We start from the raw sequence: 72,089 nt of genomic DNA on the forward strand, positions 1-72,089 counted from the left end.
CATATGCCATCTGTGATGTTATACTATGTTGCTGGGCCAAATATGCTTCTGGCTTAAGTCAGCACAGCTTAATTTACATCAGCAGAACCTTTCAATGAAACTTGAAGTAACAAATTCATCTATCCAAATGATCTTTCCCTTCTTCTAATTCCAGAGTCAAAGTGCAGATTGTAGAAGTTGTACTACAACATTCTAGGAGTGTAAAAGTACTACAGCAGGAAAGAAAACAAACAGATAAATAAAACCAATTATTTTTAAAAGAAGTTCACATATATCTTAAACATATATTATTGTGTCCTGTCTGCCTCTAAACATTAGCTGTGTCTATAGCAGACTTTTATCTCCAGTTCTCAAAAACTAGTGCATGACCTGGCTCCTTCTATTTTTTGGTGTTTAAGGTCACTGTTTTTTTTTCTTGTGAAAGTGGATATTATATCGGGTCAAAAGCACATTCCTATCTTGGGTCTTCAATGAGTACAATAACAAATAGGCTTTCTGATTTTATTACATTATTCTTGCTCAAATACCCATGGTAGTTCAAGTACCTGCAGCAGCCTGTGTGGAACAATCACCTTTGCTTTTCAGTGAGGGGAGAATGTCACAATAAAATGGCTGTTCTGCCTCCATGCTATTTCTCGTGAGCCCAGCATGAGTCTCCAAAACACACATATGAGGCACAAATCTCAAGATGGGGGCTGTGGCTGGGGCTACCTGCCAAAACACCTTCTTTACTGTGCAACCGGCCCCCGATTCTGTGCTTGGCACAGGCAGGGACGTTGCTGTGGGCAGGCAAATTGTCCAGAGAGCCCACAGACAGCATCACATCCCATCTAAATGATGAAGATATTATGCAACCAGATTTGCACAGGACACATGCTGGAGGAAACAAACTTTTGGTAAATCCTATAAGCACTTCCAAGCATTGGACAATAGAGAGCGTGGCTTTGCAGCGCTTCCATAGGGCGTCACACGACCTGTCTTTGCTGTAACATTTTTCACCGTGCCTTAAATCCATGCGGAAACACAACTATTGTCTTTATGAGGCATTAGAACATTATTAGGCTAAGAACAGTGCAGATCCTGTGACCATACTGCCTGCAGCATGAGGAGACAAGAACCTCAAAACAGCTCAAAGCTTGGGCAAAGGAGCTGACAAACAAGACATTAGCAGCACATGGGGAAAGAGCAGGACAGGTGGGTTCTAAACTCTCCCAAACTCTGAACATTGTAGCAAATGAGAAAAGTTAAGACCCCAGCACTCTTACAGGAAAAAACAAACAAACAAACAGCTGATCTTGTCTCTTTCCAAATGACACAGAGCAGTTGAAGATCCACCCACAGCGCGTTAACACTCATTGGCAATGAAAGTTCTGGACTGAGAGAAGGTGAAAAATGAAGCTGCCATTTTTATCCTCTGGAATTAAAATAGCTTTCCTTTCACCTTGCAGAGCAGCAGCACAAATGTGGCTACCCACACCCAAGCAGTCAGAATCACATTGCCAACACACAATCACTGTTTGGAAAACAGGCAGCTTTGGTAGAGAAAGGATGGGAAGATTTTTCCACAATTTTAGGAATGTTTGGCATGCAGAAAACCCCTGCTGGCTGCCTGCTGGCCTGCCCGAGAGCTAGTGCTCAGAACTGCAGATTCTGCTGATATCCTGCAAATGTGTTAATTTTGCTGCTGCTTTGAATGTTTTTCATCATCCTTGTCCAAAGCAAGAGATAGACAGGAGGGGCCTTTTCCTGCTCCCTTTGAAGCCCACAGCAGGTTTTCCTTCAATGGAAAACTGCCAGGATCTGTACCTGACCAAATAATTTTGTGTTTCTGCAGCTGACTGCATTTCCCTAATAGCACTTGCTCCAAGCCTTGATTCCTAGCCAGAATCCCAAGGCTTCTTAAGGGCAGATTTTGACCCAGGAGCTGGTACCAGTGCCGATGATGCTTCTTCACTTCGTGGTGCTCTCCACTGTGGACTCTGAGTGTCTTACTGGTGGCAATGCCCTCCCTGTTGTCTGTGGGATCATGCCATTCCTTAAAGCCATACCTTGGCCCTTGGTCATCTCTTTATTCGCAGTCACACAGGCTGTATTAGCACTTTGTCATGTCAGGAGAAATACCCAGGCAGATTTTGTTCCTTGCGGTCCCCTCCATTCTGGTCCTGCTGCAGAATGTTGCCTTGTGGGGGAAGTTACCACAAATGGTGTCCTTGGTGGCGGGTGCCTGCTTTGGTTCTGTGCCACAGGGAACAATTGCAGTGGGCACAGTTCCTTGAGCTGCACACCCTGAGGAGGCGAAGGATTCGTACACCGTGTACAGCTGGTGTGAGTTTTATCTTCGGACAGAAAGGACACTGTTTGAGTTAACTGGAAAAATAAACTTTGGCCGTGAACACCATGCTCACTGTGCCTGTAAGCACAAACTGGGTCACCCCCATATGCAAGGCATGTTCCTGCTCCTGTGGTTCCTCCTCACTTGTGGCCTGAGTGATAAAGAAAATAATTTTAAGGTGAATAAAGAAAAAAGCCTTTACAAAATCTACTGTCTATTTTTCAAAGTAATAGCCTGGACCTGGCTCCTGTCCCACAGTCACAGGCAAGTAAGATGGGAGCAATGGAAAGTGGTATCACTCCATTTTTAAGCTGAGGAGCATCACGAGAGGAGCATGGCGCTGAAATTAAAAAATAATACCTAATTTCTGCCTCCAGGAGATGCATACGTTCCCACCTGGGAGATCAAACTTGAACAGGCACAAAGAAACATGGCTATAACAAGACTGTAAGAAGCAGTGTGCTGTAAAAGAGATCTGTAGGCCAGAGCTGAAGTGGCAGTGATTTTTCTGGTGGTAGTAATACTCAAGCAAATAAGCCACACGTCTTTCAGAGCATGTCAGAGATACACATTGATGCTTAAGGCATTCAGATGAGAGCAAAAATTTGTCTATTGGAGCTATTCCTTATCAGAACAAGATGCAGAGTAGTAGAGTTTGCAAGATACTTGCGTGCACAGAGCTAACAAGCACAATCAGGAAGCAGGAGGCCCTGTATTATGTGTTTACACAATAAATGTCATACATACTGCTTCACATCATGATGTGATATATCATTTGTTTGTATCCACAGACTGACATACTTTAAAATAATCAGCAAAGGACTGCATGGCAAGCCAGCTTGTCACTGTTGATTCTCTAAGCTTTCGGTGACCACTCTTTTGTCTGTATACTTACTGCTTGTCCTTCTAAAAAACATGTGGCAGTATTGCAAATATCAAAACAGGAAAAAAGCACCATGACCAAAACTGCATCCATCCTTTCTCAAAGCAGAGCTGGTGTTAGACATCTGCAGCCTGGATGCGAAAGAACTGCCCCTTTCCCTTTCATTAACATGACATCACTTGCAGTGTTACCTAATGGCTGTTCACACTTCTGTAGCCTATGATCCCACACAGTGCTTTTGATTGTTTATACCAAATCAAATATAGGTAGATTTTCTCTCTTCCCTGTCCCATTGGTAAAAAATAGCAGGTGGGAAGTCAATTTTATTTTGCTTTTTAACAAAAATTTCACACAACTTCACAGACAATTGTTAAAATTTACAAACCTTAAAGAAAACAAAAATGTGCCTAAGCATTTTGTCAAGATGGAAACGCAAGAGCAGAAAGGTTAAATGACCTACTGAAAAACATACCAGAAAATCAGTGGCAGCATCAGAAATCAAACAAAAATTTGAAAGTGTTATCTCACCTTTTCTTGTACCAGCCATTGTAACAGCCTTATAATGCAATGCATAGCAGTGTACGACTGCTTCCACTGATGCTCTACCATTAGCACCTTCATTGCGTAACGTTTTATTTTCTGCAGATGGGAAAGTGTTGCAATAATTTTTTTTCAATTTTAGATTATTTCCTGCCTGTAACAAGTATCTCTAAAATACTCACGTGATTCCTCATTGTTTTATGCTTTGAAAACAGTATGTCTTCAACATTTTTTACTGCACAAGTTAAGAATAATTGAGTATTAATCGTATGGGGAAGCATATTGGGATAACCAGAAAGGATGGCTCTCTTCTTAAGGAAGGTATAGTGAGGGCTTTCATTTTCTTAAATTATTGCCATCCAGCTTGAACACTAGGGGTCATATTTAGATAACCACTGGCATACTGCAGAGCACATCCAGGAGAAAAAATAATCACACACTCACCAATATCCCATGAATATTTAACAATTCACAGAGGAGCAACAGTGATTTTCATAGCATACAGTGCAAATGCTGGCTTGTTGTGAAGTGCTGGGCTGACTCCTGTATTTCTGTGCTTTCAGTGGGAGTTTGGAAACAAAGTGGGAAGGCTCACACCATTCTCACAGCATCGTACCAGCTCTGTCTTCTCCCCTAGAGGGGAATGTTTCTGCACAGAGTTCTCGGGATCTCTGCACCTCACTCCTGTATTTTCAGTGCCACAACAATTTCAGATTTGGAAAAGTGGGGCACAGTGTTTTTCTTGTTGAGCCGAAGTACTCTCAGGAAAACCAGAAAGTTCATTTAGGAGTCAGACTGAGAGACAGAGACAACAGTTGTTTCATCAGTTTTACTAAGCTGTTGTATACTTACACATTTCTTGAAATTAACTTTCACCACCTATAATCCCTACAGCTGACTCCAAGAAAAGATCCTTGACATTACATAGATTCCTGGAAGCCCAAATAATGCTCTTATGAGGAACAGCCAGACCATAACATTAATTTTTCATCATTCTTACAGTGGCAGAAAGAGACTGCAAGGACATATGTGCTTTCGTGGAGATGCAGCTCTACTGGTTCTGAGAGACTGAGAGACAGACGTGTTCCCTTATGCCAAACAAGAGATGCTAAAAGTGGCCCAGTGGATGGATGTCCTGCTGGCCCCAGCTGTGCCGTGGTTCACTGGCAGCTGTGGGGGCCTTGCAAGGTCACACTGTTATGGATTGTTGTATGCCTGGGTTGATGTCAACTTGCACCATTGTGCTGGTGCAGCTTCATACAATGAAATGCAGATGTAGAAAATAAGCATTAGCTCGTGCCTAATGCCCTTCTATCTGTATGCCTTGCTTGTTTCCTACATTATACTTTCCACTGCTTTGTCCAGTCACCTTTAAAAGTACTGGAGTTTCCACCATTTCCTTTCGGAGACTATTCCACAATTTGAAATGTCTTACTGTCAAGAAGGTTTTCCTGACATTCATCCTAAAATTTCCTTCTCTTAATTTCATCTCATTTTTCCTAATTAAAGAGCTGTGTAAAGAATTCCTTCCCACAGTTAGATCCTGATTGCAGCCATTCTTCAGTGTACAAGCAAATCGAAGAAGGAAAAGAAAACCTGAATATACCGCTGCCTTGTGAGGTAATTGCAGAACCAACAGCAAGTGACTGTCTGAAGAATCTTCTTTCAGGTTTGAAATGATGAATACATGTGATATGGAGAGTTAATTTTAACTTGGATGCTCTAGAAAGTGTGAATCAGAACTAAGAATAAATAAGCAGTTCAAGACATATAGAAGGTGTAATGGATTTTCACTGACATAAGAGTTTTTAAAGAATTTTAGTGCTATTTCATACTAAAGATATGGTGTCACATATATACTTTTCAATCTTTCTTTGAAAATGTACCACCACACTTAAGTATCCCCACTTCTGTTTGGAGCTTCTTCTGAAACTCCTTGACCACTACAACTACTCTTTCTTAAATGGTTAACAAATTAATCCAAAACCTTATTGCTTATAACTTAGTAGTAATAGGTTATCCCTCAAAACAGGGATTTATGATCATGCATGGTAATAAGAAACCCTGGATTCATAAATTTTACTAAAACTCATCAGCAATTTGGGCAATAATAAGAGATTAATTCCACATTGTTCTGGTTAAATTTCGATTTAACTCTTTTGTCCTGGTATTTCTCTCTCCTGTGGTTTCAAATTGAGTGTGCTGGTTTTCATTTCCCTTCTCAAGAATGGTTGTACAACACTGGTAGTACAGAGCAGCTGCTTTGGTTATGTCTGCCTATCGGTCGGTCGGTCGGTCGGTCGGTCGGTCAGTCTATCTATCTATCTATCTATCTATCTATCTATCTATCTATCTATCTATCTATCTATCTATCACAGACACTGAGTCTCAACCCTGACTGGAATAACTGGTGAAATACTTCAACCCCTAAATATTCTGCAGGAAAACAAGATTTGTCATTACAGAAATTTAGCAGTATGGACATTTCTGTTAAAATGCATAGCTGTTCACAAAGTTTGCTTGTTTTTCCTTGCATATATCAGGTTTATCTCTGATTGGATTTCAGAAAAGTCAGACCAGTATCAACTGCGACCCAAAAGGACTGAACCAGTCAAGAACATACAGCAATAAAAAGTAACTTAAAAAATAAAATACTCCAGTTCTAATGAAATACCTTATGTTTATTTTTTTTTTTAATTTTATTTTTTCTAAAGATCTCTGGGAAGAGATCAACTTGTCTTAAGAAGTGCTTTGGCTTTAATAAGCATGTCAAAGCACACCAAATATCAGCTATTGAGACTTAGGTCTGTTAACTGCTATACTAAAAAATTTTGTTACTTCCATGCTTTTTCCTGCTCCCAGCAGAGAAGCACCGCACGGCTGGGAGTCTGAGCAAACATGGCTTTTCCTATCCTGTGCATGGCTGTACTTGTGGGTTGATTTCTACCACTGGGGCACTCCAAGTAGCAGTGGATATCTGCGTCTCCTGGCTCATCTCAGCATGGTGGATTTGTTGTATGGACGAGCAGTAATGTGACACTGACTCTGTCTTCAGAGTGGGTGAGGAGAGCACAGGTCCAGCTCATGGTCACTGTTTGGGGTAGCAGCGGCGCCTACCAAGCATGTGGCTCAGTATCCTCATTTCTTCTTTTCAATCAGGATTGGGGAATTCAACACCTTACAAGAACTGTGTGATGCTTAGGGAACTACAGTGCCATTTTTGCTGTAATTTGCTGTAAAGCTGAGAAAATATTCCTTTGGTAAACTGTCATTGAAGAATTACTTCAGCATATTACAATTCAAACTTCTGATACTATAAGTACTAGGGCTATTTTGTGCAATGTGCTTATCTGGGGTTTTATCTAAAACACACTAACAAAATTTACTGATTCATTAAGGAATGTTCAATGCCCCACAAGTACATCTTGACGAAATGTAATTGTTTTGCTTTGGAAAACAAGAATGTAAAAGGCAAAAAGTGCAATACGTGAATATGACAGTGTTCACTTAAGGCCATACTTTTCAAAACATAGTCATCTTAATTATTGGTTTAATGCTGACAGTGTGCTTGCTGCTCTGCAATAGCAAATAAAATCATATTTTAATATATTTGATGAACATAAGAATAAGCATAACAGAAAGGGATTAAGATATTAAAATAATTGATTTGACTTGTTGCTGTTAACTTCCAATTTTATGGCTATTGTAAAAGAAGCTAGATTGAGTGAAGCTGTAATTTCAGTGACATGAAATGAGGAGAATTCAAAGCAGTTTCCAGGCTGTGCTGTTCCTGTCTTACAGCTCAGGCAATGGTCACTCCATTTAGTGGGAACTGGTTTTAGAATACTTTACTGAAATCTACCATCTCAGGAAACCATATAATTTCTTGAAATAATAATTGTGTCTCCTGAAGCTAATGGTGTCACAGAGATGTTGCAAAAGCTGAACTCTACCATCCTCAGACTGTTTCTTTTATGATTTCCAGTTATCATGCTTGGCTTTCACCTGGGCAAAACTACAGATGATAAGGTGAATATCTGTTGATTCCTCAACCCTCCATGTTCTTAAATACAAATCATACAAAATATGGTGTGGAATTTCAACCTGTTTTGGATTGCAAGACAGCCCATAAAGGCAGCAGGAATCCAAAATAGGGATTAAATTAAATAATAAGTAAAAATACATGTAGTAAGAAAGGAAGTCTTTCTTTATTCCAAGGGTCTGAAAACAAAGACCCTGAAAAACAAGCTCTGAAAGTATGAGCAGGCAGACAGGGAAAGTCCATACATTGCTATGGGCTGTGCTAAGACACCTAACAGAAAACCAGGAAAAAAGCTCATGATGGATAAAGACAGACCAGTTCACGTCAGTCTTGCCTAAGGGAGAGAAAGAGTGGGGGTCTCTGGCTATCCCAGGAGCTCTCTGAAGGCACAGAGGAGCTGTTGATCTAAGAGCTCTGCAGGACTGCAAGGTGGCCTTTGGATGAAGGGCTGAAACATCACCTTTCCCTTTGCTTTCCCACCCACCTTTTAGAACGTGATTGATTCATGAGCCTGTGTCTTGCTGATGTGAAGTTTTAGTGGCAGAACCTGCTTAAGATGCTGCTGTCCCCATTCTCCCACATGCACGCCACATGACAATGCTGCTGTTTCCAAGTGACCCAGCAAACAGAGAATATTCCTTTGCTTTTGGAAAGGATGAATCATCGCACCAGGTGGGATTCTCTACTCACAGGGTCTCTACATCTCAGCACTGTCTGTGGGACCCTTCCTTCCTTAAGCGATGCAGCTCTGCTCTGGCTTTTTACTCCCTCCTCCACCAGTAGCTTGTTCCTGCCCCTCTGCAGCCCAGCTGGAGGAACATCTGGCAGCACTGGGGAGCAGGCAACAAAGGACACGTGTCAGGTACAGCAGGTTCTCTCTTGCTCTTCCTCATATTCCTGGAGGTCCCAGGGCATGGAGGCATTTTAGGGCCAGATCAAGGGGGAAGTGACACCAAAAACAGAGTGCCATGAGAAAACTGGGGATCTTTGGGGGCCAAGTTTCTCCTCCAAACTGCAATCAACCCCCAGGATTTTTCGTAAGACAATTAGAGCTTATCATCCAAGAGATGTATTCACACTGTCTAATTTTAGGCATCCAACATATGTGGTCTGACTAGTCTTCTAAACAGCTCTGTTTCTCTCTCTATTAACTCTATCACAAGCTCAGGCATCCAGGTTCCCCTCTTCTGCATCATCTCCCACTGTTGCAAGCCAAAATGTCCCAGAATACTGAGAACACACAGGTGCACAAGCCACAGATCCACTTTCCTGAGCTCGAGTGCCATGAGCTGCCAGTTGGTGCATGAAGGAGAACACCATTGGCATTTCTGCTCCTGATGGACCAGCCCGTACCGTGCACAGGGATGAACCAGAGGGTGAGGGCCACCTCCCCACCAGTGAGCACTGCTGAGTGTTGGCACCCACATGTTCCACGTGCCACTCACCTGGATAGACCCCATCCACTTGAACAGCCATGTTTGGGTTTCCTCCATTTTCCAAGGAAGCAGCACAAGGACCCATAAGCTAGGACTGTTACAATGAAGGCACAGAAAACACAATAAAAAGCCTAGAAAACCAGGATTTTTAGGCTTTTCCAACAACAGGTGATATTGTAATGAAGTACTTATCTCCTGCTTAATTCTCTAACAGGATGTGATCCTTCTAGTGTCTACAAAGTGCTTCAAATCTTATGCTTTAGTGCTATTACATTTTATGAAGCCTGTGAAAATGATGACACACAGCAGAGACTGAGGATTGTTTACTCAGTGGGTTACAGGAGCGAATTATTAGTGCTAACACACAGAGTAGCTTTGTATGATTGATCTCTCCATGTATCTGGCTTAGTGACAGCTGTTGGCAAAGAAAATGAAAAGGGAATCCATGTTACAGGCAGCCACAGGGGAATGAAAAGAAAAATGTCTTCATAGTCTGTGAGCTGTTTTTTTATTAGTGCATTAAAGTAATTTTAGGAGTGTGCTATTTGCTAGCCACAATAAAAATATCGAAAGTAACCAATAGGTACTTCTAGTCCAAATTTTACTGGTCCCCAAACCAGTAAAATAAAGGTTTAAAAAACCTAAAGGTTATTGAAATAGTCTTCAGATGAATGTGTTACGAAAAGACAATTTTTACTTTGGATGGTGTGAAATCTATTAAATTATACCAGACCTGATATATAAGAATGGTGAATCTGATTAATTTTTCTGAAATGAATGAAGGAAAACACTGAGCAAACATGAGAAATAATGAAAACTATATAGACTTGAAGAAACACTGCTGAAATTAAAGGTTCAAATTCTAGATCCATCAATGCAAAACCAGTTAACTGAATATGCTATCAAAGTGTCTGTCTGTCGCTCGCTAGGGAGTGGGAACCCTCATCTGCACAGACACACAGTGGCATTGCCATGGTGCCTGAGTATGTGCTGCTTTCTACCCCTGGCCATGTGTGCTAAAGGAGCGGTGCACCCAGTGTGCGATGTGGTCGCAAGGAATCAGCATGGTCCGGGCAGCTGTCCGTCACAGGCTGTGACTGTTTGTCCCCAGCCACTGTGGCACAGGGCTTGTCACTGATTGCAGCCACTGGAAAGAAAAACACCTTCTTTGAGTGTTTTTTTTTAATTTAATCCTGTGCTGAATCACATTCAGTGTACACTCCTGAAAATGGCATTCTGTGGAAGATCCAAATCGTGTGCTCCTACGAGCACAGCCCCTCTTTCCCCTGCAAAATCTTACCCGATCTTAGCTCTCTTCCACACTCACAGAATTACTTGACTTGTATGTGATTTAAAGATCAAATTCTGATCTTTTTCTTTAGCTACATTGATCTTGCAGATATTCAGAGATTATTGTGGAAAATCAATTTTGGCCTTGTTCTCCTTCACTCAGATTGAGGGTATATTCCTTGCTATTTTTAGTTGCTACCTGACAATTTTCGCTCCTGGAAAATCTGTTTCCCAGGTTGTGAACTAGAATCAGACCCCCATGGAACAATCATGCCTTCTATTTGTGTTTCTCACTCTCCTCCTGGGACCTTCTCTCTCCCACATGTGGGACATGTAAGGCTCCAGGTTTTTTCCAGCATGACTCCAAAATTTTTCTGTGTACTTAGAGTGAAGAAAATCAAGACATAGACAGATCCAGGCATGCAGTTTCTGATTTGGTTTCATCCTGAAAGTAGACTTTGTATGAAAAACAGCAGTTTCAGTAAATACGTCAAGCTTTTTCTACATAATCTCTACGTAGGCTAGCAGTGGGAAAGGCCAGGTGTTTTGCTCTGTGTAGTTTCTAGAGCGCACACGAATGGGAAGACAGAGAGATAGCAGAGAGATTTTCAGTGAGCTCAGTCACCATGAAAAATAGACATCCAGACTGGCTAAGCAGAGGTGAGTCATAAACCCAGATATACATTCTTCTTGCACACAAAATCAAAAGCCAAGCTGTTGGTTGGAAATGTACATGATTTGGGAAATGAAGCCTGTATCAAAACTCTGAAGTTTTAGCACTTTATGTTTTAGCAATTTAAGTGTAAACTTTTGCTCCCCTTAGACTTAAAGACAAAAATAATAAATAGGAAAAATTTCATAAATGATCTAACAACTTTCCATTAAAAAACAATTAATTCAGGAGCCAAAGAAATCTGGATTTTTTAGTAAGTTATTTCTGCAGTACAAAATAGGTTCCTAATAGCTGTAATTTTACTGTCTTGAAATGTGGAGAAAAGCAATGATTATGAGAAAAACAATTGGTAATGGCTTTTGCAATACTTGAGTAGCACAATAAATCATAAAATACTCAGTAAATCCAAAATATTTTTGTTGGCTTCACAGGATTCACCTTGATGTAGGAGATTAAGATTGTCTTCAGAGCTGTATAGGGCAGGCTGGAACCAATCTTGCCATGCATTCTGAAAATCTTAACCCAAATTGTAACTTTACATATGGAAAATTAACAAAAGTAATATTGCAGTTGAGCACAAGAATTATGTCACTACCAGTTGCACCCCATTGACAGCTGTCTGCAGTACTGTCTGAGAGTGCTGATTCACTCCTGCAGCCTGAACTGTGGCACTGAAGTTATTAAGAAAAAGAGCAGAGAATAAGCCTGTTCCTTATGTTATTGCTATTTGTTAGCCACCTGATTTGGAAGCACTTAGGCACGTACTGTGCGGATATGACCTCTATGGATGGGATGGTTGCCAACACATACTCTCTCCTCCTCTTTTCATGCTCACTGCCTGATGAACGTAGGTTGCCACATTATGCAAGCTAACAACCTTTGCAATGTAGGTGGTTTCAGGAAAGCAGGAGAAAGACAAACAGCACGTCTGAGAAGAGAAAAAACAGGCGTGTCTGAGGCGTCCCTCATCTCCATGTTGAGGGATGACTCAGGAGCTCGTTTGGGTTTCTTTTCTCTTACCCCAGCTTATTTAACCTACTCATTCTCAGACACCTTATGACAAACTGAAAAGGGCAACGGCATATGTAGACTGACTGTTCAGCTTCCAGGTAGCTTCCCCCAGGATGGCACCTTCTCGAGCTTGCTGCAGTATCTGCCCAGGGCATGTGTTTGGATTCCCTTTACTGTTGTGTTGAGTCTTGCTCCTAAACAGAAACACAACACAGACAGAGCGTGTCTGGGCCTGGGGAGCAACTCGTGCAGCTGACAGTGGAGACTGCAGAGCTGCAGCCAGAGACTTCGATTTTCTCTTAATCTGAAACTTCAGTCTTACCAAAAAATCCCCCTGGCCACAGAAAAGAGAATTATGATCAGACATTGTTGTCTAGGTCTGACGGTGTTTTACACTGAGTTTGCAATGTTGAGAAAGTCTCTCAAAGGGGCAGTCCAGTGAGGAGGAAACCCTACATCAGCACTAATGATGCTTTAGCGGTCTAATCTGTCCTTGTGAAAAGGGACCAGTTGTGACATACATTAGTGAGAGAGAAACCCTACATCAGCACTAGTGATGCTTTAGCAGTCTAATCTGTCCTTGTGAAAAGGGACCAGTTGTGATATATATCAGTAAGAGAGAAACCCTACATCAGCACTAATGATGCTTTAGCGGTCTAATCTGTCCTTGTGAAAAGGGACCAGTTGTGACATACATTAGTGAGAGAGAAAGAACCAGCCCAATGAAGTTAGAAGACTTGGAACAACATAAAGTGATTGGACCTAATGGCAACAAGGTTTCTTCTTGGAAGGAGACAGCAAAAGGCAGCAAATAGTATGCAGATGGTCACTGTGAACAGTGCTGCTAGACACAGTCCATTTCTAATGCTCTACCTCAAGCAGCAGGAGAAAATGTCCAGTAATTCAAGTCTATGCGGTTGACAGGTGACAAAAAAAGTGCAGAAAATTCAACAAACAATCATGCAAGCCTAACAGCCCAGTCACAATACCTGTTCTGTAACTGTACTCGTCAGTTCTGCCCCACTTTGTTCTTCCATCCTCTTTTTTTTTTGAATTGTTGCCTAGGAGCAAGTGTTGCCAATCAAAAATCTCAACCGATTTTACAAAATAATTAAAATTCCCCCACAAAATACCCCTGTTATCAGTCACTACACATGCACACAAACCTCAGCCCTTCTCCAGAAATATTCAGGAACCGTGCAACACTGTCTACTGAGTAAAAACATCTTAGAAGGGTTATTTTGGCATTGTGCATTGACAGAATCACCACTAGCACAGTTGTATCAGGGTACGTTTTTGTGTATGAACTGAAGTGGGCAACCCTGATGAGCAAAAGGGAAATGTACAGCTGAAGAAATCCCAGTGGCAAGACTTCTAGTGTAGTCTGAGTTTTTTCCTGTAAATGGGGGTTTTTCCTGTGCTTTAAGTTATAACCAAATGCTTTTCTACAAAACAATAGAAGTCTGAGCAAAAGTGTTTTGTTAAAAATGAAAGAGAAAAAAAGAAAAAAAGAAAAAAAACAAGGACTGAAACCAAAACTATTTTAAACTTTTTAAAGAACAGAGGAAATCTAACAGACCTAAGAGTTCTGCTTTTCTTTTCTCTTAATTATTCTTGGCTAGATATCTTAACGCTCACTTTTTATTTATTGATAATTACTTTGAATTCCTGCAAGTTCATTTGTCAATCCATACGCTCTGCCACATACAGTCTACCAGTTTACATTGTCTGACTACTGGCTGTATCCTTTTATGTGTGTACGACCTGACACAATTATCTCCAGTTGCAGGGAAGTCTGACAGCAGTCAGTCAGTGGGAACATTGAATGAGCAAGGACTGTGGTAGTACAGTGTTTGCTCTGCCTACTGTTTACCAAGTGTCAAGGCACAAAACAAACCCCAAAATACAAGAAAATCCAACCCCAAAATAGAGAAACAAATACCTTCAAACTCCAACATAAACACAAGTAGAGGGATTATTTCTTTCTTTCTCTAAAGTTCAGAGAGCTTAGAAAAGCCTTGGAGACACAAATTGTTCACACAGGTGTGCAGTAGTGATTTTCCAAGAGTTTTCCTGGCTCTGCAGCCTAGCAGCCATAAATCAGAGGTGTACTACTCGGTAGAAGTGGTGGTGAGTTTTCACTATCTTTATTTTGCTCCCAGAAAGGGCCTTTTTAAAATGCCCACAGCACTTCAATAGTAGCAAAATCACTGAATACTTCAGAAAAATGTCGTAAACTAAAGGACAAAAGCATCTCTCAAAAATCATTACCCCTCTTTACTTAAGATAGAGTCTACATTTTCAAGGGTAGGTGAAAAAAAACTAAAATGAAAATTACTGCAATTTCAGGCTGATTACAGAAATTAGATAAATTCATATTGATTTTGAATTCATCTTGAAATGTACTGTCAGGCTTTCAGAATAAATACTGTCATATTATCAGAACTAACAAGGTAAGAAGCATCACTGCACAAGGAAGAATACACAAATATGTTGTTTCCCGATACTTTCTGAAGAGCAACACATTTTACAACATAAGATGTCCAGCCTAAGCCTGTAAATGCATTAACTAATTTCAGGTGCTACAGTACACTTAGTGGACATTAGAGTACACAAACTCTCTTAATCAAGAAAGATCACCAAGAAAAAACAGAGGATTAATTTCCCAGTCTAAACAGAGGTAACACTGCAGCCATTGTTGCTGTTAAATGGCCAGCTTTGAGAAACACCAAAGAATCTTGGTGGATACTTTGGCAACTTGCCATGTGTTACAGATCTTCAGACATGGCACCAAATTCAAACATATTGACCAATGCCAAGTTCTTGTCCACCTCTGACCTGAACAGATCTCACAATCCTGCTCACATAGCTTTATGTATGTTAAAAGATGAAAACACATCCTCTTAATCATACCATCTTATTTTAAAATAGCTTTTGATGGTATTGTTTTAATAAGGGTAGTTGTGATGATTGTATACAGAGAACAGGAAAAGCCTGTCTTTAAATGACTGCGGCCAATGTAATTTACCAGAAATGAGTTTGGTCCGGGATGAGTTATGAAGTCCACTTTAAATTATAATAAGGTGTTTATTGCCAGGAAAGCTCCTCTCTTTCACTCATTTCTAATACAAATTTTGCCTTTTCTCTCCCCAAAACAATTTACAAATGTGACTGGTCCAAAGGTTATAGTCTGTGAATACAAATAATTAATTAAAGTGTCAGTTATTACCAGACTCAAAAATGAAAAATATTTAAATGATGGAGTGGTAAATCTAGCCGTACAAACACATAATTTTGAGAATACTCTGATCATTCTGTGGTCATGAAAGACAGGTAGTAGTGTAAAACTTTTGGAATATTTTCTAATATTCTAATATTTTCTAATCCAAGAAACTAAATGAAATACAGACAGTATGACTGCAGTAATTAAAAACAAAACCAAACCCTGGAAATATGTTACTGTGTAGCAACGTATGCAGGCTGAAAGCGTTGCAATACACTAAATTGCAATACACAACCAAATATTGGTAACTAGAGCCACATTCTTCACATGCTACAGCATGGAGGGAGAGTCCTTCAGATTCAGCTCCACACGTCTCTGGTCCCATTAGCATTCTGCCAGCTCATTCCTGAACAGTCTATGGTAAACATTTCATGCAGAAGACAGGAAAGGAAAGCAGAGAGTGACTTATGGAAAACAATTAGACGTCCCTCAGTATTTTGCCTTTAAGCGAGAAGTGTGTTATTTTTACTCAGTTAACATGTCACAGGTATAGTGTAGACAGGAAGGAAGATATTAATTTTTTTCTTTTTTTTCTTTTTTTTTTTTCCCACAGGCAGTTCAGAGGTATATGGTTGATGTACTAAAGCAATCAAGAAACCAGTAAAAGTTTCATTTTTTTTTGCCAGTGGTCTCATTTTCTCAGCATGAAGTGGGATACTATTGGTGCTACAGTTACCTCTGTTCTCTCCTATCTGTGATGGATAGAGGCTCAAATTATTCTTAGCATGCTGAACTTGTTTATTTAATTCTTATTTTGAATATATAGAAAAGCATCCCTGCTGTCATTGGACACAGCCTGTGAAACACAGTTTATTACCTACTGGAGTTAAAAAAAAAAAAAAAAGAAGGAAAGAAATCACCTCCTTGACATCATAGCTGTCAGTCTGGCTGAAGATCTAGTTTAGTTGTAGAGACCGGTACTAGGGGAATCTTCCTAGTCCTCAGTGCTTATCCTGACCATGACCACTAGAATGTTTTTCTCCTGGCCACTCATCTTCCCTACAAGAAACTATGTACTAGACCCAGGAAGCACTTACACTTGAAGTTGTTCACTTATCTGCATTGTTGTGAACATTGTACCTTTATGAATTTGCATTGGTGGCTTTATGTTGGTAACAGAACCATGAGAAATGGGAAAAAAAAAAAAAAAAAAAAAGAAGGCTAAAAGTTCTTCCAGAAAGATATTCTGAAAAACAGATGAACTTGTTTTTATGAACTTCGGTCAATAACATAAATAGTATCATCTGTTGCGTCATGTTTTGCATGAGTCTAGGTGCCAATGATTTTGGCCACACTTTTATTTCTTCACAGGCAGAAAATCCATGACCTTGCAAGGTATTTTCTGGCATGAAAATGTCAGTTTCAGTGCCTCTTCCTTCTTGGGTTATGATTTCCTGGCAGCAGTTGGGAGAAATGGGCAGAAGAGCAAGTAAAGTACTACAGTGGCTGCACACCTGGCTTCTTTGGATGGAGCAGCTAAGTTGTTGTGGTTTGATGCCAGGTAGCAACTAAGACCACGATAGCCACTTGCTCACTTTCCCCCCAGCCCCATGAGTGGGACAGAGGAGAGAACTGAAAGGGAAGGGAGAAACTTGTGAGCTGAGATAAAACCAGTTTAATAAGGCACTAAAATAACAGTGTACTCTGCTACCACTACTACTACTACTACTACTACTACTTCTACATCATATAAAATAAATAAATTAAAAAAAAAAACAACACAAAAGAAACTTAATTCAATCCCTCATGAAACTCCAGCTGCACTGAACAACCAGTTCAAGAGAGGAAGGCACCCTGGTCCACTGATCCCCATAAGAGAGGAAAAAGGCAAAAGGCGGAAAGGCCCAAAGAGCGACTGCAAAATGGCAGAACAGCACAAGGCTGAACTATTAATAACACCGGACTCCCAACAGAATGGGACTTCCGAATTGAACTAACCAAAGTAACAAACCAGAAGATCCAATCTCATGGAACTAAGGAGCTGAAAAAGCTGACTCCAATTATATATTGAGCATGGTACTAACAGCAGGGAATAGTTCATTGATCATCCTGGATGTCAGTCCAGGTGCTGTACTATCTGTGCCCATCTCCTACCAATTTTCACCTTCATCTGGACAGATGGAGAAGTCTTTGGTTTCTGTGACAACAGCCAAGATATCAGTGAGTTCTTACATTCTTTTCATACCAAATCTCAAACACTGGAAAGATATTGGAAGAAAATATCAACTCTATCTCAGGGAAGATGCAGTGTTATCTCATTATTCTTATAGGAAATCTAAACAAAAGACCCTGCTAGCTACAAAGGAGAAAAATTCTAACTGCGTGAAGAAAATTAACTCAGTTTCAGTCAAATCAGCACATGGCTAAGTCCTGAGCATTTGGCTGGTGGAAAGGCTGCTGACAATGGGACCTGAGTTAGGATTAGCAAAGACCTCACATCTCCTGATCTCCTTGCTGAAGTAGGAGTCTCTCACAGTCTCCTTCAATCAGAATAGCAGTTTTACAGTCTGGTGAAGATGCCGCATAGATGTTTTTGGTCAGCTTTTTAGCTTTGCAATCCTCAAGAAAATGAAACTGTTATTTGAAGCAGTATGGAATGTGTCTGAAAACGAAGTCCTTCATAGAGGACTACACAGACTATCTCATATCCTCAGCAACTTTTGTAAGAATAATTCTAATCTGGTCAGTATAAGTTTTCAACTAGACTTCTGCAATGTGTTCCCAATGGAGAGAAACAAAATAATATCTAATGACAGTCTTCAGGGTCTTGTTAACCTGGCACACCTGGCAAATAAATAAATAAAACAAACTTTAAAAGCCTGGAAGCTGCTATCATCTTGCAGTGACACTGGAAAAACAATTACAAAACAAAATCAATTTTTTTAATCTACTAGACTGACTACACAGGACAATCCCTTAATTTGGTAGCTTCCAATGTCTCTTTACTTACCTTGTGCATGGTATGCACTAGAGATCTGTTTGACTAAGGCCTCTATTTCCAAGCAAGTATCAAGGACTTCATTTATGGTATATAGCTTAAGTGCATTGCATTCTTTTGTTTTTAAAATTCACCCCCAGTTAAACATTCACCCATTCCAGGAAACACTGATGATGTTGTAAAGCCAGAGATCACTCGTAGCACCTGCACTGCTCTGTCAACTACTGATGTCCATAACCAAAGCTTTCAGTTGCTGAATATTAAAATAAAAGCTTCTCTGGCCAGATCACTACAAGAAGTCTTATGGAAATAACACCAGGAGCTGCATGAAGGAACACAGGTACCAAAGAGTGTCTCCATATGTTGGCTTGCACCTTATCTATTCTCATTATTGTACAATAAAAGAAAATAATCTTCACGGGATAACATACCAACCTGGCCTCCCATTAGCACCGAATTTACAGCAATAACACAATTTATTTGAGCTACATTCATCTAATTGTTGCTCCCAGGGCAAAGTCTGAATGCACAGTTTGTAGGAGAGGGCAATTTGAAACAGCTTTTTGTTTTATGACTTTCACAGAACTCAACCCTGAATTGCTCATCGATGAGCAGCACTATCTTTGGTACCACATTAAAAGTTTCACTGAAAATACAACACCAGCAACAGTGTGAAGGTGTTTACCAGCAAGAGTGTTAGAGTGCAAAAAATTAGTGGTAAAAAAAAAGGGAGCATATAATCATTATAAGTGGACTTCAGATGATAGATAAAGTTAGGGGAAAACATACAAGCAAAGGAAAACACAGTGAAGCACAATGGACTAAACTTATCCCAACTATAACTCTGGCCAACTGGCTGGTATCTGATTGTCAAAATATGTTTAATGGGGAAAGAAAGAAACAAAATAAAGTATAAAATCCATCCTAGAACATCGTGCAGTGGTTTTGTTTGGATAAATCAGAATGCCTTCTATAATGCAGGTCTTCGAGATAAATTACTTATTATTGTAACTCCAATATCAAGCTACAAACCCTACCATTTTTCTGCCCCCTTCCATCCCTCTTTTTATTTCATGGTATTCTGTAAATACCCAGTGTGCTGTTTTCCTGGGATCACAATAAAGAGGGGTTTTAGGATTTTTTGTGCCTTATCACTGTGAAAAAAAAATGCATTTATCCATCTATGACTGCTCATTTTCTAGAGTAAAAGTCTGCATTATCTGTGCAAGCTTATGGCTAATTGTTCTGCACAAGACATGGGTGTCCTATTTCCACTCACTACTTCAGAAATCCATTTGTTTTAATGTAGTTGCACATAGCAAGCTGTAAAGTAGGTTTTATGAAGCCAATAATGTAGATATAATACTTGAGGAATTCCTTTTTGTTTGGTTATATTTATTTTTCCAAACATTTTGTTTGAGAGAAAACGAGATTGCTATCTGCTGTTTCCTTATTTTTTTGCAGGAAAGCAAAGGGTTGTTGACTTCCTCTCCCCTCCCTTCCTTCCTTCTTTCTGAAGGTACTGTACTCATCTGAAAAAAAGAGAACGAAATGATTGTTCCTGTTCTCTTTCTTAAGTCGTTTGAAACACTGTCCCTGCTAGTTTTCTAAGTTTACTGCAATCTCTGCACGGGGGGAGGGAGGAGAGGGAGAGAGGGACAGAGATTACGAACATGAGAGCAGGTAGAAAGCTTAGGGCAAGACTCCTTCCAGCCTCAACAACTGGTAAGTTAAGTAAGAATGCTTTTATGGTTAACTCTTTAGAAGTGCAATACCTATGCTTTTGTATTAAGAAAAGGCATTAATCAGATACACATTTAACTGATAAAAAGATAATAACCATATGCATTGACAAGCAGCATATTTACGCTATAGATACGTGTAGTCTGGTTTTTAGATACTGGTGATAACAGCATACGTTTTAACCAATGCAGACAAGAAAATGTTTTCCAGTGAGGCTGATAATATTCATAACATGATCTGCTATGTATTTTGCATATACAGCTTCTGCTGCCAGAATCTTGTTACAGGCTGCACTAACTTTAACCTGAATGTTTCAGCAAGATTCACTGGGCCACTGTTGAAATAAAGAGAGAAGCTGTGTAATATGCAAATTGATGTATTTCATGTATCATCTGCCACTACTGAAGTCTGCGTCAACCCACCAGCCTGTAATATAGTGGGAGAAGAATTACTATGTCACTTGGAGAAAAAAAAGAAAAAGTTCATGTTGCTTAGTATATAACAACGCCAAGGCCAATCAACTATATTAGTAATAGGATGGACTCAAATGTTTATTTGTTGTTTGCATTGTTGTAGCTATCAATAATAATTTTTGTGTTGGGCATAAATGCATCTAAATGATCAGAAACAGCATGTAAAATGAGTGACAGAATGCAAGAGCATGTTTCAAATATTGGAAGAGAAAAATCCCCTCTCATGCGTGTATAAAAGAAGATTGCAGAGGTGAGGGAAAGAATTACGACAGGTGTCCATTTCTCTGCAGAAGATCTTGGTCATCTTCTGATCCAGTACTTCTTCAGGCTGCAGCTCTGTGAAGTGCAGGGTCGTCTGCAGGATGCCCAGAACCCATACCGAGCAGCTCCAGAAGGCGGGAGGGCATCGTGCAGGGCTGGCAGGCAGCTCCGGCTCTCCCGCTCCTGCTCCGCTCCCACCGGGCACCTGGGCTGCGCTTCCTCCCGGGGACAGCCCTCTGCTCCCACCCCTCCACAAACCAACTAGTGGAAAGGATTTTCTTCCCCCTCTCTCTGGTGCATTTCTGCACCCCATAGGAAGGAGTGATTTACCCCAAGTTCAGCCCGATTTCTGGGTAAGTTGTAGATTTCCTTCACTTTAGGAGCAGCAGATGGGTTCTGCCAAAGGCGGTGGAAATTAATTCTCTCTAGAGTTCTGTAGCTTAATGTTGCAGGTCAATCTAGTTTTGTACTAGTTATTAGGTTTATTTGGTTATGCTTAACCTACAAAGGATTCTCTGCTAATAGCAAGTAGATGCCAGATGTTGCCATGAAAACCACATGCCACATGTTTTGCTCAGGATACCTGGGTTTGTGTTTTACGTGACTAAATACCGATTCAAATTAAATAGATGATTTGGAATACTATTTTGACAGTTACTTATCAAACATACGGAAAACCACTTTTTATTTCAAGCTAGATGTAGAGGTGTCTTCTAAACATTGTAAATATGTAAGCTCTGCATTTGTGGTGGTATTTCGCTCAAACTGCAGAGTGTCAGTCTGGTTGCAATCATCTGTAAGTTTTGGTCTGGTTAGTTCAGAAATCCTGTTTACCATGTAGGTAAGAGCCAGTTGCAGCCTTTGGGTACAGATTTTGTTTCTGAAGATACAGAACATTAATGTATTATTGATTTGGACCACACATATGATAAATCCTTTCTCTGAGAGATTGTCTGAAGTACATAAAGAAGAATATATGCGTTCAAATTCATAGTAGGTGGACAAAAGCAGTACATGCTATTCTTAAATCTATTTCCCAATCATGAGTATACAGACAGAACATTTTAAAAGAATGTTTAATAATTTCACATTAAAAAATAGACCTTGAATTTTGAACATAATTGTTAAATATCACCTATCAGGTTTATATTTCTTTCAAATAATACAACTTTGCAATCATTTGGAGTTTGTTTTCACATTGTACATTGGATTGCTAGGATAACTTTAACATGACTTAGTATAATGGTAATTTGTAACACAACTAATACCTTTCTGAGGTGTCAGGAAAAAGGAGATATTTGGCTGATGTATATATTATCCCACATTGCTGAGATATTTACAAGCAGAGAAGAATATGGCCTGAGGTCAGATTGAGTACAGATCTACTACCAGCTTATGTCACAAACTAAATGTTTGTGAAATGAGTTTTAAGTTATTCACCTCAACGTTATATTAAAAAATATAATATTGAAGCAATAAACTAAGAATAATAAGAGACTGGTTTTTTTGCTTAAAGTCTTATTGCTGCTATTGCTAAAAGCCATATTTATGTTTAAAGCATACATAAGTAAAAGGTCACTTAGTGTATGTCTTTTCCTAGACAATTATTTAAAGCCATTATTTTCATTTGATTTGTTCTCAATTACAATGAAACAAAACACATGCAGATTTTTGCCTTTGTTCTGAAGAATAAAACTACACTAATTATGACAAAGATGTTACAGAAATGAGTTTTAGCCCATGGAAAGCCAGGTTAACAAGTCTCATTCAAAAAGCATAGAAACTGATAGAAGTATTTCTGTAAATATAAATTCTCTTTTTGTATTTAGGACAGTCTTCTTTAAAGGTGAGAATTATTGAGAATATGAGTTTGGATGCACAGTAGTAGCACGGATTTATATTTCCAGCAACATTTTTGGTACCTTTAACACAGATTTTTGCCCAGGAGATACTCTGAATACTTGCACTTTAAGGGTTTTTTTTAATTGTTTACTCATTCTTTCAATCAAACACATCGATAAGGGCCTTGCCTTAGGCCTATCTGGATGCAGAGCAGATTCTGGTGGACTAAGCGGCATGATGTGCATCTCACAAATGAACATATTGACATGTCTTTTAGGTACCATTTCTGGTAATTCCAGATAGATTTGCTGTATTTAAAGCGGGAGAAGCACAGTGGGATGAATCATGGTAGCGACCCAAGACAAGACACACATACAGAGGCAGAAGAGTAGTGATTATCCCAGATAGCACTTACATTGTTTCCAAAGCCCCAGTGATGCAGAAAGACATGTATCTGAAAGGACACTCCACTCGGACAGATATCTCAGCACAATGCCATCCAGAGAATCTAAAGCAGTAAATGCTGCATAAGGTAACAGGGCTCTTGTGTGGCCATGGTTTAAGGACAGAAGTTGGGCAAAGGTGTGTAGGGAAAAGTAGCCTCTTATTAGTTGGTAGGAAATGATCTGTAGCTTCTGAGCACTAATGTATGTTTCACAGGAGTAACTAATCCAGTGAAACGAACGGTGTCTTCAAACAGACCTTGCAAGTGCTGTGCACACTGCCGCAGATGGCTGTGCTGTAAAATTATTCATTTGTTTGATGGATTAATTTTATAGCCCAACGAATTTTTGAAAATAGACCCCTTGTTTAACCAAATGAGCCTTTCCTTCTTTAATGCAGTAGTTTTCCCCAGTCTAGTTCACCATTCCAGAAGGCCACTGAAAAGGAAGGAATGTCAGCTTGTGGAAGAAAGAATTGTAGAGAGACAAGTAATATGAAACCTTTAGAAAGAAATAAACAAGTTTGGAAAAAAGATTACTTAGGGCTACCCTCTTCCTGCCGAAAAGCTGATATTCTGAAGCTGCGACTGTAGCTCTCCATGGCTGTAAAAGTGCAGTGAAATTTTATGGATGATATTCAGATTTTCATCCAAAGAAGAGGCCTAAGTTAGTACTTACTGGCTATTTAAAGCACATACTGAACTATTCCTTCTTGCCTGGCTCCTAAAATACTAATGATCCAATGAACAATATTATTTAATCTTTGTTTTAGGTCCTTCCAAACTTAATGCTTTTGTGATTTGCTTTTCTAAAATAAATAGTTTTATACTAGTGTTACTCTGATCTCAATAAGCAAACCACAACGTTTTCCTCTAAATCGACAATGCTCAATGTATTGTAAAGACTTCTAATGACATTCGAAGTAACTAAGCTAAGTAATCATGTATTAAAAGAAAATATTTTCATGCTTTGAAGGTTATAGGAAGAAATTTGGCAAACATTTGATTTTTTTTTTTATTTCACTCCTTATTTCCTGCTTTGGATGTTAGAAAGACATATCACTAATTAGTTGAATGAAAGGTGCAAAAAATATTTTTCTTGCTTTCTTTCATCTCTCTCTTCTACTATGAAAGCTAAAATACTGTCACATTTTCCTTCTGCTTTGTGGGTGTGCATAAATTAATGTGAGTTGAAATACTTAGGTAAAGAATGTGTTTCCTGAAAACCTATTTTCTCCTTGCCAATATTCATTAAAAGTAAGCTTGGAAACATCCAACTTTCCAGATGCTTAGGCTCATTAGCAGCACTAAAATTCAGAGAACACTGAAAAATACAAATGTTCATTTAATCTGGAGGTTCATTTAATTACAAAAAGCTGCAAGGTAAACTGAGTTTCATACATTGATAACGTACTTTTTATCTAATGGATTCAAGAAAAGTACAACTGATTTGAAATTGAAAGCAAGGCTGTGAGAAGGGTCATATGTTTTCAGTTGTTATTCTTAGATTATGCTGTACTACAAGGAATACTAATACACAGCAAGCAGGGATTACCCACCCAGTCCTCTGTCTGGAGGCCTGATGAAGAGTAGAAACCATCCAATTTTTCTGCATAGAAAGAATTCTGCAGGATGGTGTTCCCAAGGTAGAGGAGCAAGTGTGGTGGCTCCGGGATGGGAGCTCACAGCTCAGCCCCTCCTCAGGGAGCAGGATATTGTTACCTCAGGCCCTCTGATAAGACAAAAGTGTGTTGGCTGGGAGGGACAAGATGACTTGAAGTCTTCCTTTTCACTGGTTTGTTGCTATTCAGGACGGAGCAAAAGCCGTTTACGCTTTAGTCTTCCCTGGTTAGGGTTGCAATGTAACTGTCTGACTCTTTTTGCAGAGTCTAACCTAAGACTCCTCCTTTCGTTTTGTGGTCAGATCTGTGCTTGATCTGTTACTGAAATTTTCATAAATTAGAATATGTGCTCTTACTAACATCCAATAAGCTAGATATAAACCAAACTCAAATATGCGAACTCTAAAGATATTCAGGAAGTTCACATTGGTATATAGTTGGTATTTCAGGTTTAGTCCTCTCACTAAGGTGCTTTCAAAAGCAAGTAGTGGTTCAGCTTCAGGTAAATATGAAAAGGCGTTGTCTTTCATACAGTACTTCTTGGTAGCAGTGTATTTTTCTACCTGTCTGCTTTAAAGTATTTAGCATATATATACAATGAATGCAATATCAGGAGGTGAAAGAGAAAGGGATGACCTGTTTTTAGAACATCTGTCAGTATCTAAGGAACAGCAGGATTTGTCTGAACCATCTGGCTGGCATTAGCCCACTCTGGGTTAGCTCCCTGGTACAGGTTTCTGAAGCCATGAAGAGCATCCTGTATTTGTTCAAAATTGCTGCCCTGTGATAGGAATTACAGAAAACTGCAGAGGGCCTCCTGGAAGAGCCAGCTGACAATAATATGCTCACAGGTTTACCAGAAACTAAACGCATCTACTTAAAAAGGTGAAAGAAAATAATGTGGTGTGGGGGTCTTGTTTTTTTTTTTTTTTCAGTTGGTTGGTTGTTTTGGTTTGTTGATTATGGTGTTATTTGTTTGGGTTTTTTTTGTTGTTGTTGTTTCCTGCTCCCTGCCCCCTGCAGCACCACAGCAAAGAATTATACTAGCATGACTTTTATATCATACAGGTTTTCTGCATAATGTTGCACTCACAATATGGAGCCACCAAGGTTTTCAGAACCATTTTATATATCTGCAGGTAGCCTTTTGTCAAGATATTATGAAGCAGCCACATGCATCAAAGAAGTGGTGCTGAGTGACCCCTCCTCCATATCTCCTCTTCCTTCTGCCTTTAGACTCCAATTACATTAATGTCTTCTTTCCTGTCACACAAAAACTGGAACACCCCTAAACTTAAGCTGTGGGTAAAGAAATGCAGTTGAACAGCTGTCACTGTATTTTGTAGGCAAATGGTCAGGCCTTGGGATTGCCTCTAATGACTGCAGTGAGGGTGTTCACTAGATCATTCACTATGAGACACAGCAAAAACGCACAGACCGGCACCCAGTGGAAGGCACTAAACCTGGTCAGGACAGCAAATCACAGAACAGAATTCACATGATTATTTATCCTCTGAGTACTGTCCCTTTGCCCACAGCACAGCCTCACCTGCCACCATTCCACCATTCCTCTCAAAACACAATAATTCCTATCAAATCTTCCAGGTTTGTATGTGGCACTCAGCAAATTTCCAGGGAAAAAGTTCTAAACAGAATGATTTTTTTTTTTTTTTTTGAGGGGGTGGGGGGCAGGGTGGATTCAGAGGAAAAGTTACATTAATATGTAAGATGTTGTTTACAAAACTTTATTTTATATTGTTGGTTAGCCATTCTTAGACATGGGGTAAGGTCACAGTGGTTTGATGCTTTTCTGGTTTTCTTTTTCTTATGATGAATATCTGAATTTAGTATCCAAAACAAGTGTTTGGCATCGCTAACAGTAAAGAATTAGTACTAGAATTGTTCAGGAACTGTTAGGAATTTCAGATTTCCAACTATGTTGAATTCCTTTTATATATTTTTTTCTTTTTTTTTTCTTTTTTTTTTTTTTTTTTTTGGCATAAAGTAATTTCTTATTTGTTTGTAGCTCTAGCCTCTATTCCAGTATCTGCTGATGACATTTGGCTAAGTCTGAGCTGCCATTCTCACTCCGTATGTTAGTTTATTGAATTCAGTAAAACTGGCATTTTAAATCTGTTTCAGTTTAAAATAATTAACCCCAAGAATTTCTCCCTGTTAGCTGATTTACACGGAGATTTGTTTTCCAAGTGATCAAAATGATAGAAGCAATATAAAATTTGTTTTATATTTCAGATTCCCTTTAGTGGTGTCAATAAGTTATTTCTGATTTTTAACAATTTCTAGGAGTTAAAAAACAATTCAAAGAAATATGCAGGATGCATTTTGGAGATCAGACAGAAAAATTGTTTGCATTTTGCTGTACAGTCAAGAAGAAGATTCAAATTTGGCATCTCAGGAGAAGGGTAAAGCTAGAGAGGAAGTCATCTTAAATTACTTCCTCGCAAGCACTTTGTATGATCAGTCAAAAATACCATTTTATGCTGCAACTGAAGAACTAAGTGTATTTCTCTTTAAACAATATAGGTTGATTTTAAAAAACGGACTCCCATTTGAATGCAATTGTGAGATGTATGGGAAGGTGACAATTTTTCTGAACAATAAGAACGTATTTCAGTTCAACATGGTTTCAATGCTATAATACAGATTTTATGCTCTGGAAGGCTAGAAAGCAGAGCTTCCTATTCACAGGGCAGACATATCAAAAGTAGTTTCCTCCAGTGCTCCAGTAATTTGCCTTAAGGCCCATTTTTAACTCTGTCTCATTGCCCATGATTCTTAGTCTTTTCTATTTGGGTATCAACAGGATAAACACAGTGGTGTCCTAGGAACGGCACTGACATCTCCCATTCCTCTGCCATGTTTTCTATTGAACTTTGTTCAGAGGGAAATGTCTAATTCACTATTGAGCCAGCTTGATTGCAAGAAAGTAAGACAGGTTAATAGGGATTAATTAGTCTTTTCAGCCAAGCAGGTTTTCCATCAACAATTCTGCTCAAATTTCAGCTGAAATCAAATGTATTAATCTTTTCTACATGACTAGGAAAGCATCATCTGGTAATTACTTTTAATGAACTGGACACCAAGAGAAGTGTTCAGTAGAAGATATATTTTTCCTAATTCTGTCGATTTCTGGAGGAAACTCTCTTCTTTCAGTTCTTGTAGAATATGCCATGTCTTACTGGAACACGCAATACCTGCCACTCTAGTGACCTTCAGTTTCACTAGAAGTTTTGAATAGTGTGACACAAAGAACTGAACACAAAATAAATACAAAAAGTGGTGGCCTTGCTGAAAAATAATAATACACCCCTGTCACGGTTTCTCTTATCTCATCCCCGTACACAAAACCAGGACAATCCCCAAGTTTTAATAAAGCTAGACTTTCACTACAAAGCAATCTGTTTTGTAGACTTTGTATGAAAACTCTCTCATACAATCCTCTGCCTTTCTCCAAGTATATGCACGCATTTTACCTAGTACTTTCTTTTTGACGTACCTGTTGTTTTACACATGCAACGCTCAGAAGGTGCAATTGCTTTCCCACACATTAACTGCTAATGGTGTGGGAGGTTGCCAGTGGGCTGCTTGAAGAACCAAAGCTGAAAGTGGCCCTCAGCTACCCCCTAAGATAATGAAGAGGTGGGAGGAGACCAGACCACCTCCCTGGTCTCCATAGAGGTGACAATGACACTGGGACTGCAGTAGGAAGGAAAGCTTAATCTATTTCCTTTTTAAAGGTCATGAATGCCAGTGAAAGGTTTACTTTCAAAACAACAGCCCAAGCAGGACAGCATGAAGGTTATGGAAGGGTATGCTTTTTTGACCATACTAATTTTGGGTGTTCTGCACAGCTTCCTTATTTTTTTAATTAATACTACTCTCTACATCTCAAAACCCTCCTGTCTGCACTCTATGGTGTTTAATCATTGTACTCTTTAGTGGAAAGATTCCATCCAAAGTGTTCTTCCAAGAACTCCACACTCTATTCAATATTACTATTTTACTTCCAGATCCCTTCTTATATTCATATTAGTTATTTGTTCTTTAGTTCACTCTGACCCTGAAAATATCTGTATGGTGAGAAAAAACAAACAAACAAAAAGCCCCCTAAAACTGCCTTACTGTTATTTGATAATTTTCCAGGGAAAAACTTATTTAATACATAGGATCCCTATGGTGCCAGAAATGCACCATTTTAATTTGCAGTTGCAGATATGGAAGCAGACAGGAAACAGGAATGGAGTGATAGGACTTCTATAAACAGTGAATAAAGTGACTCCACATACTTTATAGAGACAGGGACAGATCCAAGTTCCAGCCTCTGACATGTCCTTCTTACCCAATTAAGAAAATTAAGAAATTTGTCTTACTGGCATCACCTCATAACAGTCAAATACCAATTCTTGTTCTCAGCTGCACCTCTGATTTTACATAATGATTTCAGTGCAAAGTGGATGATGCCAGGGAGAGAATTAGGGCAGTTACTTAGGATGAATCACTGCCATTGTTTAATTGAGTAATTATCTGAGCTGGCCAACCCATTGTTAATTCCAATAACTAGTGACGGCAGGATCAAATTGCATTTCCACCCCGTTTGCTGGCACCAGCTAAACTTTACACATTCAAAACTCTGCTATGTATGTGCTCCTGATGTCACCATCCTGGATAATCTGGTCTTAGCAGGGCAGGGTCTGGAAACTCAGTATACCTATGCACAAATGTAGGGATCCAGTCCTGTAAAAATACTCATGTGAAACTAAATATACTTCAATGACATAAAATTCAGTGCAAAATATAACCTTAAGAGGTGGGAGATTTTGACTAATTTCCCTCCTCCCCGCTGAGAGATTTGGACGTGTGAGGGTAATCTGGGCCATTATGCACAAAAATTTTGTGCCAAGGTGCAGGAAGCAGAGGTAAGACAGACTCAGTAGTCTGCTGCACTCCATCCTCTCGAGAGGTAGTTCTGGCCCCCCTCCAGGTGTTGCTTCTGCAGGTTTATTGAAAAGTCACAAGTTAAAGGTACTTCACCCTCCTGAGTGATTGCATTTATGGCTCAGCTAGACTGTCAGGTTCCTTTCAGTTAATTCTGTTTTGTAACACCTTCTCTGCAGTACCAAAGCTCCAGAAGAAGAGTCTGAGGATCCCTAATGGGTGAGTGCAATTTGTCAAGGTACATCCTCAGCCTAAACTCAGACCTATACTCATTTCTTTGACAGCAGCTCTCAGCACTCAGCCTGTTGTGTTTGTTTTATTTTCAAAACGGACAAAACTAGTCTGGGGTACCTAAGATAATTTCTTCTTCACATGAACACGAGTGCCTTCAAGAGCAGAGCAGTGCCACACACTGGCTAGCCTGCTTGAGGCAATAGTCCACCCATGTGTATCCTCCACACTTCTGTTCAGAGTATGGATATATTTAGCTTTCTTGTTTGGTGAATAAAAGGGAGGCATGTACCCTAACCAATAAAAACTATGCAGTTCAACGGTTATCAGCAAAAATGATCCAGCTTTACAGGGGCAACAGATCAGTTTCTAAAGATGGGAGAAATTGAAGCAGGATGGGTTGGTGATTCAGGGAGTGGTGAGGAGATGAAAAGTGGGCCATGCTTGAAATAACTGACACTGATTTCAGGGTACTTTAAAGAGAAACCACAGAAGTGTTTCAGGGCGGAAGTAGATTGAGAAGAGTGTAAGTGGGCATCTCTACTGCACTGTGCAGCTTTCAATGCCCTGACTCCTCTCTGAATCTCGGGAGCTACAAGACTCGCCATCAGAGAACTCAGAGATACCTCACTTCTCCAGGACACAGCTACCAATTTCTGTACACCTCTCAGCCCACAAGGGAGACTTGTCTTTGGATTTTTATATTAAGTAACTTTTATCCAAATCTAGCCTTCATAGAAGAATTAAAAATCAGAATACAACATGGGGAAATTTCTGAGCCACAGCCAGCTGGTGGTCTGATTCTGGAAAACCATCATCATACTCCTTTTGTTCCTTATACTCTTCAAAAAACATTGTCTTGGGTTAGCTACACTACTAGCCTGAGCTGATACGGCTGGTTTTGCATCCACCTGCAACTCCACAGCAGCTCCTTTTCAGGCTACACTTACCAGGTTTCTGCTGGTGGAAAAAAGAGAGGCAAGAGATTGGGCGAGAGCCCACCCTGATGTGAGCGGAGATGAGTCAGGGCTGCACTGTGGACACAGAGCCAGAGATCTGACAGCCAGAGCCTGCTCCCTCTCCCCTTCCTCCCCATCCCAAAGCAGCCTTGCATTCCCTGTTTGCAACAGAGGATCAGGTAGGTGGAGGTGCTCAGCTGAGGAGATATAACCTTTGTCTTCTTACATGCTAAGACCAGATAACTTGCTCTGCCTTTCAGGCTCCCATAATGTGTAGCTGTGCTTTGGGGCGGCTTTATGTAAACACCCATCACTTCAGAGACTGTGGACTTAACATCCACTTTGTTAGTCAGGTTATCTATGTGTGGCTGACCATTTTAGAAGAAAGAATCAAGAAGCAGTGAGGGAGTGAACCACAATGGAATAGAGAAGTGAAGAGGGAAGGGAATGTAAGAGAAGAACTAAGAAAAATCACAAAGAGGAAGAAAAAGAGAAAAAAATAAAAAGGAGAAAGAAGGGTATGGAAAAGAGGACCCAAACCAGCAGCAAGCCTAGACTGTACTCAAACAGCACTTTGGATGTACATTGAAATGACTAGACATGGTCTGTGTGGCTAAAATACTGCTAGGGGCATTACCAATAAGGCCCTATTGCAGATGTTCAGTGGTTAACCCAGCCATACTGCTCTGCGACCTCCCCCTAGCCGTCTTGTTAGACAATAGAAAAGTAATGTAAATGATAGCAAAGGTTTTGCCAAACTAAGCACAGAGCACACATAAAAACAGTGAAAGAGACAGCAAACCATGTTGCCAAACTGAGAATGCAGCACTGATTCTGGAGCGAAGAAAAATATCTACAGCTACCTCACCAAAGCAGCAGGCAATTTTTAATAAAAAAAAAAAAATCTAAACAATATCACCACTATTTCACAAATTATGTCATAAACCGTTCTATAAGCACATGTGATGCCACCGTCAGTGACCTATCTTTGGCAGGGTAGGGGTTGGTCTGCTCCAGATTTTCAATGGAGGAAATGTCAGAATCTAGTTTAGTATTTTCAATAATTATCAAAACAAATATGATCTGTAAGTTATGGAAAACTGAATGTGCATTGACTTTGATATTTTGAGCATTTTCACTATTACAAGAAATACCCAAGTAACTATACCACCGCAAAAGTAATCATAGTGTCTTGCTTCCTGAAAACTGAATAGAAAAACAAGCTACACATGCATCCAAGATGGCTGCAAAAGCCACTCCTCTATAAGCAGTGCAGGCAAGTGGATGTGTTGCCTATGCTTCTGTATTTCACAGCCACAATAAAACAAAAATTGTGTAAGCTAAAGCATTATAATTTAGGAATAACCAAGAATACAGGGAGGGTATTTCTCTTGCACAGTTTTCTGGGAGAAGACCCATTTCTTTGTCCTGGTGTCATCTCCCAGATACAGCTACCCTGCATAGGAAGCTCTTAGAGCAGATGAAATCTCCAAAATGATCACATTTCAAATATGAAGCAAGGAAGACATGCCAAAACAGAGTCAGTGAAAAAAAAAAAAAAAAGTTATTTAATATATAAGGTATCTTTGAAAGTTCAGTGCTTGTTGCAACTCTATACTGTCATGTTAAGCTGTTCAAATATGTCAGATTTTTTATTCCATTAACTTTCTTAGGTATGTAATTGTATGATTTCCAGTAAGTTTGTCTACAAAGGTTACCATCTGTTAACATATTGTCTCAGGATATGAGTTATATTTTTCCATGTGCATACAACACGTTTGTCAAAAGTATCACTTTTGGTCATGGTATAGATCGGGTTATATCTCAGTGGACAACAGAACAGATAACAAATAACAAGGAAAATTGTGAAGGATTAGTTTCAGAGTTCATCGGATATCTTTTCATAAACCTTAGTGAGCTCTAATTATGCCCTAGGAAGAGTTACCCAGGTTATCGGTTTTCATTTACCAAGCACTTGCTGAGAAGAAAAAAAAAAAAGAAAAGAAAAAAAAAGTTGATGGAAAGAAGAAGTTTTATCCTGAAGCCTGATGAAGGTAATTTCCCAGGGAGAAGTGAAAAGACATCAAGCTCCTCAGGACTATCATAGTAATGTAGGAAGAATAAGTGATCTGGTTCACTTCTCATTTTCAGTCATTCCAGATCATTTTAGTGAACAATTGTTTACCTGTTTCCCATTACAATTCTGTTAATGATGGTAATCCAAAAGGGGAAGAGAAATATTTACAGTGATATGTTTATCTTAATAGTGTTCTCCATTTAAGTAGGCATCTCTCTCATAAAAACAATTATCTCAGAAGACAATTAAGCTCATGATTAAATCATGGACTTCATTTGACACGAGGTCTACGTGCATGTGAGAGAGAGAAAGCAAATGTTTGTAGAAGTGGTATTGGAAAAGATTTTACTAAACTCCACAATGGCTATTATTCCCACCTCAGTCCTGTTTCTTTTTAAGTCTTCCCCAACATTTGTGTCCCCATAATCAGTGTCTGCACTCATTGATTTTGGATACTTTCCCTAAATTAATGTTTATTTTTGCCAGGTAGTCCAAATTTCTCTCTTCTCTAGGCTCCACACAGTGACAGAAAAAGTGAACTCTTCATTTAAAATGTAAATCACCATTTAGGACAGCCTCAAATAACGTAGTATAAAGACTTCAAGGCTAATTTGGTCTCTTAACATATCCTTAGTTTATATATAACATGTGCTCAGCTTATATAATCAGCTTGAGTATATTATGCCATACTCAGTGTATGTTAATGAAGTAAATTTTTCAAATTTGTGTGCTTGAAATGTGGATATTTACGCCTGGAGAACATGGTTGGAAAACACAGCTTGCATGGACTTCTCTAAAGAATTAGATGGTAGGGTTGACACTGATTTTAGGGAAGTTACAGTATGGGTTTGAATGTGATCTTCTACCTTCTGCCCTCCTCTAATGGCTATAGTCACTCAGCCCTACAGTAAATAAAATGTGTTAATTTGAAAAATAAAAAAACCCTCTACAAATCACCCATTATTGATTTAACTATTTGAGCCAATACCTAGTGAACCTAGTATTGAAATAACTCTAAACCTTTTGAGCATATTTAGAACTTCTCATCATTCCCAAGGCAGGACCTGCAAACAAAAATATGGCTGTACAGCTGACAATCAGGTGCATGTATTTCACAGATATGGAATATTATTATGATCTTGCCCAACTTCTTACTCACGACAGGCTATAAAACCAGCAAAACAGACAAGATGCACTTGAAAATTACAGGTCAAAAACATCCACATTATTATTTTTCAGCTTTCCAAAATCATGAAATTCCCAATAGAAAAGGAAATTGGAAATGACATTATTGTAGGACTTCACTCACACACTGGAGGCAGCTGGAAAGACTACATTAAAAGAAGTGGAAGAGAAGGAAAAAAGGGTCTTATGTAGGGCTCATGCTGCCATTGAAGGAAAGTAGCAGGGAAAATCGTAAGGAGAGATCAGATGTGTACTAATTGAAAATACTTGGTTACCAGTAATAGACACATCCCTGTTTCTATGTGTATTTCTAGCATTTTCAAAGTTTGGCAAATAAATGAATGGACTGTAGATTTGGTAGGGAGCACTGCTTCATCGCTGAAATGAGTTCATGGTAGTAAAGCCCCTTTGATCAGACCCTGAGACCAATGTGAGTTTTGCATAAATAACAAATCAGTGAATACTAAGTAAAGAATTTGTTGCTTCATTCAACAGCTGTGTGCCTGAACACATCTAAAACCAAAACAATATGGAAATGTGAACTGAATGAAGGCGATCACATTAAACCTATTAAGACAACCATAACTAACCCTACAGTAACAGTTTGCAAAAGTCAGTGACTGAAAAAAAACCCCAGCTGGCTGTTCAATAAGCCTGAAGCTCTCCAATTGCTCAACTTCAGCTCAAGAAATGTAACAAGGTGTCATTTGTCACTGATCCTCACCGGATCCAACACAGAAACAGCTGTCAGATTTCATTCTTTCCTTATAGATACCAATATTTCAGGCCTTAAAAGAAGAGCAGTCTTACAGGCCACAGTTTCTACAGTCATTCATGTTCAGTTTAACATGGAATTTCTCTTCTAGCTGAGAGAAGCTGTTCAGTCTATTCAGCCACTTTCAGATTTCTTACACTTTCCTCTGTTTCATCTTCTTCTGAAATAGCAAACACAAGTGCAAACCTCCTAATAAAGTAGCCCATTTCCCTTTGTCGGAGGGTACATAGCACTTTTTCTGATCTTGGTCTCATCTCTGGTTTTACCATTGTATTGCCTGAGAGCAAAATCAGAACAGTAGTATTCAGTGTTTAAATTTGACAAATTTCATAACCTCATGTTTTTATTGCTAGGCCTATTATTGGCCTTTCATACAGGCAGAAGAATCTTGGTTCTACTAAATTAATAAGAAAATATGCTGTTGACTTCCGTACAGAATATTAGTTGAAGACTACAACAATGTGTATGTTTTAGAGTGAATAGCATGATTTATGTACTTTCAAAAATCCTTTGTCTGTAGAAATATGGTGTGTGGAAATGAGAAAGTAAATGGTGATTCATGTTGTGTTAAAATCTCTTCCTCTTTCGTTAAAGTTAACAATGTTACTAGCTGCTGCATAGATATTCTATTTTGGAAATACCTCAACAACTATCTGAACTCGGTGTAGCCTTTCTTCTATGAAAGGGCAGGGAGAGAGCTTATTTATGGTACTAGGTTTCAAAATATTGTGTCTTCAAATATACTTATTTATATAAAGAAAGAAATTGTGAGAATTCTTGTCTGTTCTAAAATTAATTAATTAAATTAACTTTTTTATTTTATTTTTTTAATAGCCTCTGGAGTGCTAGGTTTAGGGTTTTTTTTAATATATGATTGCCAATACAGCACAGAAACCTCTGTCTGAGTGAGCTTTCCAGATCAAGATATCAAAACCGAGAAACCAAAACCCTACTGACAAAAGTTAGAATTTTTAAAGTGTCTCCCCATTTAGCCTAACCTCAATGTTTAGAATCATGTGCTGCTGTGCTATGCAGCATTACATTTTAAATAACGAAGTGCTGAAGAAAGAAAGAAGTTTTAAAATGCTTATATAAGAAATACAAAAGGTCTGTAGGAGATATTTAAAGCAAAAATTTTTCAGTTCCCCCCCTCTTATTTATTGTTCAGTATTACCCCTCTTATTTATTGTTCAGTATTAAAATGAGATCAGCTACTCCAGAGTCAGATAGAACAAAATTACTGGGGATCTCTGCTATTAAAATCTTTAAAGTTATCTACTGAACTTGTTTAAAGAGAAGGGACTGCTCCTTAATGGTTTCATGGACGGTTGCCATTCTGCAGTATCTTCTACAGTTTCCTCAGGACTTCCATTTTTGTGGACTTAAGTTCTGGTCAAGATGAAGATCATGCCTTCCTTCAAACAGAAGATGAGAAGAGAGGCTACACTTAATCTTTCCTCAATGAATTTCTACATCATGGGGTTTGGCAGATTGAAGAGGGGGGGGAAAAAGCAGCAAGGTGATCCATATTTAGACTGCAGATCTGTACTTTCCCTCCTCTTTAAGGTGCTCTTTTGTTGGCTTGTATAGCACCTATCTGTGCTGGTCACTGACTGTTTAAACACTTTCACTTGTAGGCTTAGTCCCGTGATGTGTGTAGCCGTGAGCAGTGGAATAAACCCATACCTTCAGTGAAAGCAGCCAAAGGTACGTAAAGCAAGGAAATTATTTCTTTCTAGTAACTTCAAGCAGTCCTATAGCCTCTGCCATAAATCCATATTACAGAAAGACTGAAATTTTGTGTAAAACAGGCTGTTGAAGAAGAGAGTAACCAGCAGCCAAGAGACAAGAGAGCAATTAGACACATTGCACTGTCAAGTCTGAGTATTTTTGGCAGCATTTCAATAATCTAACAAAAGCAGTAAATAACATAGCTGGGTTCTCAATTGCTGTGGGTTTTCCAAAGCATTTTATACGCCTATTGCTGGGAAATAATTGGATGCACAAGATGAAAAATATTTGAGGGACAGGCCTGTACTTTGAATGGAAGATTTTGGTCTACAGGCACATTTTATGTTCAAATTGTATGAGTTTAGCTTTGCTTAAAAAGAATTTTGAAAAAAACCACAACATTTTCCCTTTTGGAAGGAAGCAGAGTCTTTTTTGTTACTCAGAGGATTCTCTTCCCCTTCTTCCTTTTTAATAAGTCAAGCTTTTGTATCCAAAGAGTCTTAAAAGTCTAACTGTTCCTTATTTTGCCTAGGGAGCTATGCTGACAAAGAAACACAGCAGAATGAATACTTCTAAATAATCCACTCTGATTGAACACACTCATATATATTCCATATATATGCATACACACACACAGAAATATAATGTCTAAGTTTAGTGTGTATATATATGTACGCTATTGCCATCAGAGAGCTAGGGACTAAAAGTCACATCCTGGTTTCATTATTCAATATTTGTCCCCATTTCAAGTGATTTTTTTTAGGCTTTTCCACTATCACAGGTGGTTTTTGAACCATCGTATTAGAGATCCTAAAATTTTTGCTTCAATTACTACTCCTCCTTTAGGCATTGATTGATTTCTCTGTCTAAGTTTTCCATCTTAAAGTTTTGTCACTGAGCCTTTGGCTTCACGCAGTATCTTAAAGATAATTCCACAATCTGCCCAGGTTTTTAAGATGCTTTCTCTTGTCCACAGACTAACTAGGTCACAGAGATGTGCTTTTATCTATCTTTAGAAGCAGGTTTTTGCAGCACAAAACTTCCTGAGAAAAAGAAACAGGAGTGTCTTTAGTGCTCTAACCACCTTCATGCTCTCCACCCAGCATTTCCAAGAATGGTGTTATAAATAGCTTCAACATATCGCAGGTGACAGAGGGAAAATATGGCTAGTTTTCCAACCTAACTTCCGCCTGGTTGGATAGATGCATGTACACAAACAAACACACACGGTCAGATAAGTGCATCCCTAGAGAGCCAAGGCAAAAGGTAGCAGCATAATTTGAATCAAAATTCACAACAAACACTTTAGATGAACCCCAAATTCAGGAGTTCCCTGTATGATCAGCCTTGTCACACTGTACCACTAGAAAGGCTTTAGTTTTACAGTGAGGGTTTTATCCCCCTATTTAGAATAAAAATGAAAAACAACACAGACACAGTCTGTAAAACTGAATGTAATTTGGAGAGTTGTCAAAGGTCTTTCCTCCCCCAAATCTGCCAGGTAAATATCTCTGGGATTAAAACAAAGAAAATAAATTAATCTCCGCCTTCTTATTACAATACAAAGTGAGAGAAGCCAGGAAACCCGGCGCAAAACCTGATGGTACACAGTGTCCTTAGATCACTTGGCCATTGTTTTCTCTCACAGTCACACATGTTAATGATGCAAAGACATTTAACATTTTTTGGCTTTGAATTTTCATGTCACAACCATAATAAATGCGCACATTATTGTTTGTATTGCCATATCCTTTAGATGCACCGCCAATTTCTAGAGCCTGTGCATGCATGGGCAAGGACAGGATTTTGCCCACAAACAGCCTTACTGAATTAAATTAAGCAGAAACATTGCCATACAGATTCATCTGTAAAGTAGTGTTTCATGGCACAGTGTGTTTATGTCGCAAAGGTGGTGTATGGGTCAGACTTGATTTAAACCACCAATTCTACCACAGGAAGACCAAAGCTTCTTTGTTCTCTGTGAACCAATTTAGTTCTGCTTCATAATGCCTCTCTCTTATATGGCCCTAAGATGTCCTTAGTTGCATTTAGTTAAAAAACATAACTTCCAAACCAATAATATAGGCAATAAAATGTTAAACCCAGGAGAACAGGAAGAAATAAAGAGATTTGGGGTTTTGTTTGTTTTAAGGAATTTGAGCATCAAAGAAAAAAAGAAATATGATGAAGAATGAAGAAACAAGTTTTAACGTGGACAGCACCCGAGCCTCTCCCTTCTCCCACTGCCTGCAGCCGCTGAGCCCTGTCATGAAGTCACACAGAACAAGTCAATTTGATGAAGAATTCAGACCACACCTCTCACATTTCCGCTATGGCCCTCCTCCTTTTGGAGACATGGAGACTTTCCAGGGGTCCTTGGAAGGAGGGTCTCGGAAACGCAAGAGCATGCCAACAAAAATGCCTCCTTCTATTGCTCTTGAGGGTTCGTCATCACCACCAGACAGATCTGAAGATCAGAGTGACATAGGCTCTTCCGGTCTCCCCTTGATGTTCCAACAGCCAGCACAGCCCAAGTACAGTTCCCAGATGATTGACCTCTGCAACTTTGGTTTCCAGTTCTACAGAAGTCTGGAGCATTTTGGAACCAAGCCCATTAAGCAAGAGCCAGTGAAGCCTAACACAGCATGGCCCAGTAGCCCAGCATTCATGCAGGCTCCTTACTCTTACTACCCTAAAGTCCATCCTGGCTTAATGTTTCCTTTTATTGTGCCACCCAACTTTCATTTCAGGAACCCCATCCAAATGAAAAGACCTCCAGACCCACCCTTCAGGAGGGCTGAAGTAAGAGAAAGTGGTGAAAGTAAACAGAAAGTGGAGAGAGTAGATGTCAACCTTCAGATAGACGACAGCTACTATGTTGATGTAGGTGGTGAACAGAAACGCTGGCAATGTCCCATGTGTGAGAAGTCCTATACATCCAAGTACAATTTGGTCACCCATATCTTGGGGCACAGCGGCATTAAGCCACATGCTTGCACCCGATGTGGCAAGCTTTTCAAACAGCTGAGCCACTTGCACACACATATGTTGACACACCAGGGTACCCGGCCACATAAGTGCCAGGTGTGCCACAAGGCTTTCACTCAAACCAGTCACCTTAAGAGGCACATGATGCAACACAGTGACATCAAGCCTTACAACTGCAGGATCTGCGGCAGAGGTTTTGCCTACCCCAGTGAGCTGAAGGCACATGAGTCTAAGCATGAGAGTGGCCGAGAGAACATCTGTGTGGAGTGTGGTCTGGACTTCCCAACCCTGGCGCAACTGAAGAGGCACTTAACAACCCACCGTGGCCCTATACAGTACAATTGCACTGAATGCGATAAGACCTTCCAGTATCCGAGCCAGCTGCAAAACCACATGATGAAGCACAAAGACATCCGCCCGTACATCTGCACCGAATGTGGCATGGAGTTCGTGCAGCCCCACCATCTCAAACAACACTCCCTAACTCACAAGGTAAGCCAGCACGAGTTGCGCTCTCACCTTGCATCAGAAGGTAGTGGTGGGGATTACAGGCCACGAAACATACACCAATGTATCTCCTTGGAAAGAAGGTAATTAGACTACAGACCCTCATGCTGGCCCTTTGCCATCCGGAGAGTTTTATGCAGAGTAAAAACCCCAGCAGCACTGGCAATAGTAGAAGCTAGGTATCTTAGTCAGGCTTAAGAAAATACATACAAAAACTGCCTTGTAAACAGGAGTACAATTAAACCACCTGTATTGCTCCCTAAAACTGTATTTACATCTCTCCATTTCTGGGTTTTATCTTCAGGGTGACCTTCTGTAGCATAACATAATTTTGTAGAGCTGTGTAACACCCCCCAAAATTTTAACAGAAATTTTCTACTGAAAACCAGATGTATGTTTTTTCTCCCTCAACTGGGAAGTAGGTGGATTTGTGATAGACTGTACATATGCAGCAAAAGAAAATATATATTACTCATTCAATTTTCAAGAATCATTATGATGTGACATTTAGGTGAAAAAACCCAGCCAACCAACAGAAAAAAAAAGGTAATAAAAATTTCCCTTATCCAGAATTCCCTTATCCCTTATCCAGAATTTCAGTTAATAAAATTAGACAAGCAGGACATTTACCCCAGCCAATTCGTATCAAGTAGCAGTCTTGCCACTGCTGACAGCAATGACAGCAGAGTCATTGTAGGCTAGGAGAGGGCTTTGGAACACATCCACAAAGACCACTATCAAAAATAGGAAAAATGTAACTATTCCATTCAAGAATATCTAAAACTAGTTTATCTGCCTTTACAAAATCCCACACATTTTTGTAAAAATTTGCTTCCAATATTTGCCTATTTTTTCCTTTAACATTTGCGTTTTGGCTTTTATACAAAAACCATTAAAAATACAGAAAGACACAGCATTTTGGTATTTTAGACATTTTCTTATAAAAATCAACAACCTCCACTTCCACATTTGCATTTTCTTCTCTATTACAAGGTTATGATTTCTGCTCTTTCTGGAGATTCCCTGGGCTTTGGATTTACCATGCAAAAACTCTACTAATTTAAGACTTGGTAGTTTTTTTGTCACAGGAAGTGCAATGCCCCTGAGCCTTCAGAGTGCTTCTGCTTCTTTGTCCACAGCTGCAGGTGGATTCAGCTGTGAACATAATTAACAGCACTTAGCTGCCCAAATGCAGCTTCACATCAGATAGGCAGACACTTTGAGTTGCTGTTGGTCTTCTCAGTTTTTGCTTTGAAATTAGCTGTTAATACCACTGACTGGTACAAAAGTAGATATTGTTTCAAGTCTTCTGTGTAATGGCGGTCTATAGGAGGAGTAATAGCTCTTGGCACTTCACTAGGAAATTCCCATTATCTTCAGCAAGTTATACTGAAACTCTTAAAGTGTTTAGTGGTAAATTCAATTATTTTCATAGCATCCAAATGACTTTTTGAGGACCTGGTAGCTAGGCCACATGGGTGTGACGCAGGATATTGAATTATGCAGTAGTATATTGACTGGATGGCATAAAAGATGCTAGAAATGCTCTGTAAACACGAGATAAAATGATGTTGCTCCATTAGGGTCAGTGCAAGTCCCACTAAGATACTCTTTGAATGTAATATGTACATCCTTACTTGGTGACACGGCTTGACTGCTTCTTGGTTATTTCAGATAATTTTCTGTAGCTATGCTTTTTTTTAGAAGCCAATGATTTTTCAGTTACCACAGGCAAACATTACTTTAGTCTCTTATCTGGTTAGCTTTTGTTCTTGGTCAATAAGTGTACACATTTGACCAATACTTTACATAAGCAACAAAGCAGGACAGAGAAGCTCTGCTATTATGTCTCATTGATTTGTAAACATACTGATGGAAACAAATCTAATTATTTCAGTAAGCTTACACCTTCTTTTCCTTCTCTGCTTCTCAGACTCTTATAAGAATTTGCTAGGAGAAAAATACTTAGGTATCTATTACTTGAGCAAATGATGTTAGAAGTGGAATAATTTATTGCCTGCTTTGCTAATGCAGAATAAATAATTCATATCTTTCAGTACTGAAAATTAAATGATGTAGGAAAATTTCCATCTATAGAATTTTCTTATTTTTTTTAATTTTCTTGCAGGGTGTGAAAGAGCACAAATGTGGAATTTGTGGCCGGGAATTTACTCTGCTGGCCAACATGAAGAGACATGTCCTGATCCACACCAATATCAGAGCCTATCAGTGCCATTTGTGCTTCAAGAGTTTTGTACAAAAGCAGACTCTCAAGGCCCACATGATTGTTCACTCTGATGTCAAACCCTTTAAATGCAAGGTAAGTGCATTTGGTGGCAGAGGATATTTCTGTGGATATTTCTGGATATTTCTGTGAAGTCATCATCTTGCAATATGACAGAATTAGAAAAACAAGACTTCGTAACACATACTACAGCTGCATTTATATTAGCATAAAGTAGTCTGGTTTCATTTCTTGGTCCAGGTTCTGCTTAGGCAGCACAAAATAATGGAGGTAAATATCTGTGGTTTACTCCTTCCCCTTCAATGTTGGTAACTTTCACCCCAAAATATTTTTTTCCATTTGCAAGCATTTGGACACCATTGCAGTTTGAGTACAATAAACATACCTGACATTTGCTTAGTATAGCCATCCAAACAGAAGTCTAAGTGCTAACAGCTTGAAACACTGACTAAAAACATCAAGTCATGCACCCCACGGAGAACCATGGAAAAGCAGCAGCTATGATTTCACACAGTGATGCTATGTAACAGTTCAAGGAAGGACTCAAAGAAAGCCACAGGAAACTACAACTGCAGAAGATATTTGAATGGGCCAAATGTAATTACCAGACTGAAATACAGAGCAGGACATCAGTATCCTAACAAAACAGCCTCTGAGACCATCTGGCCTTTTTAGAATCCTGTGGGAATTCCAGTTTACTGCCTCCCTCCAGCACACTGGAGGATGACATTCCCTTTCCATTCTCTCTTCTCTCCACTCCCCATAAACTTTTGAGGCTTTGGCTTTCTTGACAGTGCTTGTCTCTAATATATTCTTTATGAATTATTCATGTTTATATTCTTACTCAGTATTGGACACTACATCTGTTTGTTTTGCTGCCTATCTGATTCATTAGTGTAGTCATACTTCGTAAAGTCAAAGGTTGTAGGTTTTATTCCCACTTTGATCTGCTCTAAGAGGGCTATAAATATCGAGTAAACCATGTTCCCAGTTTATGCCTAAGTAACTGAAGATTGATCTGGAAGCAATTTCTAGAACTCTTTCATCCAACATCTTTATGGAATTAAGTATTTTCTTAAAAGGAGTGTTCCACTGAGAAGCAGAGCTGGATGAAAAACCTTAAATGGAATTATTTTCTCTTGAAAAATGTCACAGGAAAATATGGATTTCAGTGATAATTCTAATATGAAAATGTAAAAATGAATCTTTTGTCCTTCCTCATTTTACTTTGATAACTTTGAAGAATTTAACTTTGAAAAAATAACAGCAAAGCCTTTCAACTTTAGCAATTTGATTCTTTGAAATTTATGTCCTATTAAAATGTTGTTTTGTATACTAGAACTTAAGTTATACTACACTGATAAAATAATTTTTGTCACTGAAATACTTACGTAGTTCCATGTCAAGTCTGCTGGAGACATTAATTCTTTGAGAACAACTGAAAACCTGTCTTCTTGTTCCCATTTGGTCAGCATCCTTCTCTGATCCCTCAAATTTCAGGAAAGAAACTCAGTTGTTTTATCAGCTGTTCTGGATGGAGTGTTTGGACCCACACTATTTTTGAGATATGTGTCACTTGGCTGGAAGTTTATGTTCAGGTTAGGGATTGATGATGCTGAACTGTTAAAATTTGGAGAAGGCAATAATGTGAGCCAGGAACTGGTGTACCACCAATATGTTCTCCAAACAGTAACAAAAACTTTACAGGAACACCTGTTTTTCTTACTGTTTTTAAAAAAGTTAATAATTCTATGTCCCCACCCAATGTTCCTAGGAAGAAAGAAACAAGTAAGCACAGTGAACATGTTTCTCTTGTGCCTGAAGGTGTATGAATCAACATCAATGCCCCTGAACAAAGCGGTGACCTGTAACAATAAGAGAAGGGAGAATCAAGAATTGCTCTTTGGTGTTAGGAACATCCCTTGCTTCTCTGGCTGAGCCCTTCAAAGACTCGAGCAAGTATTTCTGGCTGGCATTCAGAGGGTTAAGGCAATGACCAGATAGCAGCCTTTTGGCACCAAGCTCCTCCTCAGCAGAAGGAAGGATATAGCTGTATGAACAGGCTGCTTAACAATGGCTCACATGTCCCCCGGGGAACAGCCTGCAAATAGATTTCATCTTGCTTTCTCTTGTACTTTTCAAAGCTTCCTGTTTTCTCACGGTCCTTTTGGACAGTTTACAGTCTTTCTCCCTCTCCCTCTCTCTTTGAGGAAAGGAACACCCTTCTTATGAAGAAAAAAAAATAAAAGAAAAAGAATGCAAGCAAAAGAGAGCACAGCGGTAGCCTTTATATTTCACCACATGAAATGGTTTTCTTTACCTTTTTCTCACAGCAAAAGAAAACATGAGGCTTTCCTATGTGTCTAATCACAACTAAGCACAGACTATCTGAAGTGAGGGAGCAGCAAATAGTTGTCCCTTCTGTTTCCTTATCCAGCTGCAACCTGGGTCTGTGTTTGATTTTTCTCTGAAGAGTGAATTTCTCTTTAACTTTTAAAGGCCTGAGCCTGTCCTGCAGTGTTTATTTCTGTTTAAAAAAACCCATAAAAATATACTGAAGAGTTCTGAAAGAGTTGCACCAGCTGGTACGATAGTGCTAATTCTGATTCATAGAGAAATCTTCTATGAAATTTAGTTGCTTTTAGTGCTGCAGGCAGTAATGTCTCAGACCTCCAACAAAGAATGTAAAATACACTTTGCAGTACGTGTTTTGAACTCCATTTTTTTCCCATCTGAAATCACAGGTTCATATCAGAAGTCAAAACCAAAGAAAACATGAGATACCTCTCACTTTGGGAAGAAACAGAACACACAGACAAATCTAGAAGGGAGACAATTCATGTGGTGGCTTAGGAAGATAAAATCTAGCATTGAACTAGTTGAGCTTTTCTAGTGAACTCTACTGAAGTCCAGTTCACCAGCCAGCACAATGATGCGTGTTCAGCAGACTTGTAGCTGAGGTCTTTCTCTGCAGGGCTTGAATTTTATTTTATCTAAAGTAGACAGCCTAAGGAAAGGTCCACAAGTGAGCCATATCATTCTTGCTATCCCAATATCTCTTGAATGAGCTTTTCATCTCCCTGAGTGTTAGGGTGCTCTGTGGTGACTTCTGCTGGAGTTTCCTCCCAGGCAACTGGCTCAGGGTCATCTTTCACACTCTGCTCACACCCCTGCCCTGTCACAGAGCAAGAAAATCTTGTACATCTTCCTAATTTGGTCTGAAGATTCAGACTGTTGTTTAAGTATTAGCTGTAAACTCCAGCTAGTTCTGAGTTCCTGTCTTCCAGCATGTGAGCCCAAAACCTACTCCCTTAGCCTTCTCGATCATGGACATTAATCTGAAAGTAATCTTGTGCCTTTTGAAAAGGATAGGTTATCCAGAGACCATGCCACAGAGCCATCATTCTGAAAAACAATTTTCATATCTGCATTTCTTTTGTTTTCCTGCCACACCTCTCCACTCTGGTACCATTTCCTCATGTCCCCAGAGAATTCAGCACAGGAACACATTACACATCCATAAGAGTGTGCATTATTTTGGGAAATGGAAAACCTACCCCCTTTATTCAGAGACATGAATCTTTTATGCTATAAGGTGCTATCCTTTATGAAATCTCCTGTCTTTTTATTGTGAAGAAAGAGAAATAAATATTGCCTTGACAAAAAAACATAAATGCTCCTACTAGATGTGTTGTAATATTCAATAGCTTATAAAGATATAGATTTGCATGAAGTAATCTAGTCATTCACCTGTTCAACCTGACTTTCCTTGATCATCACTTTAGACACAGAAGCAAAGACGTAGCCATCAGAAAGGAAAAGCCAGTAAGAGCACAGGTCAGCCACAATACAAGCAGATGACCAGAAACCTTCCAACGAAAGGTATTAGAGAGGTATTGTTATTGGCATTTTTGTAGCCAGAGGAATACTGGCACATCATAGATTGTTCCAGCTGCTGTTCTTCCCAGCAAATTTTCTGTGCCCATCAGTGCTGCTTCTCTTTGTTTCCTCCCAGCACTTTCCAAGTGGTTTTTTGGTGTAATCATTTCATGGAATATAAGTCACCCAGCATATTAGCTTTCTTTGATTGCAAAGGAGAGACTCCTCTTTCCTATGTGGATGGATGACCCCTGGAATTAAACATCTTACTTTTACAAATGAATAACTCATTTTCAGTGTCTATTTTTTTTTCTTTCCACTTTCTCAGTGAACACTTTACTGATAAATTTATTTGCTAGAATGCTCCTTTTAGCAAAATCACAGAGAAAATCACAGAAGAGAACTAATGCAGCTGAAGTAAACATGATTTTAAAAGCAGGTTAATATTTTCAGACTTTTTCTTTTTGCACATTGACTCAGCTCTAGTTATTATTTAAGAACAATACACCTGCAAATTTTTCTATTAATGATCTACATTGATTTTTCCACTACCTATATATCATGCAGATAGTCCAGGTGATGGTTTTGTGAATATGAATCAAAAAGTACTGCAGCAGACCTCTGTGTTACTAAAATTAAAAAAAAAAAATCAGAAGTCAGATTAGACCAAAAATTCGGTGGATAATCAGTAACAGCTTTTTAATAATTTTCTGCTAGATGAGTACACTGCTTGATATAAGTTTTGGTTACTCGGTAACGGTGATTCTGACTCATATACTAATAAAGATCATAAAAAAAAAAAATTCTGATGGTAGAAGTATTTGTCTAAAAGCATTCCAAATGAAACAAAACCAACCAAACAAACAAAAAAAGAGATGAAGTAGAAAGCAAACACAGAAGTTTGCAGAGAATGGAAAAGGTCACTTGAATGTGAATAAAATTGTAAATCCTGATAAGGAAAGACTAGTAGACAAGTAAGACTAGAAACTTGTAATAGTGATGTCAAACTCTCATGTCTTGAGAATACGTTTGATTTATAAGAGATCAGACTACAAAAGGACTCATCTAGATAAACAACAACAATGAAAAAAAAGCCCTTATTGTTTCATCAAAGGGAAAACAGCATGATCAATGGCTGGAGCTGGCAGGAACAGCTTCAGGGAAAGCTGAGTCATTCCTGTGGCTCCATGACTGTTTAAATTCCAGCTTACTCACCAGAGACACTGAAACACAGAAGTCAGTAAACCAAAAGATAAAAGGATCAGAGAAAAATGGGGGAGTAATAAACACAGAAAAAAAAAAAAGGAATTGCTTTTTCTAGCTTTAAGGAAAATGTGCAGCCATTTCATTTGCACTTAAGGGGAGGTAATATTCTGCTTGTCTGTTTCACAGAAAACTTTCATTGGTTTTATTTTGTATCTCCATCTCTGCCTCTCATTGTTCTTGATTAAAGATTAGATTTATAAACTACAAATGAAAGGGTTCGCCAGGGCAGAAAGTTATACTTTGAGCCTTCCACGTTACTCACTTAAGCCTCTCCCCTCCTCACGACAACATTCCCTGATTTTTGAGAATCTTTGACTGTATGTCTGTCCTAGTCACCAAATGTAAAAAAAACACAGCAGTGCAGAAGGCCCTAGATAGACCAAACTCAACCACATATTCCTGTCTGTAGGATTTTTGCCTATGTCTTTGAAAAACAGATTGCAGTCATAAGCTGGCAGGGCTTAAATTGAGAAGATTGAGTTCTGTTTCCCTCTAAACTGTTGTGCTTGGAAGTATCTAAACTAATAATTTTCATTTTTATTGTTTTTGACAGCTGTGTGGAAAAGAATTTAACAGAATGCACAATTTAATGGGACACATGCACTTGCACTCGGACAGTAAGCCTTTCAAGTGCCTCTACTGTCCCAGCAAATTCACCTTGAAGGGGAACCTAACCAGGCACATGAAAGTCAAACATGGGGTCATGGAAAGAGGATTTCATTCTCAAGGTAATATTTTTTCAGCAAAGTCATTCTCTGAGAAGCTTGAAGGTGCTCATCAGTAAACCCGAGTGAGCTTTATACCACAGATATACAGTCTTGTACCATAAATCCAATGCTATTGGAAGAAATTGTATCCTATAAGCCTGGGATGTTGTTATTAACTATCTGTATTACTCCAGCACTGCGAGTCAGAGATCCCCACTTGCCTCAGAGACCTTTCAGACCAGATATCTGGTGGCTCAGGGTTACAGACTGAGATGCAGTAGTAGATGGAGACAAAATAAGACAGTGTTTATGAATACACAGGAAATAATTTCAGCACACCAAGTTGTTGTTGCCAGGTGTTAGGGGGAATACAGTCAGCAGTGTGAAAGCAGAGGCTTTATCAAGTTATACCAGTTATTTTGTATGTAGCCCGTGGCTCCCTGTCCCTGTCAGTGTGGGGGATGGAACAATAACAAGATCCACAACACTGCAAACCTTCTCCCAGCGTCTGCGTACCCCCGAGACACAAAGAGGAGCAAGCAGAAGGAGACTAAGCCTTAGTGAGGCTGTGGCACATGTAGTTGGCCAGAGGAATGACTGTATTACATGATCTTCCTGACTGAGGATGTAGCTACATTATTTTTCAATAAATATTACAGTTTCAGGGGGCTTGATTCGCAGATGCTGACGTATCACAACCTAGCAGCCATGGACAAGCAGACATTTTTCCTCAGAAACATCTGGTTAGGAGTTTATATTTTTTCTCATGTTTGAGGTGCATGCCCATGGTTCATAACATCAGGGTAGAACATAAATCCATTCAAAGCTGATAGAAGCAAAATATGTAGAAGATTTCTCAGGTCTTGCTCGCTGGTTACTGGATATGTCTGGAATGGGAATGGAAAGCTGAATGGCTCTATGGCCAGGAGCCTTTCTGCTCAAGATACAGTTATTCTGTACGGTATTGACATAGCTGATTTTAGACCAAGGTCATAGGCTCAAGACCCTGTTTACGAAGAAGCATGTGGACAGGCGAAGATGCTCCTTCCTCATACATATTTTTGACTACTCAAGCTATCCTGCAAAGCACTTCCTATCTTCCATCTACTACATGCACTCTCTAAAGTCAGCCTCCTCTATGCACACATGCCAATGCTATCTAAAGAAGTGGGGTAATTAGGGAGGATTGTTTTGGGAGTTTGAGTATCCAAGATATTTGGTTTGTTGAGCATTTCTGGATAAATAACACTTTCATGGGTAAGATTTCTTGGTGTTCCTCAAATTTGGACTTCAGAGCAGCCTAGAATGTGTGTAAAACACATACTGTAATGACATTTACCATAAAATTTACAAATATTAATAAATGGCTTTTTTTTTTTTCTGTAAATCTCCTACAGCACCATGCTAGTACATGGTTACTTGTAATTGAAGACAGCCTAAGAGCTTTTCAGTGTAGAGAGATTCTTCAGCCCTTGAGGCTTATCAGACACAAGACAATTTGTAAGGGCTGCCACCTGCTCATGAACAATTTTAACAAACACAGGCTGTTTCAAAGTAGCATCCATATCTAGTGAGTCTACATAAATTCTGCAAAAACTGTGTTCAGTTACTGAGGGGAAAAAAAAAAAACCCTAAACCAAACAAAAGCAAAGAAAACATTGACTTAGATTTTTGCTACTCAGTGAAATCCATGCCCCAGTACTGTCACCTTTCTTTTAATTAAGAGAGGCTGTGCCTGCAGAGTCTGAGCCTTCTTCTGTGCATCCGGATGCTCAGAGCACATCTGAGTCCATACATGTCTCCTGGGTAACTTCTGGGTTTCCAGCACGACAAACAGGGAAGAGATGCTGTGACAAATACAAAGACAAACCAGATCCAGGACTACAGTCAGACTTACACTGCACCACTCAAAATCTTCGTTTCTTTATCATGATATCCTTAAGCTGAAGCACTATCTACCTTTTCAGTGGCATGAGTGGCTTGTCAGTGGATGGCAGAGGAAAAATTAAGGAGAGTGGAGTTCACAGACTGCTGAGATACGATCGTCTTTTCATTTTTATAGTAGTAACTTTGAACCAGAGTGTCCACAGAACAAACACATTAACACGTTTTCCACCATTCTGGAAAACAAACAAACAAAAAGAAGTAAAAAACCAAAGACTTTGATTTTGGGCTGTTATGCTTTAGAACAAATTGTCCATATAAAAAAAATAGGAAGGGAGAAGTGGGTAGGCTCGCTGGCAAAAATAGTTTACAAGAGGCCAGGTCACTTCACTTTTATTCCTAGCTCTCTCATCAAGTGTCTGGCATGTACAGCACAATGTTTTGTGTGTCCTGACCTGGCTGTGGTGTGTATACAATAATACTTCTTTTAACAGCATCTCAAAGGAGATGCCATGAAATATAAACAGAAAAGTGCTTGGAGATAGCTGGGTGGAAGATAAATGTAAGAAACTAGATAGAAGGCTGCCTCACATTTTGTTTTTTGACCATGTATCACGTAGTAATATTTCCCATATGTAAATTGTTCCTTTTCTCCCCCCACCTAAATCACTACAAGGTTTTGGAAGAGGAAGAATTGCTGCGTCCCAGACAAATGTCTTGAGAAACTTGGAACAGGAAGAGCCATTTGATCTTTCCCAGAAAAGCCAAGGGAAAGGAATCTCGTTTCATTCGGATGGCGAGAGTGCCAAGGGAAGCTCATGCCCAGAGGAAGAGGAAGACAACTATTATGAGGCAGAGCGCTACAGCCCTGGCATGTACCACCATGACAACAAGCTGTGCGTGGCTGAAGATCTGTCTGGCAAACCTGTGTGCATGATGAAGGACTTGAGAGAGTCCTACTGCAACGAGAAGGAAGAAGTGCTAAATGAGGGAGGACTGGAGAAGAGAATAGGAAATTCAGACAGACAGGAGAGCCAAGGAGAGAGGGAGCTTGCAAACAACAAAGAACACCTCAGCTTTAGATCCTTTGAAAAGGCCAGAGTTGGCCAGTCTCTCTCTGATTACTTGTGTTTCAAGCACAGGAACAAGAGTTTGAAAGAATTGCTGGAAAGAAAAATGGAAAAGCAAACAATGCTTATAGGCATTTAAAATGAACATTTTTTAAAAGCTGGAAAATGGGGATAACTTTTAACATGAACTGTGATTTACCAAAGCCTGGAAGTTTGTAGCATTCTTTAGCAACAAACAAGTCTAATTAATAAAAATAACTTAAGGTAGACCACGTACGTGAAAAGAACGAAGCAGTCCAAGGTCACCAAGAAATGCAACAGATATTGAGCAATAACATTTTTATACTTATCCATTTGATGTATAAGCAGACAATGGGGTGGGCGTAGAAGTTTATTTTGCTTTTTTGGGGTGGCAAAGACTTATACGCAATTGTCTAGTTATCAAAAAACATAATTTAGCATTTGATTTATTATCTGGCTAAATATATATGAACACTTCTAACCATGCATCACAAAAAATCCCTGAAAATACTAAGTATTTCACAGTATAAACAAGAGTACTATTAAACACGGTGTGCATGAAAGTGCTGTCACTCTCAGAACTAACAGCCCCACACCATATCGTTGCTTATAAGGGGATAAGGATTTAATAAGTCATATAATTAGTCCTATGTCATTCCGACAACCCAACTCAAAAGGTTAAAAACCCTATATATGGTACATCATTTCCAAATATTACTATCTTCTTCACATACCTTCTAAGTTCTTGATTTGAAATACCTTGCTATTATGCTCAATATATATATAGCAAGTTATAATTAAGTATAGTCATATACTTATGGCTTGCAAAGGCTAGAATCAAGTAGTTGCAGCTCTCTGCCATTATAAGAAACCACTCACCCTACAGAACTAATGATTCTCACACCTACCAGTTAATCAACATTCACAGTGCAGCAGCCCTTATTCATCATATAAAAGTGGGTTTTATCATATTTATCATATAAAACTGAGGTTGCAGAAGGTGGTTTCATTTTTCAGGGCTCAAACATGACATGATAAAGATTCTGAATAAAGAGCAGAAAAAGCTGTTGATAAAAGAAGCTGTAATGTACGGGTGACTTCTAAATGTAATTAACTCTACAGCTGATGTATATACTTTTTTTTAAATAAAAAGGGGATATTAAATTCAAGTGGAATGTAGGTCACTTTAGGCCTAGAATTAATGATTTCTTTAAAAATAAGGTGTATTTCAGAGGTACATAGCCATGTTTTATTTTTTGTCAGTAATTAACTTTTATCATATACGTTCAACTTCCTTGCTTCTACTGCAATATAACTACTCTTGAAAAAGCAGGCATTTTTCTTTCAAGGAAGACATTGTGGTCAAGCAGAAGAATCAGAACATTTTCAGAGTGATGTGTATGACTGCAGTCTTTCTTAAACCAGAGGGGAAATGGTCAGGTAGAAATTCAACATGATTTAGGAGATTGTCTCTTAGAAAGACTAACAAATCCTTTGGTTACTTTCTTGACAATATGTTGTCTCTGCCAGTTAAAACCTCCTATTTGAGAACATGGACAGCCAAGACCTTGGAGCCACTGACTCTTAGAAACAACTCTCTCAAGGTGGTGTAGTTTCCAGCTATGCACTATTCAAGATCACTCCCCTCCACCTCTGCAGTCATTTAGTTCCTATGATAAAAGGAATAAGCAAGGAATCAGGAACCTGGTTGCAATTTCTGTGATGGTGATCATGTAGATGAGCTGAACTTAGCAAGTCTCTTCACTTCTGTGGTGGGTAAAGCATGAAGGCATGCAGCCCTTCCATTGCAAAGCCCTCTTGTCTTGGAGAGTGTTACAGGGTAGCATGACAATCCTTATCATGAAAGAGATAAATTATTACATATCAACAGCACTCTAGGCAGATGGAAGGAAAAGTGCCAGACATGTCCTTAGGAAAGGAAATCACTGCAAACAGGCCTGGTTCATCTGAATATTTAACCCACTTTCAACCACACCTTCACTGCAGCCCAGTTATCCACTTCTACCCCCCCACTTCTCATGGGAGCAAAAGCCAACCACGTACACCCAGGTGGAAAGGGGTAGAGGTGCCCAGGATTGCAATGCTATTTGGGAATAAATCGTAGTGTGAATCCCTTTTCTTTCATTCTTCCTAGAAAGCAGAGAATATTCCATTATAATGAGGCCTTGAGACTGTGCCCAGTCACATAGTCACACTAAGCTAATTCACAAGCACTCAAGGGTAATTCGTGTTGAAGCACTAAAGAACTCCTTTAAAACTGTAAGTCACCAATCAGAGGAATTGCAAACAAAACTATTACTGTGATAAGGAGACAGTGTCAAGTGACCCAGCCAAAGAGATCAGGAGAAGATAATCCTCCATACTGCAGAACATAGTGCAGCTGGGTCTAAGAGACTTGCTACAAAGAGTCCTCAAGGGACAAATTAAAAGTGAAATAACAGCCTTCATTGTGAAGCACCTTGCTTTTCAAACATAAGTTATTTTCAAGATATTTATATTGGCACAGTTTTAGGAACAGACAGTAACAGCCTTTGCTTTTTAATAGCTTTGAAAATGCTTTAAAGAAATTTGCTCGCATAATGAAGTTATTTCCCATTTCTAATTTTCTAGGGATTAGCTTCCTTGTTTTGCTTTGAATAGAGACCCAGAAGTCCTGTAGAGACATTGCCTGTGTCCTGGACCTTGGGGGACACTGTTTTCCCCTCCTTCTTAATCTAAGACTCTCTACCTTCCTCTTGCTATATTGTGGAGAAAAATATATTTATCTAACTCTTCTCTGCTATTTGGGTTTACAGCTTGTGGTAACACATGAAATCAAAGCCCAGTCTTCACCACCTCTACATTAAATCACATCCATACAATTTCCCCGCGTTATTATATGAAGCCTAAATTCATCCTTTTGGAGACCATCAGAGCAAATAAAGAGTTGCCACAAACTCATACAACTAAAATGCTTTCCAAACTCATACAAACAAGAAGCCCTGCTGAGGAAAGGTAAATTGGCCAATTGATAGGTTGGTCTGAGCAAGTGCAGGTATGTGGATTGCTAAATCGGAGGCTTTTCTCCTTTTAAGGGCAGTATGGAGAATTCAGCAAGATACTGTACCTAGCGGAGTAGGTGGATGAAAAGTCAAAAGTCAGGTTAGTAAAATGTGAGGGTGAAGAAATACAACATATTTACTGAGAAAATGACATTGTAAGTAGCATTGGAACAAGCTGGTTGGAGTCTGGCCACCAGAACTCAGCCATGTCCTTGTGAACCCGAGTTCTCCTGGCTGCCAGGCAGCCTCCAGTCTGAAGGCAAAGGCAAGGTGCTCGGTGTTCAGCAACTCAAAGGATGAAACACTGTGATAACATTATAATAGAAGTTTATACTGTGCTGTGTCCCATAAAATGAATTACTGGAAATACCAAGTGATGCTACTGTACCTGCCTTTTTACAATTCTGTGTTGGTCTACTAGCTATTCTCCAGTTTCTCTCTTCATATGGTGCTGCTGGGCTCTGCTATTATGAGTGTACAGTTAAGAAGTAATATAAGTACTATATTTATTATTCCACTAAGTTTTTAATAATTATTAACAGATTCGAAAATAAGTCATGTCTGCTTAGCTGAACAAGATGTAACAGACCTAACATTTTGTACTCCTAACAGATTTTGTGCATAATGTGCTGTATACTTATTTCACATAGAACACTGGGTTCTTATTTAAAGCCCAGACTCAAAAAAATGGACCAACTATCTGTGAATGTTTGGTTTCTGGCTTTCTATCTCAATAGTAAAAGCATGTATGATGTATTGTATTAATTTAAGCAAATAAACATGTACTGGAGAAGCTGTTGTACTTTGTATTGAAATGGATCTGGAGTTCTTAGCACTCTAGCTATTTTATGTAGTAAATGGATGGGGCTGGTCTGATGCGGTCATACTTCACTCAGCGCCGCTGGAGTGTGGTGCTTGTACAAAGAAGCCTAAAGCAATGATGAAGGAGTAATAAGAAAACAAGGGCTTCTCTCTGAAGTAGAGAGAAGACTCTGTTGTCACAGACTGCAGGGAGGACTACAGAATGCTCTGAAATGATTATGGAATTTGTTAATTTAGCCTCAGACAACCTAAACAAGAAACATGTAATCCTTATCATAAAGGTGTTTCAAAGATCTGCATCATGTAAAAAGCGAGGAATAAACAACCACACGTGTTACAAGATAGAAGTTAAGAAAGTAGGAATACCTTTATGACTTAAGGAATACGCAGAAGACTCTGAACTCAGAGGCTCAGAGTTTCTTTTTCTAATGGAAAGCATCAGTTTTAAGTGATGAGAAAATCTTGGATTTTTTTTTTGTTTTAATGAGCTCCTGATGGAGTTGGTATCATTAGACTCATGGAGAACATTTTGAACTGTTGATGAGCACAGAGAGAAAGCAACTGGAAAGTTTGCTATAAAAAATTCAAGTAATAAAGTAAATAGAGATATTCAGTTTCTAATTCTTAGAGGTATACACCATAAAAAGTGCAAGAAGGCTTATACAAAAACTAGAAACTTATGTAAGAGGTTAAATGAAACAGAACTAAGCCTTTTTGCTTTCCTGTTTTGTTTTGTTTTGTTTTTTTCCCCTTCTTTTTTTGATTGCAGGTAACATTGACTGTGAAGATTATAAGCTATTTCTACTTGAGGAGGGGGCGGATGTGTTGGGGAGTGACCGAGTTCATTCCCATGTGACTCAGTATCAGTGAATCTCAAAGTTTCCCCTTTCCCAGTCACAAATATATAATTTATAAAAACATACGTTTGGTCCTTTTCAAAATTTTTCTTTTCATTTTTGTTGAAAACTGAACTGTGCTCACTTATGTCTTCAAACAAGCAGAAATTAAGTAGAAGACAAAAAGAGCCTCACAGATGTTTCCAGGGGGGCTTTTCTGAGCCTGTAGTGAAATGGTGAAAGGCCTGGTATATATAAAGCATTTTTGTGGAGACAGACAAATTAATATTGATGATACAACAAAAAGCAGTGAATCATTAAAAGAAAAAACAATCCAACATAGATACAAATGATATAGGACATCTCTGAGAAAGGCAAGTCATTGTCAAGTCGCAGTATCTTAGACCTTCAGCAGATTAAAATCCTAGTTTAAGTAACAAGGCTGCATAAACAACCTTTTGCCATTCTCCCTCTAACACACTCTATGGTTGTATAGTGTGATACAGCTAGAAGTGTTTGCCAACTCGTTCATGATGCAAAAATCTGCTGTAAAAACACATGCAGGGTGTCAGTCATTTCAGCACTTGTAAATTATGTAATACTAAATAAGGAACACTGCAGTGCTGTTCCCAGATATGGTATGATGGTGTGTTGGATCATACAGCATAAATTTCCCTACTGATCATCCTGCAGTCAAAGTGGAGTTGAACAGAGAACAGCCACTTTGTGAATAAACCTTCTGGTGTCCTATCATTCTGTTTACCCTGTCTGAAAAAATACTGTATAATCAGTCCAATCATATAAATGATTCTATCTGGATGGAGCCAGACACCATTGCCTTTCAGTGATTCCTGGATTGAAAAATCTCTTGTAGTGTGAGTATATTTTGTTCAACAGACCTCTGTCTATTTACATCAGTGGAGAATGCTGGCTGGTGTTTTTGGAGCTGGGATTGTCTGTTTATACTATGCTTTTTCAGTGCTTAAGTACCCCTACAGTTCTGCACGGAAAATATTTAAAGTATAAATAATGATTGAGACACTGATTAGCCTACTAAAAGACAGGGCACAGTAAAATAAGAATGATGCAGTTGAATGAAAACAAGAAATGTGTTTCTACCTTACGGAGAGCTATTATAAAATCAATAAAGATGAGAACAGTATAAAGATGACAGACAAGGTGTCACAGAAATGTCTGTAAAAGAAATACAGTTTAGCAAGATAAGTGACAGATATAAACCCTGAAAAATATCTGTCACTACAGAGTGATATCTTGCCAGGAAATTCTGCAAGCTGGTTAATTCTTCACAAACCTCATAATTTTCTACTAGAAGTTATAGGACTTTTTTAGAAGTACTAACTCTTCACATTTTTTTGTTTATTTCACAGGCCAAGATTATTTTTTAAAATCAGTGTATAAAGCATTTGCCCAGGAGAGAGAATCAATTTTCCAGCTAGCCACAGGATTGTGCCTGTTACAATTTATCTTGGAAGTCTATGGGAGCAGCACCAAGAGCAGGATGTCCCAAGATGCTATAAGTATGACAAATGCACATGCAAACCTTGCCTGGGAGCTTAGAAAGAAATGTAATCTTACTTAAGGGGGAAAAAAATAAATGAAAAGCTATCCAGTAATGAGAGATTTTATTAAACTGGGATTAACTACATTGCAAGTTCTGCAAGGATTGTATAAGGCAGACTTCACATGAGCAACCAATTGAAACTAGACACCAGCAAAACTAATGCTACTCTGAAGAATTTCCTGCCAAAATGTCCAGGGTTGATCACGGTAACAAGTAGCTCATACGAGCTTGCTACCACCATTCTACAAGGGGCAACCGACCCACAGTCAACCAGTGGAATGCCGTATGAGAGTGGATTCTGCAAACGTCACTCACTTCAGTGCAGTTGGTCCATTTTAATTGTATCATCCTCAGGTCAAGCAAACTTGCCTGATTTCACTCAAGGGGATGAGGCATGTTCATGCTGCTGATTCCACCCTTTCTTCTGTAACATCCAGCTGTTGGACAAATACATTTGAAATAGCTGCACCCACATTACTAGTGAATGCCTGATGAGGACATCCACTCACATGTCTGGTTTCAGCAGTGAGGTCAGTGGTCCTTCTGACTGAATTGCATTAGCAGATTCAATCTCTGCACTGCATGAACCCACCCCGCTACTCACACTCTGTTGGATGATGAAGGGCTTTTTCATTTCCATGGCTCCAACGGCCTCATTGTGGGACTTTAATAATCTTGCAGATGGTTTCACCTGCTTCCTCAGATACTTGTGATCACATTACAGATTTATTTTTCCATGGCTTTAGTTCAGCATTTTCAGGCTTCCATGTAGAGCCAAATTTCGTGCAGACCTTATAATGCATACTGAAGAGACTAAGTGGAAATGATTACTTGCATGCATTTTTGAGATAGGGTGACAGACTATCATATTATTTTTTTCTTATGCTTCTGCTTTTTTGTTTTGTTAAAAAAAATGTTTCCTCTTTTTCGATTTTACATTCTCTGATCTGGGATTCCAGTGCGTAGACCACTGATCAGCTTCCTACAGAGGACCTTAAGTTTTCAGGTTGATCTACTCTGAGACCGCTGCTGCAAAGCCATTCCAATCCTTTTGAAATTCTTGAAAGAAAAAAGAAAACCCCGGTGTGATTGGCAAGCAAACATAGTGACAGACCAATGCACACTTAGTATAATTTGTAAGAGCCAGTACTGTGAGTGCGACACATTGATCCTCACTTCTAAACAAGATGCAGGTTTAAACGATTTTAGATTCATTTTAAAATAAATATTTCAGTGTTTCAGAGTTTGCACTTTTTCAGATTATGAACGTTACATGTAAGTAATAGCAGGCAGTGCGAACATGCAGATTCACTCATAGTGGACAAAGATGGTTAGTCTTCCTTTTGTCTTTATACATCATGAATCAGCAGTCTATTTTTTTACATCTATATACCCATATAGACATAACGCAGCTATTTCTATATACGAGTTCTCTCAAAGACACCTGTTAAAAAAATCCCTTTGGATTGACAGCAACCATAAAATCCTGCCAACCAGGATATAAAGGGTGGTCTCATCCCATTCACATCTACGCAAAACAACAGCTTCGTGAAGGCAGCACAGTCAGTGAACCTGGACTTGCTTTTGTCACATAATTGTAGGTTTGTAAAGGCACAAAGATCCCTTTGCTAAAAATAATCTGGCACCTTCTCTTTTCTGCAGATCAAGCACCTCAGTTACAGTGTTGTCATTTTATTTTATTTTTTTTTTGTTTTCAACTTCTTACCTTAAAATCACAAACTGAATAACTATGAGTCATACCAAAAAAAAAAAAAAAAAAGTTAAGGGAGTAGGAAAAGACAGCATAACCATTTTGGAGATCTAGATTAATTTTTTAAAAAAGTATTGTTATAAATATTAAACACCTTCCAACTTGTCTATTAAACATCCCTAGAATTTCTTACATTTTAGAGCTTTTCTATGATGCTAACATGAAGACAAAGCATAATTGCCCAGCAAGTAGAAAGCTATCCTACACTATCCAAGCTTGAAATCTCTCCAGAATAATTTCATTAAATATGTAGCTTTTCAAGCCTTACTCTGCAGGCTTTTGTTTTGTTTTGTTTTGTTTTGTTTTTGTACATTCACATTACCCATCTGCCTGCTGCTTTCTGAATCAGTTATGCAGGAGTATGCCTGGAGGCAAGATTGTCAGAGCAGCCACATCTCCCTCTCCCTGCAGCACTGACCTCTCCAACCAAGGCGTCTGCTCAGCTGGTACTTCCCAGCTGGTGCATTTTGCAAACTGGTTACTAAGCAAAAGCTTTCCAGCTTGGTCTTGTGGGGTGCAAGCCACTGCAATCCGTTTTAGAGAAGAGACGTGAGGCTTTTCTGCACAATGTTAGAGGGTGACAACTTCTAAATGGACCCAGTGGCTCCCAGGGCTGAAGTGGCCACATCACAGCTGCCAGAGTTGCCCAGTGGCCTACAGTGAAGTTGGGGCACTGGACTCAGCCTCCTACTGATGGGAGAAAGGGATGCAAAAGGTGCACAAAAAGAGTCTACACTACATCTGTGCATCACTGTTACCATGAATAACCACTTATACTTTCTCCCGTAACATTCAGTCTGGGTGGATGCAAGAGAGAGGATCTCATTTTGACATGCTTTGTGAATTGGTAGGAATTGTTTTAAGAAATGTGCCTTTCAGTAGCAGCACATTTTAGGGGCAGCCTCAGATGCAGTGACCATGAGATGGTGGAGTTCAGGATCCTGCATGGAGGAAGCAGGGCAATAAGTAGAATTACAACCATGGAATTCAGCAGCGTGAACTATGGCCTCCTCAAGGTCCTGCTTGGAAGAATCCCACGGGCTAGAGCTCTAGAAGGTAGGGTGGTCCAAGAGAGCTGGTTAATATCCAAATGTCACTTCCTCCCAGCTCAAGACCAATGCATCCCTATGAGCAAGAAATCAAGTGAAGGGAGTAGGAGGCCAGCACGGATGAGTAAAGAGCTCCTGCCAAAATGGAGGCTGTTGGCGTACACCGGGAAGTGGCGAGGAAGGCCAGGCTCCACTTGGAATTACATCTGGCCAGGGATGTCAAAGACAACAAAAAGAGCTTCTTGAAGAATATCAGCAGCAAAAGGAAGTTTGGGGAAAATGTAGGTCCACTGCTGCATGAGAAGGGTGCCCTGGTGATGTAAGATACAGAGATGGCAGTTATTGAATGCCTTCTTTGCTTCCGTCTTTACTGCTAAGACCAGCCCTCAGGAATCCCAGACTCTAAAGATAGGAGAGAAAGTCTGAAGAAAAGAAGACTTGACCTTGTTCAAGGAAGATCAGATGAGAGATCATTTGGGCAAACTGGACCTCCACAAATCCGTGGGCCCGGATAGAATGCACCCAGGAGTGCTGACAGAGCTGGCAGATGTTACTGTAAGACACACTCCGTCATTTTTGAAAGCTCATGTCGAACAGGAGAGGTGTCTGAGGACTGGAAGAAAGCAAATGTCACTCTAGTCTTCAAAAAGGGCAAGAAGGAGGACCTGGGCAACTATAGACCAGTCAGCCTCACCTCTATCCCTTGAAAAGTGATGGAACAACTCATTCTGGACGTCATCTTCAGGCATGTGAAGAAAAAGAAGGTTATCAGGAGTAGTCAACATGGATTTGCTGAGGGGAAATCATGTTTAACCAACATGACAGCCTTCTATAATATTATGGTATGACTGGCTGGGTAGATGAAGGCAGAGCAGTGGATGTTGTCTATCTTGACTTAAGCAAGGCTTTTGACACTGTCTCTCACAACATCCTTGTAGGCAAGTTCAGGAAGTGCAGGTTGGACAAATGCACAGTGAGATGGACCATGAACCAGATGGATGGCAGAGCTCACAGGGTTGTGATCAACGGTGCAGAGTCTGGTTGGAGGCCTGTAGTTAGTGAGGTTCCCCAGGGGTCAGTACTGGGTCCAGTCTTATTCAATCTGTTCATCAATGACCTGGATGAAGACACCGAGTGCACCCTCACCAAGTTTGCCGATGATACTAAGCCAGGAGGAAGGGCTGACACACCAGAAGGCTGTGCTGCCATTCAGCAAGACCTGGACAGACTGGGCAGAGAAGAACCTGATGAAATTCAACAAGGGCAAGTGTAGGGTCCTCCACCTGGGGAGGAATAACCACAGGCACAAGTATAGGTTGGGGGTGAACCTGCTGGAAAGCAGCACTGCAGGGAAGGACCTGGGAGTTCTGGTAGACAACAGGTTGAACATGAGTCATCAATGTGCCCTTGTGGCCAAGAAAGCCAATGGTAGCTGGGGTGCATTAGGAGGGAATAGGTAGGAAGGGAAAAAGTTGCTGCACAAAAGCAGCCAGAGAAGAGGACTGGGAATATGTGAGAGAAACAACTCTGCAGACACCAAAGTCAATGAAGGAGATGGAGCAGTGATTCCCCTGCAGCCTGTGGTGAGGCCAGCTGTCCCCATGCAGCCCTTGGAGGTCCACGGTGGAGCAGATACTCATCTGCAGCCCATGGAAGACCCCACACTGGAGCAGTCACCCACCTGCAGCCCATGGAGGACCCTACGCTGGAGCAGGTGGATGTGCCAAAAGAACACTGTGACCCTGTGGGAAGCCTGTGCTGGAGCAGCTCCTGGCAGGATCTCCGGCCCTTTGGGCTGGAGCAAGCTTTCTGTCAGAACTTGTGACCCTGTGGGGGGCCCAAGCTGGAGCAGTCTGTCCCTGAATGACTGCAATGAATGAATGAATGACTGCACCCCATGAAAGGACCCACACTGGAGCAGCTTGTGAAGAACTACGGCTCATGGGAAGTACCCATGTTGGAGAAGTTTGTGGAGAACTGTCTCCTGTGGGAGTCATTCCACACTGGAGCAGCGAAAGAGTGCAAGGAAGAAGGAGCAGCAGAGACAACATGCGATGAACTGGCTGCAACCCCCATTCCCTATCCACCTGTGTCACTGGCAGGGAAGAGGTAGAGAAATCAAGAGTGCTGCTGAGCCCGGGAAGAAGGAAGAGGTGGGTGGGAGGTGTTTCAAGATGTGGTTTTATTTCTTATTACCCTGCTCCAATTTGATTGGCAATATGTTAAATTAATTTCCCACTCAAGTCTGTTTTGTCCATGACTGTAACTGCTGAGTGATCTCCCTGTCCTTATCTTGACCCACAACCCTTTCATTGTATTTTTCTCCCCCTGTCCAGTTGAGAAAGGGGAGTGATAGAGTGGCTTGGTGGGCACCTGGCATGCAGCCAGGGTCAACCCACCACACACGATGATGGAAGTGCTTGGATCCATTCCTTGTCTGGGCAGAAGCCCCCTTCTCACAGCTTCTTTTCTTTGTCTTCTGCTAACCTTCGGGTGTTTGACTTTACAACCTGGACAATGTACTGTTAAGGTATATATTTTGTTATTACGGAGTTCTCCTTTGTAAGAGGAGGACAAACATCACTAACCTCAAGTGCTATCAGTCTGTGCCATGTCTTTTCTAGCAGTCTTTCTTTGCCTTCCACTCTTTCTTCCTTTTGCTTGTTTTTTATTCTTTCCTCTAGGCAGAAGCAACTGGCGCATCCTCTCTTCAGCTGGGAAACAGCAGGAGGTTATGTAAGTCAGACTGTAAAGCCAAATGAAAATATAGAGCAAAACTGCATGCTGCCCTAACTGTGAAGATGAAGCACATGCCAAGGTTCACTGTGCAAGAAAGTAATAATAGCTTTATATTTATGGTGGATGCGATTGCACTTTGCACCTTTAAATGAAAGTTTTAATTCTCCTGTCTTTAATCATCTCAGGGATGTTGTTTTTAAAAGGGTAAATTTTAAAACCATGGCACACAGGAAAGCTGAACTGACTTTCAGAACTTTCACTTTACCACAAACCAATTGTAACACACAGGAGAGTAAAGAGGACTTTATGGAGCCAGTTCAGCATGTGTGAACAGCATTCCAGGTCTGTTCCCTGTTTTTAATGGGCAGCAGATTTGGCCTGACAGCAAGAACAGTGGTTGCCTTATCCATCAGTGATGAGAATATCAGCCTGAGCTCTGTGCCCATTGGCAAGGCATACGCATAGAACATGCAGGCCAAAGTAGCCCACCATACAACTGAAAGAGAAAACAGCTTTATCTGTTAGTTGAGGTTTCTGGCTGATGCTTAACACTTTCAGCTCAGCAGCTGAGGAAGGGATGTACGTAAAACAGGTGTCACTAGACCTTTCAACTTTGAATGCCTGACCAGCTGCCAGTTGGCTATTTACAATAGAAGACAAAACAAGGTTTCTGACAGCCAAATTTCCTTTGCTCTCTCTCTTCCTCCTACCATGGCTGAGCAGACTCTGATCTGAAAAAGCTCCTCTGCTGGTGTCTGACTAGACAGCATTGTGCTGGTAAAATGCAGATCTGACCCAGTTTGACTTGGCTGTTCAATTTTGAATGGCACACAGCCAACTTGCTACCAGTTGGGTTATTCATGCTGCAATAGGAAGCAATCTTCCTGACATGCAAACTTCCTTCTTCTTCTGCCTGAGCAGCAGTGCAGGCAGTCAAAGATGCTGAGCTAGATAAAGAACAATTTGACCCCGTAAAGATATGGGTCTTGACCCAAGGCTGTACTTCAGCTTCATTTTGCTAGCCAGCAGCAAAAAATCCATCACTATCCATGGTAAATCCTGGATAGACAGAAAGGCAGGTCTTGCAGCAGAGAATTGCTGTTACAGCTCCTGCCCCATATTCAGGTGCAAATGTGTGATCTGGAAATCCTTAGTAAATAAAATAGGCTATTGGAAGTGGTAATCTAAATCGGAATCCAAGGTGCCACTGCAGAGTTTGATTACATTCATCCTACTATCAAGAATGCTAGCCTATTTAGAAAGGGCTTCATCATCTGAGAGGTATCTGGTTATATGAGATCACATTCTTCCTCTCCCTTTCCATCCTTATGGAAACTCTTAATCCTATTTAAAAATGGGCTACATCAGCCTGCAGTAGGTTTCATTGTTCTGGTCACTTGAGCTGATGCACAATATTCTTCCTGGGGGACAGTGTGTTAGAAGAACTATCTATCCCATCTAGGAACACCATGGCACCAATACAAGCCACGTGTTTGTATAAGGCTTTCTTTAGCTCCTTATCTGAAGGGGAAGGAGAGGCTTGGAGTAGCAGGAAGAAAGAAATAGAGAGTTTTATTCTTTATTTTAGTTTCCAACTGAAACAAAGATTTTTTTTCTGCCGAAGTTTGATACCTTTTATACTTGTTTCTGTGCAAAAGAAGCAGAGGAATAGTGGTAGCAAAGGCAATGGATTTTGGAAAAATAGTAGCAATGAACTGCATCTCAAGTACCTCAGGTGTATAATTCTCCTCTCAGCCAAAACAGTTGATGTAAAACAAGTTAAATCTGGAGAATTTGGGGTGTATATTGCTCTCTGTTTACAAAGAAAGTACACAGAATTCTGTCTCCTTGAATACTGTAGGGACAAACAACAGGAGGCAGTTTCTTTGTTCAGAAAACCAAATCTGTTTTAAGCCAGCATTCTGTCCAAAATTAGAACTTTCTCTCCCTTTCTGGATTTTTTCCAGGGCCATGCTGCTGGTACTTCCTTGGCTGGCCCTGGCTTTTTTTTACTGCATTTTTGTTAGGTTCACTTCATACTCACACATCTGCAACTCTACGATCTCAACTGAAACCATTGTCTGTGTTTGCAAAATGGCCCAGAGAAAGTTTTTTGAATGGTACAGTCCAGGCTTTCCACAGCAATTTGCTGGTCTATGGCTTGAGTAGCAGTTTTGACTGTGTCTTTTGTTGCTAAGCAAAAGGATATTTAATTATTTTTTTCAGTGAGGTCATATGAGAGTCTACCAGACAGCTATACTGAGGTTTGAGTTCACTAATCTGGCAAAATTATGAGCCCTGACAGCTTCCAGCATCTTCCAGCCTAGAAGTCTTATATTTATTAAAAGAAAACAAGTTAGACTATGCAGGAATTCAGTTGGGAGGTTGACAATATGATCAGAATTGAAAAGATAAACCTGAATTATATAAAGGTGTGATTTAAAGTGGAGCGTTCTTATAGCTTTAGATTGTCACGTGCTTAGGTAGCCTGGATTTTATTTGATTAAAATCCCTTTGAATTTGAATTAAGCTAAATAAAGAAATATTTCTTGAAAACAGTATACAAAAAGGAGCTAAATGACCTTTACTGAATTTACTTGAATAGGAGGGCAATGAAGCTGGTGAGGGGTCTGGAGCACAAGTCTGATGAGGAACAGGTGAGGGAACTGGGGCTGTTTAACCTGGAGAAAAGGAGGCTGAGAGGAGACCTTATCGCTCTCTGCAACTACCTGAAAGGAGGTTGTAGCATGGAGGGTGTTGGTCTCTTCTCCCAAGTAACAAGCGATAGGAAAAGAGGAAATGGCCTCAAGTTGCACCAGGGGAGGTTCAGATTGGATATTAGGAAAATAATCTTCACAGAAAGCGTTGTCAGGCATTGGAACAGGCTGCCCAGGGAAGTGGTGGAGTCACCATCCCTGAAGGTGCTTAAAAGGCATTCAGATGAGGTTCTTAGGGACATGGTTTAGTGCTAGAGTTAGGTTAGGTTATGGTTGGACTGGATGATCCTGAGGGTCTGTTCCAATTGAAATGATTCTATGATTCTGATTCTACTTTAAAATTAATTTGGTTTCATATCCTTGAGGGTCAACTTTTATGTCTAAAATATAAATAGTAATTCTCTAAGTCCTTTCAAGATACTCATGAAAAAGAAAATGTTTGTTTAGTGTAATATAATTATATATTGACATGCTTGAAGCAGTATGTAATAGGCTTTCAGTATTGTTCTGAAAAATAACTCCAGCAGATGATATACAAAACAGAAGGTATGACAATGTGATTTTTCTGCCAGATTTGCTTGTAGCAGCAGTGGTTGATAGATGTGACTCACAAACACTGATTTAGTAAATGCTTTGCTGCTTGTGAGGGTGGCATATCCTTAGTTTGTCCAGTTTAGGAATCAAATAGGAGAGCTGACTTAATTAATGAATGGGAAAGTGGCATAAGCATGTTGCTTGTTTGATCCTAAAACTAGCTGAAATTCAGCTTAGTTTGACTGGCAGCGTGATGTTTGGTTTATTATTAATTTATAGCAAAATTAATGTCTGCAGAATAGGAAACTGTAGGAATCTTGGTTCCAAGTTGAGTTTCTGAATTTTCCGAAATTATTACGCAATTACATGTTTTTACTCTTTTTTTTTTTTTTTTCTTCATGGATGGTTCCATCATCATATTTTTATATTTTTTAGTAATGCAATAATGCAAATCTTTTATTTCCATTCTAAAAATGAATGAGGTCTGCTCAGTACTGATATGACACACTTTCTTCAGGCTAACATGTCTTGTTTGTGTCATTTAAAAGTAATTTGACACGTTGCCTCAGATAAATGCTTTCCGAGCTCAAGCTTTTGTAGGATCCCGTTTTAGCAAATGGGGTGCAGCACTTGTCTCAGCCTCCAACTCCACTTTTCCTGTTCTTGTGAATCACCATCACAGAAAACAAAGACCCTAACATCTCCTTCTCTTCTGGCTATGCAAGGTGCGTGGCTTCCTAGTGAGCAGACAGCTTACCTGGATAAAGGTAAGTAGCATATATAACAGCTGCTTCTCTCCAAAGTATTTCAGTGTAAACCAAATTTAAGTCCCATACTAGGCAAATGAGCTAGTGATGGCAAGAAACACATGCTAGCAGGTGCCAACAAACATTTACGAGCACAACTTATATAAAATCATCTAATGGTATTGAATTATACATATGTATATATGTGTGTATACATATATATATACACACATTATTTTTTTTTTTTCAGAATAGGTTCCAGAATGCAATCTAAATCTTTTCTGAAGTAAACTCCTTTTTGACTGAAGAAATTTTTGTTGGAAGCAATACAGCTTTTCAAGAGAGAAATAAGTCACTTTGAAAGAACTTTTTCTGACAGTTACTCAGAAAACGTTTCTCAACTACAGCCACTCCTGACTCTAAAGCTTGAAAACTGTGATGGTTACATGTGCACTACTGTGTTCCTTTGACTTTTCCCCTTCCTTTAAAATGTAAACCCATGACGGATCCATCTATTTGTTTATCTTTCACAGTACAGAGCCATGCACATTTCTGGTCCTATACAAATGATTAATAATGTCATGACTTTTTAGCTACTGACTATGAAGAAACAGTTTGCTTCTTACCCTCTGCTTCATAATTTGAAGTCTCCCACCCCCTTCTATGACACACAGGCCTGTCATTCTCTTTCACTGTCATTTCCTTCTATTTTATCTAAGTGTTTCAGAGTTTTCCCCAGGAAATTCTTTTCTATTCATTTTTAGTGTTTTTAAGGGAGCAAACAAGATGAAAGCTTAAGGAAAAAAATGTTGTCTTTCGTGACATTGTAAATATAGCTGATGTTTCCCTTTTTGTAGCTACGTGGGATGCAATCTGGAAACTATTAAGGTCAATAGCAGCTAGTGAAGCCTTCATTTTACAGCAGAACAAACACTGCTGAAACTGGGTATATTTCTAAACCTGTTAAAGAGCAACACAAAGAGCAATGGAATAAAGGATTCCAATATATATCTGAAGCCTAATTTCTGCTCTCCACAGACACGTTAAACATTTAACTATTTGTTGGCTCTTAGTGGTTTTAAATCCAGGAATGTAACTTGATTGTTTTCTTATGGTAAACTTAATTGTCTTCTTATGGTGTAAACCAGTAATAACTCATTTGAAGTTGAGTTGTTCTCACGTGAGAGGTTGCTAATCAGACTTGAGTGAAATAGATAAGAGTACTTTTCTTTTCTCTAGCTACTCTCATGCATTAAGCAACATGCAGAAGATGAAATCTCTCTCCAAATTTTTTACTGACACCAACAGTCACTACGGAGACAATTTGCACAATGTTGTCCTCCAAAATCCCCATCTGACAAATCCCCATCTGACAAATTAACTGAATACTACAGCATGGGGGGGAAGAAAAAAAGATAATCCTGTAGTAATCAGGAATTCCTTCACCTTCAGTTAGGTCTTCTTAAAATACAGTAATTAATCTAGCAAGTAGGAAAAACTGAGAAAGAGGAATTCCCCCTGTTGCCATGGAAATTACAATTTGGTTGACTGACAGAGGAAAATAGGTTTGTTGTATTAATAACGTCAGCAGCTGCAGAGGATGCAATATTTACGGAATCAGAGAATCATAGAATAACTGAGGTTGGAAGGGACCTCATTGCTCACAGATCACACTTTGCAAAGACACCATTAAGAAAGCAAGCATTTAATTTAATCTGAAATACAATACACCTCAGCTACCAAGAAAACCTTAACTGATTTCAAGGAATTCCATGATTTGGCCAACAATAAAAGTTTATTTTTCTTCATGGAAGCCAGAAAATCATCGGGGAAAAATTTCATGAAAAATTTATTTTTCTGCTGAAGAACATTTCGCTAGAAGATATTTCTAACCTGCCAGCTAAGGCTACATGTGGTGAGTCACTGGAACCTAGTTGAAATTAAGTCCTGTCATTTAAAAGTAAAGACGGAAGTAATGACACTTATGTACACTTTAGAAAATCCCCACAGTAAGTCTGATCAGAAAATGCCAGCTTGCAAGCCATTATTAAAATGTTTTGAAATTATACAAATGAATGGTTCAAATAGATGTTTGAATACCCAACATTATTATTATTATTATTATTATTATTATTATTATTATTATTATTATTATTATTATTATTATAATATGTACAATAGTGTGGTTAATCCATTTTTTTCCTTAAAACATTCCTATAACAAAGCAAAGCCTCACAGATTTACGAAAACTAACAACAGGTGTGCAATGTTAGGGGGACCAAGTAAAATAATTGCCCCAAATCTCTGCTTCATCAGACCTCAGAGTGGTTTGCCTGACTCCAACATCCATGTGATCTCATAGAAACCTGACAGGCTCTAACAAATCTCCATTGCATTCTTTCTCAGGATGTTGTAGTTACTTCCTTGTACCTTGCAGTAAAAGTACTAGAATAGCAGCTCATGTATCATTATCCTTGCATGACATCAATTCTTGCAAATATCTTCTTAGCATATATTGTAGTAGTTCCCATTTGAATTTGTGTAAACATTTTGTGCTATTAAACTAGCAGTCACTTAATTTTGCACTTGTCCCTTCCTCAGTTTAAATAATACACACATATTTCTCCTTCCTGCTATTGTTCTCCCATATAGGAAAAATAAGGAGATCCAGAGCGTACAACTTGTAAAGGAAATGACATTAATGTATATTGGAAAAGCACATTAATAATAAATGAGTTAGTAAGTGCCTAAGTTTACTATAGAAAAATCCAACCCTCGTTATCAAAGGCATTTTTTCCTGTAAATTTTAGGTATTCTTCTTTGCATATAGTCTACATCCAACTTCCATTTCACTCAACAGGAATGGGCTTGTTTTCTTTCTCCAGCACTGACAAAATCTTTGAAGAACAAGAGGGCAAATTACATTAGCCGTGAGGGATTATATGTCACATAAGTAGGAGCAGGTTTAAATCAATAGTGATGAAGATGTGAAAGCTTCTGAGGAGAGTATCTCTAGATGCAGATAAACATTTATTGCATCATAATTGAAATGTGTCACTAACCGAGGTAAGTAGCTGACACAATGAATTACAGAGTCTCAGTACAGAGAGATCTTGATAAATGTAAGGACTGGGCCAACACATAGCTCATGAGTTTCAACTAAGAAAAGTGGAAGAAGCCCATGCACTGGTATGGCTGGGAATGGACTGGCTAACAGCACTCTTGCTGCACATCAGTGCTGGGCTACTTTAGTAGGTCTATAGCCAGCAGGTCTATAGCCAGCAGGTCAAGGAACTATATTATCACACGCTGTTCTGTGCTGGTGAGACTGGCTCTGGAATATTGCCTCCAGTTTTATTCATCTTCCCTCAACAAGGATGTGGAGAAACTGGAAAGGGTGCAGTGGAGGGTTACAATGCAGTCAGGAGCTTGCAGAATATATATTGTGAAAAAGGGCTGGAGGATTTACTTAACCTAGGGAAGCAAAGGCTAAGGGGTCATCTAAGAGCTACCTATCTCTACTTGGAGGGTAGCTACAAAGATGACAGACCAGTTCTTGGTAAAGCCACATGATATAACAAAGGCAGTGATCAGAAACTATGTCTTGGAAGGTTCAGGTTGTACATTAGGGCCACTACAAAGCACGTTTTTGCTAGCAAAAACTAGCATGGCAAAGGAACAGGTTGCCCAGAGAGATATCTCTAGTCCAGGGAACTTTTCAAGTCCTGGCGAGAAAAAGGCATGGCTGATGTGTCTTGGTCTGAGAAACAGTCTCACTTCTAGTAGGAAATTGGACCAAATGACCACCAGTGGCCAAACTGATTTGAAAGTTGTCCACTCTAATGCCAACAACAACCCCAGACCTGGAAGAAATGTAACAAAAGTAAGGTATTGACTAGCTACTAAAAAAGCTGAAATAATTTATCATGATCTTTACTAAATGTTGTAGCAGGTAAACAGATAACAACATGTCTGGAAGCCAGAAAACAATGAGAAAAGGCAAAATTTGGGAGCATATTCAGGAACACATAAAGGTTTTGTCACGGTATAATGACAAACTTCAAGATTTGTTGTTGTGGAGACAAGTAGAAACAGTCAGTCAATGTGTCTTGGTGTCTATTTACCTCTTATTTGGAAAAGAATGACTACTTACTATGCATAGCTGCTTATTTTCAAGGAAACCACCTTCCCTCCAATCACATGCTCCAGAGTAATAATTTTAAGAGGACAAGTTTCAAAAACTTTATTTCCAAAATATTGGTAGAAAGTGGTTACAATGGTTAAGCTTTTTGTGGTGGAGTCTAAAGCATCTCTAGTCACCACTGTAAATAAAAAAGGCATATCCCACCTAGGGTACTGGACATCAGCCTAGGACAAGCTCCGTATTCCACATACCACCACTCCTCATGGTTGAGCATCTTAAACATATTGGAAAAATAATGTTTTCATACCATAATGTAAGATCTTAGAGAGTGTAAGGAGCGTCATTCCTTCAGTGATGGCACTTTCCTAGCTACAGTGACATACGAAGGTCTGTTTTTGGTCCTGCTGCAGAAGCAAGGTGCAAGGATGGGTAACTCTGACTTTCTGAATTTGCATTTAGGGAAGTTAAATTTTCAGGAGTTTTTCTAATTATAGGGTTGTTCAGGTAATACCAGACTTGTGGTTACTGAGACCCATGGATATCCAAGTTAGGGTACCAATGCAAAACAGTATAACGTATTCAGAATAGAAAAGTCCATCCTGCTTAGTAAGTATGATAGGATATTTGTCTTTTATTCAGCAATTTGGTAATGTGTGTAGCGTGGGTCCAGAGTAGAAAATGTATTTAACCACAAGGTTCTTCTGATTGTTCTTTTATGTGCAGAGGTGGACGGATGAAGGTCACTGTGATCTTCTGGGCTTCTTTAAAACCATACATATATAGTTTTAGCATTAT

At 39.4% G+C, this 72,089-nt stretch overlaps 1 protein-coding gene across 2 annotated transcripts; it reads left to right on the forward strand.

Annotated features, from left to right (window-relative positions):
- Window positions 1-20,101: 20,101 nt before the first annotated feature.
- ZNF366 (zinc finger protein 366) lies at window positions 20,102-55,139 on the forward strand (the record flags this gene model as incomplete). 2 transcript variants are annotated; one of them, XM_082075119.1, is made up of 5 exons in its annotated part: window positions 20,102-20,162; window positions 38,887-40,205; window positions 42,349-42,540; window positions 48,164-48,338; window positions 50,878-55,139. In XM_082075119.1, 5 exons carry the CDS (start codon window positions 20,102-20,104, stop codon window positions 51,408-51,410), a joined length of 2,280 nt encoding a protein of 759 aa, XP_081931245.1. In that variant the 3' UTR covers window positions 51,411-55,139. The 2 variants fall into 2 exon arrangements, with proteins under 2 accessions (XP_081931245.1, XP_081931244.1); XM_082075118.1 differs by lacking the exon at window positions 20,102-20,162 and adding an exon at window positions 36,626-36,701 and having other exon boundaries at window positions 38,878-40,205.
- Window positions 55,140-72,089: the final 16,950 nt, after the last annotated feature.

Source organism: Streptopelia decaocto (genome assembly GCF_964273445.1).
Source record: "Streptopelia decaocto genome assembly, chromosome: Z".
NCBI classification, from domain to species: Eukaryota; Metazoa; Chordata; class Aves; order Columbiformes; family Columbidae; genus Streptopelia; species Streptopelia decaocto.